Raw genomic sequence first — 57,944 nt, forward strand, 5'->3', positions numbered from 1 at the left:
CAGAAGAATAAACTCAACAACCTCAAGAATGAATGTCATTAAAAAGGTCCACTAGAGAAAGGGTTATAATGGCTTTAGTAGAATATTTTGACCTTAAGCTACATCAGATGAATATTAAGTTAATGGTTTCTCAATGGTAACATTGATTGATAAACCGTAAGTTATACATATTTTTACCCCATGTTTAATGCATTTTATGGATGATTTCTCATTAGAATTGGTGAATTCGATACTCCTAATGCTCTAATTTCATGTTTTATACTTAGGAAAGCATAGGAGAGCAAAAGGAACGAGAAACGGGCCAAAAATAGAGAAAATGGGCCAAAATACGAACTTAACACGGCCTGGACTTCCTTACACGGGCATACCACACGACCGTGTCAATCTGGCAGAATCGAAGCACGACTCACACGGGTATAGCACACGCCCGTGCCATTCTAACAGGCTCGAACACGGCCTGAAGTAATCGCACACGGGCATGTCACACGGGCGTGTCCTTGCCGAGCCCAAGTTAAGTTCAATTCAGAAAAGGCCACTTTTGAGGGCTCATAGGCATTCCAAAGCCTATAAATACATCCTAGAAGAGGAGAAAAGGGGGCACACAGAATAGGGAGTAAGGAATTACTCCAAGGAAGCCGATTGATTCATCTCAGAAGCCGGATTCATCATCAAGACTGAAGATCTCTCCTCAATTCCCCTTCAGGAGTTTTGGGTTTTCTTTATGTTTTGTGTTCTTTATTTTTCTGAGATGTTCTCTTATTTAGTTATGAACTAAATCTCCTAAATACTTAAGGGGAATGAAACCTAAGACGAATCTTGTTATTATTTTCGGAATCGTATGATAAATATTTAACTTGTTCTTAATTATGTGTTCTTAATTCTTGTTTTGATATCCCAGGATACTAATTCAAGATAAGCTCTTATTCAGAGGAGGAATAGACCCTGTCTAAGAGTACATTTATCATAATTAAGGGAGTTGATTGCGTGCCTAGACATAGGGTGACAATATTTTTCTGGATTAAGGTGAAACCTAATAATGAGATCTATAGATCGAATTAATGCAACCCTAGAGTGTTAATTAGAGAAAAGTTTCGGTTATTCAATCTAGGGATTAGACATTATTAGTCTTGCATAGGGATAATAACATAACTTAGGGATCTCTACGGAACAAGTTGAATGAATAAATCGTCCGATTCGGAGCCAGAATAACAAGTAAAGTCTAGGTGGATTTTTCTTTAGGTATTGTCTTCATTCAATCGATTTTCCCAAAAGCAATTCCCCAATTCTATTCTCTTTGAGTTCTTAGTTTAGATAATTAGTTAGTTAAAAACAAAACTCCATTATCCTTAGGCTAGATAATAAAAAAACAGTCATTACTAGTACTTTTAATTCCTTTGGGTTCGACAATCCGGTCTTGCTAAAACTATACTACTGTTCGATAGGTACACTTGCCTACATTGCGATAATAATTAGTTTCAAGAATGATTAATTATAAATATTTAAAACCTATCACGAAATATCGCGATCATTGATCATACATTTATATGGTGCAATTAGAAAACTTTGTGTCTGATGATGCAAAGGTAATGATTTGCAAATTAAAGAACTTCATCTATGGGCTTAAGTAGACTTCTCGTCAATAATATTACAAAATTTACCAAATGATTATCTTGTCAAATATCGCGAACCATCGTTATCGACCATTTTCCGGCTACTGGAATGTCACTGCCGTAGCTACTGGCACCCTGAGCTGGTTCGATTTTTAATAATTCAGTTTGGGCCAGTGACGACCTTATTGGTCCAGTCTAGCTATCGATTGGACCATCGACTTGGGTTCACATAGCAAGCCCGGTTCGACCAATTTTTGGGTATTAGTCTCAGTTTTGGGCTCCTGGACCCAATCTACAATCTCAGGTCTAATTTTCAAGTTCAACTACCCATTAGGCTAATTGTTTGACTTGAAAATTAATTTCTAAAAACACCATATTAATTTTAATTAATTTTATTAATTTAATTTTATATGAGCAAAATTAATTTTCCCAAAAATCACTTAGATTTTTCAAATTAATTTTTCAAGAAAATTCTTTAATCAAAATTTCTAGTTGAACAATTCTTACGACCGCCAAATTTAATTCTACATCAAATAAATCGACTCAATTAAATTATTTCCAAAGTCGTAGAATTTTCTTCTGATTCAAATGCATTTAGGTCGAGCTTTTGTTGAACTAGTGGAGAGACCAATCAGACATATACAATTATGCTTTAGTAATTACAATTATGTCTAGAAGTATCGTTCCCATAATTCGCAATTACTTAATCATGGAGTCAATCCACGAGAAGTACCATGATTGAAAACAATCCACAAGAAGTACCGTGATTGAAAACTCCTTACTGTATACTTTTTACGAAATCAATTTATCTAACTACTTTGTCCAATGACCTCGTCATGTGTGTGTTACTTTTATATGATATCCTTGATTCCTTTGAGTTAAATCCATTCACTCAATAAATCTTATTTTTATCTTCTTGTCACCATTGTGTCTTCTTAATGATTAATATGATCACTATCAACAAATGACTGTGATAAATTGCTCGTTCGAGAAGGAGCAACCCGTGACCATGTCCCATATTTATCAATCCACACAATTCCAATGAGAGGATATCGTTAACTCTTGCTGGTAAACCCATGCCATACACAAGTCATATACCGATTATGGGCTCAATCATCTTTAGAGTATAAGCCTCCACTTATATCAAAGCACATGAGTTACATGCACATGGTCAGTGACTAACTTAGGATTTAGGTAAATTACACTATGAATGTCACAAGTGAATTAATTTACAAACGAATTCAGAATTAATTCATATTGGGTCCAATCCAATGTATCATTCTGCCAATGAATATATCTATGTCTCTACCCATGGAGTCAATTGTTCTGATAGCCATGATTAGTCATCTATTCAATTAGAATTGTAGACGGCATAATAATCCTTCTCGGTTTTTGAATCAAATGCTCACTTTGATTCTTTTACTAGATTACAGACTCGTTTAGATTATCTACTAAAGTAAGTTGTCTTTCTAGCAATGTAAACGTTCTTACAGTCCCACTTACCATCAGTTTGAACTTAGACAATCAATAAGCTAATATTTGCTTGTCACAAATTCACTATGCATGCAAAATATGAAAGATCAGAAAAACAAAAGACATAATAATGAAATGTGAAATTTATTTATTCATTGTTTAAATAAATAGAAACATTTCCCAACACTTGAAGCTCATGCTATCCTACTATCGATTTGGTAGAATTTTACTCATTTTAATCTCAGTTATGTGGCATGTACATAGGTGTTAATATTTGTATTTACTTTGAATGATAATTGGTTTAGACTTGATCAATTGTTGATTTAGGAAAAATTGTGGTTCATATATGTATATGTGTATATTTGGTTATATAGTAAACTATTGGTATATGAGTAGAAAACTTGAATGTGGAATGGTAAGGTTGATGTGATGAAATTGAATGGATAACCATTAATATGACATGGTTAATTGTTGGATTGAATGGCTTAAAGGCATATGTGTAGGTTTAATTGGAGTAGAATGTTTTGGTTTGAATTGGTGCCAAATTGTGGCATATTGGGTTGGTTGATTTAGAAATGGTAGAATGAATGTTTTGGTATGTATTTTGGTTGGTTTTGTGCAGGTAAAAAGGTGCAATTAGGCACCAAATGAGTTAATGTTGTTGTTGGCTTGAAATAGGTACCAGAAAGCTTAATTTGTGCAAAAAATAGAGTCCACATCGTGAAGTTAAGCGATGGTCGTTGCGACGGCATAACGAGGAACCGGGTCGTCACAATAAGGCTAAGTCAATGAGTTACGTCGCGACAAGGAACCCCCTCATGTGGTGATGTCAAGCTGAAATTTTGAAAATGTTCCAATTTTATCCTTGTTCAAATTTGGGTTAATTTTAGAGTATACATAGGCTTGTATAAGACTCGAGAAAGGCTGTATTATTAATTTTTAACTGAAACGGTTATGTTTGTATGATTTATTATTTTAAAATGAATGTTAATTACCTGTAGTTGCTACAGCAATGACTGTAGAATTCTCGTAGCTCAGACTCGACAATTGGGTCAGGCGAGGGATGTTACAGTTCTCCAGTGGTAACCTCCACTAGTTGTTTTACCCCTATTTTCCTTTTCCTTTCCTGTCACTCAATCTTTTTTTGGCTTGACCACCCTTGTGGCTCGTTGGTTTGTTGCTAGCTTGTGGTCGTCGACATGCTACGAGTGAGAGTCTCCTTTCAAATGAATAACATGCTGCTTGTTGGTGGCACCTTTGGCCCCCATCTCCGTGGTACTTGGTGCTCCCTCTATCACTTGTATCGTCTCCTTGTTCATGCGTTCGAATGATGTCGTTGTGGATGGCTTTGTTTCCCATTTGGGAATTTTTGAGTATCTTAGGATTTTCTTTGTTTCCCGTTTGAGATATTTTGGCTATCCTAAGATTGCCTTTCTCGCTTAAGCTGTCTGTACTTATTATTTCAAGTTAGCGAGAGGCGTGACCATTGCAATTGGGGTGAAAGAATGATGGGGCTCTACACATCATGGTGGCTCCTCCACCTTGATGGTTGAATATTGACATACAGACGAGGGTTTTTGTCCTTGCTCCTATTTATTGGCAAAGGTAACATGATTCAAGCAGAGGTTGCTCACTTTTCAAAATTGGGTTTGAAGCCATTTAAGTCTTGTCATGTTTTTTGTATGGTTTGTCTTGGACTTTTTGTTTCTACTCAATTTGATTTGTACTAATTGTACATTTGTTCAGGACTTGGTCCTTTCTTGCTTGTAATCTTATCTTTGAATGGAAGTTCATTTGACAAAAAAAAAAAAAGAATAAGTAACCCCATACATTTTATCTAAGGGGAAATTGACCAAATAAAGTTTCATTTACTCTCGAAACTCAAATCGAGATTTTAATTTTTTATACATACATAAAAATTATTTATAATAAATAAAATTTAGCCTTACAAGTTAACTGTTATCGATTAAACTAGTATTGAGATTTGAAAAGTATTAAAAAAAATTAAAATTAACCAAATCAAAGTATATAGACTAATTCAATAACATTACACTTTAAAAATAATTAATTGAGTGCTATTTCTTTTTATTATTATTTCTTAAAATTCCCTTAATGTAAATGGATTTTTCCTAATCTATTTAATATAAGGATTGATTTTAGTTGTTAAAATTTGTACACACTATTTTTCATAAAATTACAAAATTTTTAATAAAATTATTACACACGATTAGCCCGTATATCGAATGGGATAAAAATTCTAATTATATCTAAAAGAAAATGTCCAAGTTTATCACCAACTCTCGAAGCTCGAATAGAGCTGTTTACTTAATTGTCTAGTTGTTGGTTAGTAACACATTAAAAATGCAAGCAAATTAGGTATGGCATAACTATTTTTTTCTTCCAGCCTTACAAAAATTTATTTTCGCATTTTATTTAGATTTTATTTTTTAGTTTTAAAAATTATATTTTTATTAAATTATCTTAAAATTGATAGAAACGTTAATACAAATTACCTCAAATTAGATAGAAACGTTAATATTTTTTAACTTTGCTAACGTTGCATATATATGAATTATCATGTAAATGATACGATAATATTTAACTGTTTTTAAATTCTAAAAATTCAAAAACATATAAAAATTATTTTTAAATAATTAAAAGTATAAAAATATAAAAAAATATTTTTAATAAGTTTTCAATTTTAAAAAATTAATTAAATACTGATATTTCAACCACGTGGTAATCAATATGCATGTTACGGGGATTCAAACTGTTAACCGAACCGGACTAGTATTAACTGAATTAACCGAACTTTTAATCTTTAACTGTTAACTGAACCGAAATTTATATGTTTTTATTTTTTAGGTTAAAACAAGTATAAAACATATAAAAAATGATAATGTTCATTTGATCGAATTAACTGAATTAACCGAATTAAAACCATATATAATTTGTATTATTAATTATTAAATTTGATTAATTCAGTTAATTATCTGATTTTGAACTGAATTAATCGATAATTAAAATTTCAAAAAATCATTAACTAACCACAGACTGAATTAAATCGGTTAACCGACCAATTAACCAAATTAAATCTATTCGATCGGTTAGTTCAATTTTAACCGAAATTTGAACACCCCTAATACATGGCGCAGCAACAAAGGTAACAAAAGTAAACTTTTATCTATTTTAGGTAATTTAACAAAAAAAATATAAGTTTAAATATTTAAAAAATAAAAAAGGATTAAAATAATTTTTTCTTTAAAGTCGGGGAAAAAAATCATTATGCAATTAAGTAATAAAAAAATTGAAATGATTGCTCACTTTCCCTTCCACATTTGTACCGTTCTACCTAACCTTCTTTCTTTCGTCGGTGGAATTGTTAATCAATCATCAGTTCAGCTATCCCCTCACCCTCCTTTCTATATAATCAATTCTACACTCCTATTTTGAACCAGACACTAAAATCCCATCAGTCAAGAATTAAACCATGGCAACGAATGAAGTCAAAGTTTTGGGTTCCTGGCCGAGTCCATTTGCGATGAGGCCTAGGATTGCCCTTAACCTCAAATCCCTCACCTATGAATACATTGAAGAGAAGTTATGGGAAGGCAAAAGCGAGCTTCTTCTCCAATCAAACCCTGTTTACAAGAAAATCCCAGTCCTCATTCACGGCGATAACAAGCCAATCTGCGAATCTCTCATCATCGTACAATACATCGACGAGGCTTGGTCTTCCGGTCCTTCTATTCTTCCTTCTGACCCCTGTGAACGTGCTGTCGCTCGGTTTTGGGCTGCATATCTTGACGACAAGGTGGGTCTCTGACTCTCACTTCACAATTTGTTCTTATTTGTTTTATGTTTATATATTCTTTGTTGTGCAGTGGTTCCCAGCGGTGAAAAGTATAGGAGTCGCTAAAGGAGAGGAAGCAAAGAAAGCAGCAATAGCGCAAGTGGAAGAAGGGTTGGCTTTGATGGAAGAAGCATACGACAAGTGCAGCAAAGGGAAGGGTTACTTTGGTGGGGATGAAGTTGGGTACCTTGATATAGCTTTTGGGAGCTTCTTGGGATGGCTTAGAGTGACGGAGAAGTTCAATGCGATGAAGCTGCTGGACGAGGGGAAGACGCCTGGTCTGGTAAAATGGGCGGACAGGTTCTGTTCCCATGCCGCTGTGAAGGAAGTTATGCCTGATACCGACAAGCTTGCGGAGTTTGGTAAGTTTGTTATTGCCAAAATAAGAGCCGCTGGCGCTGCTGCTGAAATGCATTAGAACAAAAATTAGCACATCTTGGATGGAACTAATGAATATATTATCTCTGTTTCTTCACTTTGTGATGATGAACAAAGATATATATATATATATATATATATTCCAGTAATAAACCCTTTTCTTTGGCTATTGGATTAATTGGCATTTGAAGTTGATTTTCAGTAAGTTTGGAATTAATACTCTATTCTCTTTGATGCTTGTGATACAAGATAATAATAGAATATTATATAAGAAAAATTGATTATTTTAAAATTCGAAGAAGGCAGAATGAATATCTATTAGGATATAAATTGTATTTTACGAAAAAAATTTAAAAATGAGAAAAATGAAATTTTCTTAATAATTAATGATGTCACATGAGTAACTTCCTTTCAACTTTCTATTGCTTAAACCGGTCTACACCTAAAATCCTTAAAACGATAAATTACATTTATAGTTATTTAATTATTAGTAGTTTTTTTTCAAAATTATAAAATAGTTATTTAATTATTTCAATTTTTTTGTCACTCGTATGATGGAAAGATTATTTGTCAACTTTTAAAATTGATTTAATAATAACTTTTAACTCACATTTATATATTTGTCAATTTAATCTTGATTCTAAAAAATTAACCTTCAACGTTTACATATTATGTAATTTGATATTTCTTTGTGACCATTTTACCTAAAAAGCTAATATATATATATCAACTAAAATTTATTGGAAATATATAAAAACTGAAACACATAAAAATCCAAGACAATAAATTTAATCTTTTTCATTCCTTTAAAATTAACTCTCAATGTCACAAATAAAAAGTAAAACTGAAAGAAAAAAAATACCAAATTGTACAAAATGTACATGTTGAGGATTAATTTGTTTTAGAATCTAGACTAAGTTGACACAATATATGAATTTTAAGTGTTAAAGTTACGATTATGCCAATTTTAAGAGTTGTCACATCATCTTTCCATCAGCCATTTAACATTTATGACAAAAAAGAAAAATTGAATAATTGGGTGACAATTTTATAACTTTTCATAGATGGGTAACAAAGAAAAAACTTACCAATAATTCGGTGATTACCAATGTAGTTTACCCAATACCTAAAATAGTAATAAGTAGAAGTGTGCATGACCGGGCCGGGCCTAACTAAAAAATTAGGCCTATTTGCTAGGCCTGGGCCTGACCCGACTTAAAAAATGGGCCTAAAAATTTACTCAAGCCCAACCGAATAAAAATGTTAAAACCAGGCTCGATTCGCCCATATATTAATTTTTATATTATTTTATATAATTTTAAAATATATATAAACCATCAAAAATACTAAAACATCAAATAAATATTTCTCAACAAATTGAAAATAAATTTTAAAAATATGTATACTTAAATAATACTAAAATAGATGCAACTTAACAAGAAAATGTTTCTAAAATAATAACAAAATTAACAAATGTCTTTAAAATAATAAAAATTTAACAATAAAATAAGATTTATACAATATCCAAACAATAACAACAAAATAGTAGCAACATAATAGTAAAATAGTAGGAAAATAGTTAGAAAACAATAAGAAAATAATATTAAAAAAAATTGTCATGTAGTGAATTCGGGCCGGGCTGGGCCAGGGCCAAAAATGCCTTACCTGAGGCCCAGCCAGTTTTTTTAAACGGGCCTTATTTTTTTGCCTAAGCCTATTTTTCGGGCCTATATTTTTGCCCAAACCCTCCCACATTTTGGGCGAGCCTTCGGGCATGCACACCTCTAATAGTAAGCAATCACCAATTTTGGTCAGCTTCATTTTTTTTCCACCTATAACACCTTATGTCTGACTTGATCGCCGAGTCCGGGTACCAGATATCACGATTAAATCGGGTTGCTTAACAGACTTTCTGACTTGACTTAATTACAACTTAAACCACACAAATTTTCACACCCAATGTAACCCATGTAACTTTATTTTTACCCTTTTTATGGTGACCTTTCTCAGAATTTAGAACTTCAATGTAATTTTTTTGTTATACAATTATTAAAATATTTACAGACGTTTTGCCCTACTGGCTTGTATAATTATAATTACAACGACCTGGACCCTAAGGTTATGATTAAATTAATCTTATTTATACCCTGAGGCGTGGCCTCAAAGAGTGCCCCTCTATATACAAGATACTGCTACGACGCAATTTGCGTGGACTTGGCGGTATCTGACTTGGTCCTTCCATGGTCCACGAATCATTTCTTAATCTTGAATTCAGAGTGGTACAAAAGTATGTCTAAATGAACTTAATGAGGTTCTATACAACAGTAATCATGGAAAACTCTTAATTTGACAAGTAAATAAGAATTAATGCACAGAGTTGAAACTCTCTGAGAGAATTATAAGATTTCGCAAACTTGACATGGCATCGCTAATACCTTTACATAATTTGAACTATTTATCGGCGGACATTGTCAATAAGTGTAGTCGTAATCATACTTTACCAGACACCTCTTCTTCTTCGACTTGCCCTCAATATGGTTTCAGCTCATACTCTCACGTTTGCTTGTTTGGATTTGTCTCACTATAGTGTAACATCCCAAATTAGGGCCTAATTGGAATAGTGGTTTTGAGACCACAAATCTGAAATAGAAATGATTATTTTATGATTCTCATGAGGTCTATGATATGATTGTATACTTGTGTGAAAGTTTCATGAGGAAATTCTATACATAAAATGTCCAATTGAATTTTAGGGACCAAATTGAATAAGATGTAAAACTTGCATTCTAGAAGCTTTAAGCATGAAATTGCTTTAGATTATGAATTAGAGGGTCTTAATTATCAATTTTACCAATTTCTATAATTTTGGACAAAAATGGACATGCATAGGAAAAATTTGAAAGAAAGATCCTAAGGGCATTTTGGTCATTTGGTAATTAAAAGAATAAAAAGGGAAAATCAAAGAAAAAATGTGTCCATCTTCTCCAAGTGCTAGCCAAATTTCTCAATAGCCATAGCTAGGGTTTTGTTCAACATTTCCAAGCTTGATTGTAAGTGTTCCCTAGCCCCGTTTTTAATGTTCTTTGTATTTTTGAAGTATTTGAAGCATGATCTACTCATTTCTAGCTATATTTTGAGCTAGGGTTCATGTATGAAATTTGACCCATGTGTAACATGCATGTATTTTGTTGATTAATGGAGGAATATGAATGTTTGATGCATTATAAACATATTTTACTAGGTGATTTTTTTGTGAAAACACCTAAAAAGGGGACTTGTTTGTAAAAGTATAAAAGTGGGTAGTAAAAATGTGAAATAAAGGAAAATTTGGGCTGAAATTAGCATGGTATAGGTTCAGATAGGCTTGGGTAACAAAGAAAATACATGTATTTCATTTTTACGAGCCTAGGGACTAAATTGTAAATAAGTAAAAAAATAGGGGTAAAAAGGTAATTTTACCAAAGTATGAATTATGGATTGATTTGAATAATGAGATTAATAAACAAGTTAAATTTGGCATCATAGATCAATAAAAACGTGATACAAGTCTTGATTGAGGGAAGAATAAAGTATACGACAATTAGACTCGATTACCATCATCTCGTACCGAGGTAAGTTCATGTGTAAATGTTGCAATGATATATCATGCTTTTAATATTTTGTTAATGTATGAGTTTATATGATTACTTATTATGTCAAGTGTGTGAATGATGTTGTAATCTATGAGCACGAGATTGTGAATAAATTCGACAAACATAAGATATCGAGAAAATCTCTTTTAAACCTTAGGAATAGTTTAGGATACAATGTGACATTTCACTAGGAATTATGTGGATATGAGCTCATGGATATATGTGTAAATGTGATATGTGAATCCGGGTGCTGGTCTTATACATCCTTCCTGTGGCTAGGTAACCTGGCATGTGTTACGGGTACCTGTCAGCTTGTGTGAGCAGGCCTGAGATTAGCTCGTGAGCGAGTAATATGTGATTGTGATATGAGATAGCATGTGGCTACGTTTGAAGCACTATGTGCAAGTCTTCCGTGTATCCAATAATATTCCGAGTGTTCAACGGGTAAACTTGTGAGTCAATCAACAAGTAAATCAATAAAGAGAGAATATGACATTGTGATTTGAGTTGGCACAGGTATGTACGATAAACTCACATGTATGAGCTCAATATGTGATAAATTTTTGGTAAGATTGAAAATGTGTAAGTTCTGCTTACAAATTTGAGTTATATCTATGAGTTCAGAATAACACATAAGTAAATCTATGCTGTAAAGCCAAAATTTTGCCCGGGCCCAACAGAACAGTCCAGTTTTTTTTACATTACATCAACCCAATTCAAACAAACCTCAAAACCAAAACCAAACCAGACCCAATACCCATAAGTAGATCCAAACCAAACCCAACAGACTCCAGCCCAAATAAATTAAACCAAAAATTAAAATCCAAACCTAAACCTAAACCCAACAGCCCATAACATTTTCAGAAAAAAAAAACCCTAGCCACCTAACCCTAGGTTGGTGCCATACTCCAATCGCTACTGTCAGTGCCGCCAGTCCATTGGCCACCGCCCTCGCCACTTGTGCCGCCACCTGTAAGAAATTAAAGGCAGAAATGACAAGCAAATGGACAAAAATACTTTGTAAATGGCTATATAAGCCTTGCAATATTTTGTATTTTTTTTTCTGGACACTTTTTGAATTAAAAAAAAGATTCAAGCATACCAAATAATCAAAAAAGCAGCAAGCAGACCGAAGAGGAAAAAAACAAAGCTAACGTGCCAAGGTCTTTAATTTTATTTCCTTTTATTTTCTTTTTCGAAACTATTTATATACACATATATCTCTTTATTTTCTTTTTAAAAAAAATCATTTATATATATATTAAAAAAAGTTCTACAAAAGAGAAAACTTACCCTTTCTTTGACTTTGCCGGAAAGCAGGCATAGCTGCTGTGGCGGTGCTTGGCCGGAGAGGAGAGGGGTTTGAGAGAATTAGAAGAGGCGTTTTTCAGTTTTTTTTGGTGAAATGGGAAGGAATGAAATTTTTTTAAAATTTTTTTGACTTATATAGGCCCCAAAACGACATCGTTTTGGGACTGGCCTCAAATGCCCAAAACGGCATCGTTTTACACCTAGGATCCGCGTGTTGACCCGACCTGCCAGTAGGATCCGTGTGTTTTCAAAAAATGGGTTATTTGCGCATATAGCCCTTCTACTTTTTCATGGTTTTGCAATCAAGTTTTTTTAAATTTTAATTTTACCCTATAATTTATTTCAGTTTCCAATTTAGTCCCCCTTGAAGCTGTGCGTTTTGGAGGGAAGGGATTATTTCCCTTTTGGTCCGTCCTTGTTATTCGCGCATTCAATCTGGTCCTTTTCTTTTTATTTTATTTTAGATTTGCCCCGAACTTTCGTTTTAAGTTTAATTTAGCCCTTTTTAGTTATTTTTACTATTTTATTATTAACATTAATTAATTACTATTATTAATACTTTTATTATTACTATTATTATTAGTCCTTTTACTATTATTATTTATTATCAATATTATTATTATTATTACTATTATTACTAGTTTTATTTTTATTACTATTAACATTAGTATTATTATCATTTTGTAATTATTATTACTATTATTTTTTACTACTATTATTTAGCATATTATTATTACTATTATTATTACCATCATTATTATTTTTATTTTTACTACTACTACTACTACTACTATTATTATTATTATCATTATTATTGTCATTTTTATTTTGTCATATTTTATATTTTATATTTTTATTTACTTATTTATTTGCTTATTTCATTTTCTTATTTATTTGTTTAAGCTTTTTAATAAATTTTTACTTATTTATTTATTTATATTTTTATATTATTAGCCTTGTTTTTATTTCATTTTATATATTTGCTCATATTATTGTTATCGGCACTATCGCACCTAATATTATGTTATTACGTATTATAATCTTGTAATTTGCTTTTATATTTTACTATAAATCACGCCATATTCTTACTCGATACATTAAAACATTGTTTTAAATAAGCAACATTGCGTGTTTCGAGATTTGAAAAGTCGTTCCCTAACTTACGAGGTTTCAATTTTCTCAATAAATCCGAATACGCGAGTCCCTTTTTAAAACATAAGTTTTTTTAAAATAATCTCGGGAATTAAGAAAAGATCATGTTCTGACTTACGGGATATGATCTCTTTCTAAAATCGAGATAATCAAATATCTTCTAAAATAAATAATTTTCGGTGTTTATCCTTGTTTCGGGGATTCAAGATATTATGTCTTAACTTACGGGACATAATTATTTTCCTCGATTAACGTGAAATACACCATTTTCTAAAAAAATTTTAATAATATTTTAACAAATAGTCGTACTTTTAAAATCTTCAAAGTCCTCAAATTTTCGATACCAAGACATTAATTAATCAACTAGGTACCAATTTTGGGCGTATCGAGGGTGCTAACTCTTCCTCGTGCGTAACCAACTCCCGAACCTATTTTCTAGATTTTGTTGACCAAAAAATCATCGTTTTAATAAAATTAAATTTTTGTTAAAGCGACTGAATTATTAGGTGATCCGATCACACCTAAATAAAAAGGATTGGTGGCGACTCCCACGTTTGTTTTCATTTTCAAAATCAAGTCGACCCCGTTTATTAAAATGATTTCGACAGCTTGGCGACTCCACTGGGGAAGTTTTTAAAATAAGAGAGTCAAGCCACGAGTTGATTAATTTTTGTCCTTTTGTCGAAAATTGCAAACATGGTTTAAGTGTACGATCTTTTCGTTGTATTTCATCTGTCTTTGTTACGATCTTCATCACTGTGGTTTATAATTGTTGTGTTGTTTAAGTTTTGGTATCCTTTTGCACATTGCATTGCTTGATCAGTTGATCTTACCTTTTTAAGTGGGAGTGAGAAACTATTCTTTCGTGAGGTTTTCACCTCCGTGTAGGATAGTGGATCACTTTCAAGATACATCCGTACCTATGTCTTCGTGAGTTTTTCATCTCCGTGCAGCCATAGGGAAATGTATTCCCCTGGATTGAACTCGGTCTATATGAGCCTATAATGCGTGATGATCGAGGAATTTGCTGGTTTAGGTTCCTTTACTTTAGAACCGAACCGCATATAGTGAGTCGTAGAAACCCGCCATAGGTAGAGCTACACCAAACCCTAGTGGTTACCTGAGCAGGTGCTATATTTATTATTCCTTGCTTAAAACTGTGTATGAAATACTCACTCGCTTTGTTTTACTTTGATTATATTTGTGTGGCATTTTCATCACAAAAAAGGTGTTGATTCACATTCGGTTGCTAAAAAGATAACTTACCATGGAAAAGGGGTTTCTTGATAAAGTGGAGAATAATGCGACCGTCCGGATATAGGCTGAGACAACGCAGCAAGAGAAAGATGATAGTATTACCGAGGGGTATGTGTCAGAGTTGTGGGATTTTACTCGGATCAGTGTAACCCAAAATAACTTCCAATAAATAAAAGAAATTTTGGGTTTGTGGGATGACGAGATCAAACAACTATTCTACTGTCATTATGGTGATTTGCCCTATCTGCTCGATATCAAGGTAGACAAGCAAATATTTCATACCCTCGCCCAGTATTGGAACTCTACTTATAGTTGCTTTACTTTCGGGAAAGTAGATTTGGTACCTACTGTAGAAGAGTACACGGCCTTGCTCCGTTGTCTGAAAATTCAAGTTGACAAAGCTTATTCTAGAGCTGCCAACATCTCAACATTCTCAAAAAAGCTGATGAACATCACGAGAATGAGCGAATAGTGGGTTACAAACCGGATCAAACAAAATGGAGATTATAAGTGCATCCCTTGGAGGAATTTGAGGGATTTAATCCTAGCGCATCCCAATATGAAGAAGAGGGTTGATGTTTTCGCTTTGAGCATTTATGGACTGGTTATCTTCCCCAAGGCTTTGGGGCATATAGACGAGGCGGTTTCTAATTTATTAGACAGGCTTACTAAAAGGGTCACACCCGTACCCTCAATTTTGGCTGAAACTTTTAGATAATTGAATGCTTGTAGAAGAGTGGGCAAAGGGAGATTCATCAAATGCGCACAACTCTTACTAGCATGGTTCCACAGCTATTTTTGGAAAGTGGATAAGGTCTCTTACCGAATCTTCTCCTAGAACTATTCACAGCTAAAAAAGATTGTGGCTACTCCAAGATGGAATGATATTTCAGAAGAAAAGTGGATGGCGATTCTTTAGAATCTACAAGAGGAAGACGTCGAATGGAGAGCCCCTTGGATGGTTCCTGACGAGATCTTTTATCAGTGTGGAGATTTTAATTAGGTTCCCCTGCTCGGGATATGGGGAGCCATCAGGTATGCTCCTCTGCTCGTGTTAAGACAGTACAGATCAAGACAGCTTACACCAGCAACACATGAGTTAGCTTAGTGTGAGTTCATATACAAGGGAGACAATTACAAAAAGAAAATTCGTGAGATATTGAATGCCTAGAACCAAACTCGTAGAATGAAAATGTTTGCTGCGAACCTGATGACTACCCCTAAATATGATAGGTGGTGGGGTTAGAGGATCAGTGACAACATCCCTACGTCAGATCAGGAAAATACCTGATGAATGGAAGAACACTTGAAGGTGATCCCATCTGAGCTAGAGATCATCAAACAAGATTTCGAGAGAAAGAGTTTAGAACTAGAAAAAAAGGATCGAGCAATTGGAGAAAGAAAAAATACAGCTGGGGCTACATGTCGATGTCTAGAAACTAGAAGCTGAAAGACTAAGAAAAGGAAAAAAAAACAAGGCTGAAAAGAATTTGGACAGTTTAAAAACAGACTACAAGAAGCTGCGAAGTTCAATGAGAACCGTTGGGCTGGGAAAAACATCTAAACAATGGCTGTAGGAAATTAAAGAGGAAAAAAGTAGAGCCAACCAATGGGAAAGAAAATTTTGAGATGCTCAAGCTCGAGAAGATACTCTAAAAAAGAGTTTGGTAGAAAGCCAAAACGAGAATGAGGGATTAAAGATTCGGGTGTCTGAGTTAGAAAGATCCTTGTATCAGTACGTAGTCGTAACTCTACAATTGAGTTAAAGGCTAGTCTGAGCAAAATTGAAGAGTTAAAAGGGAAGATAGAAAAACTTGAAACCGCGCTACAAAATCCTGAACTTCAGATTGAACTCCTGGAGGCAAATAACGAGCGGTGGAAGGAGCAGTTTCATCAATCTCAAGATCAGGTCAGGAATAGGGATTACGTCATGGCCGATGTACTGAGTTTAAAATATAAGTTAGAGTCAGACCGAGGCCGAGAGCTAGCTTGGCTTCTTAGGTAGGTCAAGGCTTTAAGCATCAGGACAAAGCCTTATATGTAATCCATTTTACATAAAGAAATTTATTTTTTTGGAAAAGTTACTGTAATAAAATTGAATCAGAATCAACGCCTTTTAGTTGCATTCATTGCATTCATGCATTTGCATTTCATTGTATCATATGCCTTAATTTTCACAAAAAAGACCCTAATTAAAAAATCATTTCAGTAATCTGAAAACCAACAAAAATCAACCAAGTACGCATCCTTACGATACACGAAGAAAAGCTAAAGTGATGGATAAAAGACTAGAAATGTTGGAACAAATTCAAAAGGAGATGCAAGAATAGATACAAGCATAAATGCAAGAGCAATTGGCTAAAATCCAGTAGGATATGAAGAACCAAATACTAGAATCACAAAGGAACATGATGAACCAGCTAACACAACTGCTGATTGGTGGACAGGAGAAGGGAAAGGGCCCTATGGTCGATACTAGAGATGACAATGAAGATCTTATCCACCCTCTGGGTTTTACCCCAACGAATGTTCAGATACAACCCGAGGTGTACCCACGAAGGCCATCTGTTACAATCAGGCCCCAACAGTTTCAGGCTGATGTTTCGGTACCATGAACTACCAAGCTAGCGTAGGCTCTAACCCAGGGGATAACCCAACTAACCTTGTTGTCCCCGATCTTGATGATGTGATAGAAACAGAAAAGACAATGGTGGAGCTCCCGAAACAACTCGAAGACTGGTGTATATGGTTAGAAGAAAAATTTAAAGAAATGGAAAACGCCGACTATCGTGGTGGAATCGATGCTAAGGAATTGAGCTTGGTTCCAGACCTGGTGCTTCCCTCAAGTTCAAGACTCCTGAGTTTGAGAAGTATAACGGGACTAGTTGTCTTGAAGTTCACATCACCATGTTCTGCAGACAAATGGCAGGCTATGTCAATAATGACCAACTATTGATTCACTGTTTCCAAAAAAATTTGGTTAGGGCAACATCCAAATGATACAACCGATTGAGCCGTACCAAGATCAATTCGTGGAAGGATCTAGCACAAGCTTTCATGAAGCAGTATAGTCACGTGAGGGATATAACCCCTAATAGAATCACTTTACAGAACATGGAGAAGAAGCATAATGAAAGCTTTAGGAAATACGCCCAACGGTGGAGAGAGGTGGCCATACAAGTCCAACAACCTCTGCTAGAAAAGGAAACCACCATGCTCTTCATTAATACCCTGAAGATACCTTTTATTAATCACGTGCTGGGAAGTGCAACTAAGAGTTTCTCTGACATGGTAATATCTGGTGAAATGATAGAAAATGAGATAAGGTGTGGGAAAATAGAGGCTGGAGAAAATGCTAAAAAGCCAGCCCCAAGGAAGAAAGAGCATGAGGTAAATAATGTACACACATATTCGAAATCGATCACCGTAAGCCAACCGAGGACGACAACCACTGGTCCACGAGGCCCACCTAGACAAGAGCCCAACACAAAGCAAAATATGGAGAAACTCCAATTTACGTCTATCCTAATAACGTATAAGGAGTTGTACCAAAGTTTATTTGATGCACATGTTGTGTCCCCCTTTTATCTAAAGCCAATACAACCCCCATACCCCAAATGGTACGACGCAAACACCCAATGGGAATACCATGAGGAAATCACGGGACACCCGATAGAAAATTGCACCGCTTTCAAGAAGTTGGTTGAAAGACTCATCAAAATGGGCATTATGAAATTTGATGATACATCTAGTGTAGAAAATCCGTTACCTAACCATGCGGATAAGGGGGTAAATGCGATAATCGAGAGTTCAGGAAAGGAAATCAAGATGAATATCGCAGAAGTGAATACCCCGCTGAAAGAAGTGTGGAACAAAATGGTAAAAAGAGGGTTAATTATGCAAAATTCAGGGGAAAGATCTTGAGGAACAAAGAATTATTGTGAGTTCCATGATCAAGAGGATCATGAGATTCAAAGATACAGTGAATTCAGGACTCTAGTACAAGGATTGATGGATAATAAGGAGATAGAATTCTTTGAGTATGCCGAAAACCCCGAAGGAAAAGATGTATGTGCCTCAGAAGAGGGGTCAATAGAGAATATCCACAAAGTCAACTACCCAGTGGTTATCATTTCACGACCAAGAATTAATGAAGCAGGGGACAAGTCGCACCAAAAGTCATAATCCAAAAGCCCGTTGCTTTTCCTTATAAAGATAGTAAAAGGGTACCTTGGAACTATAACTGCAATGTGACAATCCTGGGAGAGGACGTTCTGGCTAACACATTCGTGGAACAGTTGCACAAACAACCAACTCGTATATCGGTACTAGCTTTACTCTTAAGCTCAAAAACCCATCGTAGCGCATTAATGAAGGTGCTGAATGAAACTTATGTCGCTAACGATATTTCGGTAAACAAGCTGGACCGCCTATTCAACAATATAAGTGCCGACAACTTCATCTTCTTGAATGATGATGAAGTACTGCCAGGAGGTAGAAGATCGACTAAGGCTTTGCATATCACGACCCACTGCAAATGGTATACGCTACTAGAGGTATTGATTGACAATGGATCAGCCTTGAATGTCCTACCATTATCCACACTGAACAGATTACCTGTAAATAGCTCGTACATAATAGCCTGCCAAAATATAGTGGGGGCATTCGATGGCACAGAAAGGAAGGTAATGGGCAGAATCGAAATACCTTTCTTGATCGGCCCAAACACATACGAGGTGAATTTCTTGGTAATGGATATCAAGCCTTCATATAATTGCCTATTGGGAAGGCCTTAGATACATTCAGTAGGGGCAGTGCCTTCATCGCTACACCAAAAATTGAAATTGGTAACGGAAAGTCGGCTAGTGACGATAAATGCTGAAGAGGACACCATTGTAGTGATGAACAGTGACACATCATATCTAGAGGCAAATGATGAAGCAATCGAAGGAAATAAGACCCCAATACCCAAGATATCCAAGACTACAAGAATGGGCTTGCGACTAACTATTGGAAAAGGGCCCTACCGAGAAAATGACTCGGGAGACACCTTCAAGGAAAGATTGACGTACAAATGATGAAAGACAAAAAAGATCGCTTCAGCTTAGGATTTAAGCTAGACGCGAGACAAAGAAAGAAGGAATTGGAAAAGAAACAAGAGAGAAGGAGAGCGCGGTTGAGCAGGGAGGAGATCGAATGGGAACCAATGATCTTTCCCCATATATCGAAGACTTTTGTATCTAGAGGAATCATTCACCCTGAGCAGGGGACGCCAAGAAAGGAAATCGTGGAAGGAATGTTGAAAAATTTGGATATCAAGGCCACATACGAAGAAGAAATTGGAGTAGAGAATTTGTCGGGCATTCGCCCTTATGAACCGGAAAGTGTTCTGAACAATTGGACTGCAAAAAAGATTTCTATAGTCTTTAGAACTAACACAGAGTAATGTTCAAAACACTCTTATTGCTCTAGGCCTAAGAGTAATAAGAGTCATTTTGTGAAATAGGCTTATGTTCAAAATTATTATTTCAATAAAATGCATCTTTGCTATCATTTTCGAGCAAATATTCTTTATTCTTTCCATTCATAATTACATTATACAGATATTTATTTTTAGACTCTTTTGTCCTTTGGGTATTCTCTTAAATATTCTTTTATTCTTCATTCATGATCATACCATATAGATCATTATTCTTAAATTCTTTTGTTCTTTGTATCTTCCTTTGTCCCTATAACAAGTTTCCATATATCAATGATGTGAGCGGCACTGCTAACTCAAAATATCCATTTGAGCGAGACATGTATTTAGAGGAATCGTAGGACTTCGAAAATGACAGAGACTGTAACTTATCTCCTGATTTGTTAAGGATGGTAGAACAAGAGGAAAAACAGATTCTACCTCACAAAGAGTCAATAGCAATTGTGAACTTGGGAGACGAACAGGAAGAGAAAGAATTAAAGATCGGAGCTTGCATTACCACAAAGACAAAGCGGGACCTCATTGCGTTACTCCAAGAGTTCAAAGATGTCTTTGCATGGTCATATCAAGACATGCCCAAGTTAAGTACTGATATCGTGGTACATCTGCTCCCATAAAAGAAGAGTACAAGCCAGTTCAATAGAAGCTCCGAAAGATGATGCCTGATGTTTTGTTGAAAATAAAAGAAGATGCCAAGAAGAAATTCGATGCTGGTTTCTTGCAAGTGGTTAAGTACTCAGAATAGGTCGCCATTATTGTCCCCGTCCATAAAAATAATGAAAAAGTATGGATGTGTATAGACTACAGGGATTTGAACAAAGCTAGCCTGAAGGACAATTTCCCATTACCCCATATCGACACATTTGTGGACAACACGGCAGGTTACTCGCTATTCTCCTTCATGAATGACTTCTCCGGATACAATCAGATAAAGATGCATCCTGAAGACATGGATAAGACCACATTTGTAATCATGTGGGGAACTTTTTGCTATAAAGTGATGCCATTTGGACTAAAAAAAAAGGGAGCAACATATCAGAGAGCCATGGTAACCTTGTTCCATGATATGATGCACAAAGAAATTGAAGTTTATGTCAATGACATGATCGCTAAATCCCGAACTGAAGAGGAAATATGCAAGTCTTGAGAAAATTATTCTTGAAGTTGAGGAAATTCCAACTAAAGCTCAATCCAGCAAAATATACCTTCAGGGCCAGGTCAGGAAAACTACTAAGATTCATGGTCAGCGAAAAATGAATTGAAATTAACCCAGATAAAGTCAAAGCCATACAAGAGTTACCTCTGTCGTGTACTCAAAAAGAAATTCGAGGATTCCTAGACAGACTAAATTACATCACTCGGTTCATTTCACAACTAACCGAAAAATATGACCCCGTATTCTGTCTCATTAAGAACACAACCCTGGTATGTGGGATGAGGAGTGCCAGAAGACTTTTGACAAGGTTAAGCAATACTTGTCTAATGCCCCAGTGTTGACACCACCTAGTCTAGATAAGCCACTAATATTGAATTTGACAGTATTTGAAAATTCTATAAGATGTGTGCTGGGTTAACACGATGAGTGAGGAAGGAAAGAAAGAGCGATATCTTACCTCAGTAAGAAGTTTATTGATTGTGAGATGAGATACTCGCCAATTGAAAAGTTGTGTTGTGCCTTAATCTGGACAACCCGAAGATTGAGACAGTATATGTTGTATCACACAATTTGGCTCATCTCAAAACTCGACCCTCTGAAGTACATGATGGAGTCGACTGCATTGAATGAGAGAATGGCCCGATGGAAAATTCTTCTTTCCGAATTTAACATAGTTTATGTGAACCAGAAAGCTGTAAAAGGGAGTGCAATAGTAGATTTTCTAACCAGTAGGGCTCTAGAAGACTATGAGCCTCTGAACTTTGATTTCCCAAATGAAGATCTAATGTACGTGGCAACCACTGAAGAAGACTCTCAAGAAGGTCATCCTTGAAAGCTAAACTTCGACGGAGCATCAAATGTTGTGGATAATAGAATCGAGGCAGTCTTGGTATCCCTAAATGGAGATCATTACCCTTTTAATAACAAATTGGATTTTGACTGCACGAATAATATTACAGAATACGAAGCATACATCATGGGCATCCGCGCAGCCATTGAACATAAAATCAAAGTGGTAGAGGTATATCAAGATTCTACGCTAGTGATTTATCAACTCAAAGGTGAATAGGAGACAAGGGACCCCAAGTTGATCAATTATTGAAGTTTGGTCCTTAAATTAATTAAAGAGTTTGATGATACCGTCTTCTACTACCTCCCGCGAGAAGAAAATCAAATGGCTAACGCCCTAGCAACTTTAGCTTCCATGATCAAGGTGAACAAATAAGAGGATGTGAAACCGATACAAATGAGTATTTATGAAGCTCCGACTCATTGTTACAACATCGAATAAGAAGAAGAAAAGGATGATCATCCTTGGTACCACGATATACTGCGATATGTGAAGAATAGTGAATACCCTGACTAAGCTACTAAGAATGATAAAAGGACATTGAGAAGATTGGCTGTTGATTATATCTTGGATGGGGAGATTCTATACAAAAGAAGAAAGGATCAGGTGCTATTAAGATGTGTAGACTCTATATAGGCTAAGAAAATCTTGGAAGAAGTCCATGAGGGCGTCTGTGGGACACAAGCTAATGGATTTACAATGGCTAGGCAAATTATGAGGTTCAGTTATTACTGGTCCTCCATGGAAGGGGATTGTATTAACTACGCCGAAAGATGTCATAAGTGCCAAATCTATGGAGAGAAGATTCATATGCTTCCTTCACCTCTACATGTTATGACTTCTTCATGGCCTTTCTCTATGTGAGGCATGGATGTGATTGGTTCAATATCGCCAAAAGTTTCCAATGGGCATCGACTTATCTTTGTGGTCATCGACTACTTCACCAAGTGGATAGAGGCCGCTTCATATTCCAATATTACAAAATCGACAATTAGCAAGTTCCTGAAAAACAAAATCATTTATCGATATAGAATACCGGAAAGGATCATATCTGACAATGTATTGAATTTGAACAACAGTACGATAACGAAAGTGTGTAGTCAGTTCAAGATCGACACCACAACTCGTCACCGTATCACTTGAAGATGAACGGTACAGTCGAGGCAGCCAATAAAAACATTAAGAATGTTTTGGGGAAAATGACTGAGACCTATAAAGACTAGCATGAGAAGTTATCATTCGCCCTCTATGCTTATTGAATGTCTGTCAGGACCTCTACCAGGACAACACCTTTCTCATTTGTCTATGGAATGGAGACAGTTTTACCCATCGAAGTTGAAATTTCTTCCCTTCGAGTCTTGTCAGAGCTGAAGTTGGATGAAGCAGAATGGATCCAATCCCGATATGATCAGCTAAACTTGATCGAAGAGAAAAGGTTGAAAGCCATCCATTATGGTCAGATGTACCAAAAGCAAATGATAAGAGCTTACAATAAAAAGGTTCGTCCCATAGAATTCCACGAGGAAGACCTAGTATTGAAAAAGATCTTGCCCATACAAAAGGACTTCAGAGGGAAATTGATGCCAAATTCGGAAAAACCTTATGTGGTAAAGAAGGTCTTTTCTGGAGGAGCATTGGTGTTGACCGAGTTGGATGGAAAGAACTTACCCAATCCTGTGAATTCAGATTCGGTTAAGAAATACTTCACCTAAAAAAAAAAGGGCGAGAGTCTAAGGCGAAAACCCACAAAGGGTGCCCTAAGACTAGAGGAGTTTTGAATTGAAAACCCATAAAGGGCAATTCAAATTTTGATTGAAGGTGGGGCATGCGGTAGTCTTGCGATACCTGAATTACCAAGGAGGAGAGATGTTACGTCTTGGTGTATCAACAGAGTACTCTAGATCCCCTAAATACATGTTGAGCTTAAAATGGTCCTCAAGAAGTTCATGCAAAGAAGCTCATGCTGCGATATTTGGGGCACCTACTTTTTCTCTCTCACCTATTTTGTATTCCAACAATGCTTGCTTTCTTTGATTAATTCATTCTTTTCAGACTTTGTTCTTGATAAATTTCAGTTTTGTCCATCATTATGATCTTTTTCAAGTATTTTGCATAGAAATAACGATTATTTGACTAATAATACTTTCACAAAAGGAGTTCTACGTATTACTCTAAAAGCTTCTAAATAGTACAAGGACCTGAAACAGGACTATTATTTAGATCTAACCAAACTTAAGGGTCAGAAATATTTGAGAAAGAAGAGTCTAAATTGTGACTATTTCTTCGAGTTTTCTATACCAGTTGAGCAAGAAGTCAGGGTAATGCGTCAGTGATAGAACCTTGATGAACAAAGAGTAATGACAACCCCAACATTAAGAAGGGATCATTCTTATGACATTCTGCATTCATGCAAATACAATTCATACACATCTAGTTAGGAACATTTAATTCATTCTGATCATCATATCTTAATCATTTGGCATAAACATAGGCCCATGAAATCGATTCTACAGGTCATGTCTCCAAGGGGACGGTATAGCAAGATCGATGAATTCACAAGTCTTATCTCCCTGAAGTTGCAGTGGAGAAAATTGAAGATAGCGAATCTTATTTTCCTTAAGTTGCAGTGGAACAGATTGAAGCTATAAATAAACAGATCTTATCTCCTTGAAGTTACAGTAGAGCAAATCAAAACAAGCCTTATCTCCTCGAAGTTGCAGTGGAGCAGGTTGAAGTCACTAGTCTTATCTCCCTGAAATTGCAATGGAGCATAGTGAAGACAATAGATCTTATCTCTCTGAAGTTGCAGTAGAGCAGATCAAAACAAACCTTATCTCGCTGAAGTTGCAGTGGAGCAGGTTGAAATTACAAGTCTTATCTCCCTGAATTTGCAGTGGAGCAGATTAAAACAATGAGTCCTATACCTCTAAAGTCACAGTAGGTCGGATCAAATCTACCATGGCAAATCTTATCTCCCTAAAGTTGCAGTAGAGCAGATTAAAGCCACAAGTCTTATCTCTCCGAAGTTGCAGCAGAGTAGACTGAAGACAACTAATCCTATCTCCCTGAAGTTGCAGTAGAGCAGATTAAGGCGACAAGTACTATACCTCTGAAGTTGCAATAGGTCAGATTAAACCTGAAACCACAAATCTCACCTCCTTAAATTTGCAGTAGAGTAGATCAACACTACAAATCTTGTCTCTCTGAAGTTACAGTGGAACGGATCAAAACAACAATATGTGGTGGACTAGAACGAAGTGACCTGAAGAAGAGGAGCACAAAAGAAGTCAAGACTAGGCGAGACTGGGCAAAATTGGTCTATCTTAAAAGTCTTTGCTCTGTTCTCGTTCTATGGCAATGAGCAAAGAGGGGCAGCTATAAAGCCCAAATTTTGCTCGGGCCCAACAGAACAGTCCAATTTTTTTTACATTACATCAACCCAATTCAAACAAACCCCAAAACCAAAACCAAACCAAACCCAATACCCATAAGTAGACCCAAACCAAACCCAACAAACCCCAACCCAAATAAATTAAACCAAAAATTAAAACCTAAACCTAAATCTAAACCTAGCCACCTAACCCTAGGTCGGCGCCACACTCTAACTGCCATTGTCAGCACCGCCAATCCACTGGCCACCGCCCTCGCCACTTGCGCCGCCACCTACAATAAATTAAAGGCAGAAATAACAAGCAAATGGAGAAAAATACTTTGTAAATGGCTATTTAGCCTTGCAATATTTTGTATTTTTTTTCTGGACACTTTTTGAATAAAAAACAATTCAAGCATACCAAATAAAAAAAAACAGCAAGCAGATCGAAGAGGAAAAAAACAAAACAAACGTGGCAAGGTTTTTGATTTTATTTCCTTTTATTTTCCTTTTCGAAACTATTTATATACACATATATCTCTTTATTTTCTTTTTTAAAAAAACCATTTATATATATATTAAAAAAGTTCTACAAAAGAGAAAACTTACCCTTTCTTTGACTTTGCCGGAAAGCAGGCATAGCTGCCGTGGCGGCGCTCGGCCGGAGCCATGGCTGGAGAGGAGAGGGGTTTGAGAGAATTAGATGAGGGGTTTTTCAGTTTTTTTTGGTGAAATGGGAAGGAACAATTTTTTTTTTAAATTTTTTTGACTTACATAGGCCCCAAAACGACATCGTTTTGGGACTGGCCTTAAATGCCCAAAACAACGTTGTTTTACCCCTAGGATCCGCGTGTTTTCAACAAATGGGCTATTTGCGCATTTAGCCCTTTTGCTTTTTCATGGTTTTGCAATCAAGTTTTTTTTTTAAATTTTAATTTTACCCTGTAATTTATTTCGGTTTCCAATTTAGTCCCCCTTGAAGCTGTGCGTTTTGGAGGGAAGGGATTATTTCCCTTTTGGTCCGTCCTTGTTATTTGCGCATTCAATCTGGTCCTTTTCTTTTTATTTTATTTCAGATTTGCCCCGAACTTTCGTTTTAAGTTCAATTTAGCCCTTTTTTAAGTTATTTTTACTATTTTATTATTAAAATTAATTAATTACTATTATTAATATTTTTATTATTACTATTATTATTATTATTCCTTTTACTATTATTATTTATTATCAATATTATTATTATTACTATTATTACTATTTTTATTTTTATTACTATTAACATTAGTACTATTATCATTTTATTTTATTATTATTATCATTTTGTAATTACTATTACTATTTTTTTACTATTATTATTTAGCATATTATTATTACTATTATTATTACCATCATTATTATTATTATTTTTACTACTACTACTACTATTATTATTATTATCATTATTATTGTCATTTTATTTTGTCATATTTTATATTTTTATTTACTTATTTATTTGCTTATTTCATTTTTCTTATTTATTTGTTTAAGCTTTTTAATAAATTTTTCTTACTTTTTTATTTATTTATATTTTTATATTATTAGCCTTGTTTTTATTTTATTTTTATATATTTGCTCACATTATTGTTATCGGCATTATCGCACCTATTATTATGTTATTACACGTATTAGCACCGTAATTTGCTTTTATATTTTACTATAAATCACGTCATATTTTTACTCAATACATTAAAATGTTGTTTCAAATAAGCAATAAGAGTTTAAGGAATTTACCAAATTATTCATCTGAGCGGTCTTTCCTTATCGTGTTGGGGTATGACACACGAGGTTTATATTCGACATTCACTGATTTATTTTTATTATGGCCTACCTCACCTTGATCTTTGCTTACCACAGTTTCTTGCCTCGGTTCTGGTTCTGGCTCAGGCTCAACGACTCCTTCGTCATCTTGAATGTTAATTGCATTAAGCTGTTCCCTTGGGTTGGGTTCAGTATTACTTGGCAAGCAACCTTGTGGTCATTCAGAGATTAGTTTAAAAAGCTGGCCTATCTGAGTTTCGAACCCTTGGATTGACGCTTGTTGATTTTTAAGTGCTGTCTCGGTGTTCTAGAAACGAGTTTCTGACACCGATATAAACTTTGAGAGCATCCCTTCAAGGTTCGACTTCTTTTCCTGTTGGTAGGGTGGTTGTTGGTATCCTGGAGGTGGTCTCTGATTTCCTTGGCCTCCCCATGAGAAATTTGGGTGGTTCCTCCAACCTGCATTGTAAGTGTAACTATATGGATTGTTTTGAGATCGAGGATTATTACCCATGTAATTTAACTGCTCGTTATCCATGTTGTGGCCATAAGGTTGGTATTCCGAATGGCTTGTTCCACCATCACTTGCTTCGCACTGCATTACTGGGTGAACCTGTGAAGAACTAAGAAAACCATCAATTTTCTTATTCAAGAGTTCTACCTGATTAGAGAGCATGGGGACCGAATCGACGTTATAAACACCAGCTGTTTTCATTGGTTTTGTCCTCATGACTTGCCACTGATAGTTATTTAGTGACATCTCCTCTATAAACTTATAAGCATCTTCAAATTTTTTTATTTTTGATGGTTTCGCCAGCAGCTACGTTAGCCATTTGTTGAGTCGAAGGATTCAGGCCATTATGGAATTTTTAGACCTAAAGCCAAAGCGGTAACCCATGGTGAGAGCACCTTCTCAGTAAGTCCTTGTATCTTTCCCATGCATCGTAAAAAGTTTCTAAGTCCATCTACACAAATGAAGAGATATCATTACGTAATTTGGCCATTTTAGCCGACGAGAAATATTTTAATAGAAATTTTTCGGTCATTTGTTCCCAAGTAGTGATTGACCCTCGTGGTAATGAGTTCAACCACTATTTAGCTTTGTTCCTCAATGAAAAAGGGAATAACCGAAGACGAATGGCATCATCAAAAACACCATTAATTTTAAATGTATCGCATAGTTCCAAAAAGTTTGCTAAGTAAGCGTTGGGTTCCTCATCCTGCAAACCATCAAACTGAACAAATTGCTATATCATTTGAATAGTATTAGGTTTTAGTTCAAAAGTATTTGCAGCTACAGCAGGTCTAACTATGCTTGATTCAGTTCCTGTTAAAGAAGGTTTAGCATAATCATACATAGCGCGTGGAGCAGGATTTTTATTAACCGCAATTACAGGAGGTAGCTGATTGTCTTGGTTTTCAGCTATCTCTTTGGTTGGGGATTGAGTATCGTCCTCTTGCTTGTTCTCTGTGTATCTTAAGCTTCACCTTATTTCTCTTTGGTTTCTGCGAACTGTGCGATCGATTTCTTCGTCAAAAAATAGTGGTCCTAACGGGTTTCTTCTAGTCATAAACTATAAAAACCTGCCAAGAGAAAGAAAAAGTAAATTAATAAATAATAAAAAAATTAAATTAAATTGCAAGAAAAATAAATGGTTAAATTAATAAAAATTGAGCGTTCCTAATATCCTAGTTCCCCAGCAACGACGCCAAAAATTTGATCGCGATTTTCGTGACAGGTAAGTTTTAAATATTTATAATTAATTGTTCTTGAAACTAACTATTATCGCGATGCAGACAAGTGTACCTATCAAACAGTAGTATAGTTTTAGCAAGACCGGATTGTCGAACCCAAAGGAACTAAAAGTACTAGTAATGGCTGTCTTTTTATTATCTAGCTTAAGAATAAGGGGGTTTTGTTTTAACTAACTAATTAACTAATCTAAGAATTCACAGAGAATGGAATTGGGGGATTACTTTTGGAAAACGATTGAATTAAGACAATACCTAAGGAAAAATCCACCTAGACTGTACTTGTTATTCTGGCTCCGAATCAGACGATTTATTCATTTAACTTGTTCCGTAGAGATCCCTAAGTTATGTTATTATGCCTATTCAAGACTAATAACGTCTAATCCCTAGATTGAATAATTGAGACTTTTCTCTAATTAACACCCTAGGGTTGCATTAACTCTATCTATGGATCCCCTTATTAGGTTTCGCCCTAATCTGGCAAAATCTTGTCACCCTATGTCTAGACGCGCAAATAACTTCGCTTAATTATGACAAATGTACTCTTAGACAGGGTCTATTCCTCCTCTGAGTAAGAGCTTATCTTGAATCAGTATCTTGGGATATCAAAACAAGAATTAAGAACACATAAGTAAGAACAAGTTAAATATTTGTCATACAATTTAGAAAATAATAACAAGATTCGTCTTAGGTTTCATTCCCCTTAGGTATTTAGGGGATTTAGTTCATAACTAAAAAGAAAAACATCTCAGAAGAATAACGAATACAAAACATAAAGAAAACCTAAAACTCCTGAAGGGAAATTGAGGGGAGATCTTCAGTCTTGATTGTGACTCCGGGTTCTGAGATGGATCAATCGGCTTCCTTTGAGTAATTCCTTCCTTCCTCTCTGTGCCCTCTTTTTTCTCTTCCTTTAAAATGTATTTATAGGTTTTAGAATGCCTAAAAACCATCAAAATTGGTCTTTTCCAAATTGGACTCAACTTGGGCTCGGCAAGGACAAGCTTGTGTGACAAGCCCGTGTGAGTCGTGCTCTGAATCTACCAAATTGACACGACCGTGTGGTCTACTCGTGTGAGGAGGTCCAGGCTGTGTTGAATCCGTACTTTGGCCCATTTTTCTCTGTTTTTGGCCCGTTTCTCGTTCCTTTCTCTCTCCTATGCTCTACTAAGTATAAAACATGAAATTAAAGCATTAGGAGCATCGAATTCACCAATTCGAATGGAAAATCATCCATAAAATGCGTTAAGCATGGGGTAAAAATATATATAAATTACGGTTTATCATGAATCCCAAAGTAGGAAAATTTTTCTAATTTCCCTAAAGTTTTCTAAAGTCTTCGGTTAATCTCAAATCACTTTCAATGTATGTTTTGGGAATCGTAGGCCCTTATAAGTGACAATTTGTATGAAATTAAAAAGTTTTAAATTTGAACAAAATTTTATGGCCAATTTTGTGTGAATGTTAATGTTTTAGCCCAGTAATGCCTCGAACCCTGTCCTGGCGTTGAATATGGGTAAGGGGTGTTGCATTTAGTGGTATCAGAGCTATGATTTAGTTGATTCTTGGACTAACATAGCATGTGTACGAGTCTAACTATACATGCCATACATATATTATGATAGTGTGACGACTCCTGACGATTTTAAAACGTGTTTTCATATAGTCAATAGATTCCGACAGAGTAGTGGTAGATGATATAGAAAGCAACGCGCCTGCTCCCGTTGAAGGGGCAGTGCCAGTTGAGACTAGACCTGAAACTACTAGTAGAGGAGAAGGAAGCAGTGAAGTCTTTCTCCACATGATGGACCCCTGGTATACGGGGTTCGTTCGAACGAACCCGAACGCTCAACCCCCTCCACCCTCACCTATTCCTCAACCTATGCCTATAGCACTTCAAGGTATGGACTTTGTGAGACTGAATAGACTTCCTGTGGATAAGATTCAAAAACAATAAGCCGAATAGTTCCGGGCTAGTAAAGATGATGACCTTAAAAGGGCAGAGTTCAAGCTCGAGAATACCCTTAGGGTGTTTGATGAGTTATCATGCACTCTTGAAGAATGTATGAAGTGTGTTGTGTCCCTCCTGAGGGACACGGCCTACCAGTATGTTTTGGGCCTCGTAGGCCCTTATAAAGGACAATTTGAATGAAATTGAAAAGTTTTAAATTTGAACAAAACTTTATGGCCGATTTTGAATGAATGTTAATGTTTTAACCCGGTAAAGCCTCGAACCCTGTCCCAGCTTCAGATACGGGTAAAGGGTGTTACATATAGAGTAACCATATATGCGAATACCCAAATTGATTTTCGTTGTTGCCAGATTATTAAATATCTCGCTATAACTATTGGCTTCTTACCTTGATCCCCACATTCTACACTTATCTTGACCTAAATCTGTTGGTCTGTTCCCAACGATGAATTCCATGTAACATATCCCATGTATGAATCAATTATTAAAGAGGAATCCATTTACCGATACCCTTATTAGAGACCTTGGATATAGAACATAGGTGGTGGATAAACACCCTTTTTTTTGTGAACTCTTGTCTACTAGATTGTCTTAAAGGACTTCCCTGTTTCGACCCATTCTATCACGATGCTCTCAAAAATCAAATAGTCTCCCCCTCAGACTATCTCTTTCTTAATTTGTTCTTGGCGAACTTCTACATTCATTAATCTCATGTGCACTAACCCATGCTAGAAAGTCTTAACAAATGTATTCTTTCTTTGCAAAACCCTTAGCGGACTTTATCGATTAATCATCTTTTGGTGGACATTCTCTTCTATATGATCCTTTAGTGGATTACCCATCTTTCTAGCTACCTCCTTATCGATCACCAATTAGGATTTCGGCTACGATAATCCCTTCTGTATTTACTTAACTAATGTTTAGTCTGCAACAACTCAGGTGGACTCTTAATGGAGGATGCTATATTTGTAATAAGCTAAAGGAATTTCTGCTTCCTTTCACACATACCTAAAAAGTCATTTCTATAAGTTTTACTCACCATTGCATTTTGATAGATCCCCTTATGATCTCGTTTGCTCGCGCTCTCAGACGTGCCATGATCATTCTGTCCTACTACTTGCCACGCGAGTCTTACAATGACTTCTCCTTTCATGCCCTAGTGGGCTTCTTGGTTTACTGTCCTAGCAGAGTTCATTTGTATCCATAACCTAGCTATAGTCTTACATAATATAATCCCATGTTTATTGTCCTCCAGACTTTCAATTTTAAGGAATCAATAAACCTCTTTACGAGGTGTCTCCTTGAAGGGCCTATAAACCGTTCACACAGTGTCACCCCGAAGGACCTATAAATCGTTTACATGGTGTCACCTTGAATAACCAGTCAATATCCGTCGTTGAGGTGTCGTTCCATAGAGTAAATAGATTGTCGTCACGGTGTCGTTCTAGCGAGCCAGTAGATACCATTCCACGATGCCGCCTAAACTCTATTGTATCAGCCTGCCCAATCCTCTGTTCTACCAATTATTCCTATCTTCATCTACCCCGTCAAGGTAAATTCCCTTCATACTCGGCATAAATAATATAGACATACAATTCATCCATAAGATTCCAAATATTATTGCATTATAGAGTACACCATATTAGATACAATGATACACTGTCCTCTCATACATAACATACTTTCATGAATTTATGCAACTTTAAACATGTATGTCATGCTCATTCACCGTACTCATGAATCACCAAAATTTCAAACATAGTTCATAACAGGCATAAGCTCATATCACAACTAAGCACTCATCCATAATTCATCCAAAAGTAGAGTACAAAAACTCACCTAATGTAACACCCCGAGCCTGACCCTTCCACCAGATCTGGGTGTGGAGTGTCATAAAGGACCTATACTTAATTTTTGCTAAGTTAGCTACTATAAATAGACTAAAGTCATTTAATCTAACAAATAAATCAATAATATGAGTTCCTACAACTAAGGCCTTGAGTCACTGAATGGTTAATCCTTCCATTCATTTCTATTTTTACTTAGACTATTTAGTTACAATAGGTCTCTTACAACACTTATCAGGGCAAACTATTTCAATGCCCAAATCTTAAGGGCATTATCAGAGTACACCTCATTATCTCTTGGGCGAAGCCTCTGACAGTACCCCTTTCCTATGTGCATAACTCTAATTGCCTGTAATCATTGATTTCACCATCCATTTGGCTTGGTCTCTCCTCCAAGTTCTTGATCAATCTTGCAAATCCTTCGAACATACACCAACCAATGATAAGTTCGAATGAACTTAATGAGTTCCTTTACTGTACCATAAATTAACCTTATTGTAAAAGGGTAACAAACGTAAAATAAAATAAACATGAATACTCCTTGATTGCTGGAGGCAAGATTCTATGTTAGGGTGGCGGTCTCCACTCGATCCTCCAAGCTACTTGACTCACTAAGAAACCTTCCTCTGGTCGAACTCTCTTCTTGACAAAAATTCAGATACCTCGCCATATCAACAGATCCTAACATTACTTATCTTCTATCATTCCTTTCCTTCATTGGCGAAAATCTATAGTTGGATCAACCCATAGCATAGTTCCTTATTTTCCATACCATAATCCCAAAGGACTTGCTGGGATTTCCTGACCGTGCTGACCTTTAACATGTCTCGCCACTCTAACAAACTCATTCTCATTCCACCTTATTGTTTGCAGTGTAGGATTACTTCTAGTAATCCACCTTATACACAAGACTAATTTGGGACCTCTCTTGCCCCATATGATTAATAGCTGACTCATTGTCCTTGAAGGCCATTGCTTATACAACTATACTAGTTTGCCATCCCACTTATTCATATTCCCCCTACGGGCCATAATTGTGGAAGTGTACCTGCAATAGACTTTCCTCAAAGAGGAATAGTCTTGACAAACATTTTGACCTCTGAACAAAATCCTTATCCTGTAAATGAAATTCTCATTCCCCTTACGAGATTTGCTTCTCACGTACCAGTTCATTGAAATTTCTTGGTGGCTCTTGATTTTAGATTATTGCTTGATTTTTTTCTTACATTTTCATATTTAGACTAGCTCTCGTGCGACCTATCTTTCCCTAATTTTTATCAGGTCTTTACTTATGCCTTGTTGGCTACCACAACTATCCTTACCACTGTCATCAATTTTGGTGGATTCCTCATGATCCGCTTCCATTACTTACACTATCCTTTGATGTTTCTTCCACCTGTGTGGTTTCTTATACTTGGTGCAATCGTCGTATACTCCTCACTTAAGGTTTTGATGTACTTTTCACATATGTTCTATGGAAAACTTTGGGGATGTCGTAGCCTAGGTATGATCTTATACCCTTTTTTACCTCTTTTCTCTTATCCCAGCGGACTCACTCATGTTTATTATCATGACAGACTTACTCTATTTTGTGTTTACTGTCCTAACAGACTTATCTCTGTGGATGCCATGGCGTTTTTCATCCATGGTCTTTATACCGCTTCGCTATCCTGGCGCATTACCTCATGATGCCATGGAGTCTTTCATCCATGGTCTTACTCATCATACCTAACTGCCATAGCATCTTTCATTTATGATTTTATACTACATACCTTATATCATTTACCTTACTACCATGGCATCTTTCATCTATGGTCTTATTTCATTACTATTTTACCATGTACCACGTTGTCATGGAGCTTTTCATCCATGGTCTTACACTACGTATCTCATACTAGACTGTCATAACATATTTCATTTATGGTCTTACGCTATATACCGTCATCACGATGCCGCCCCAAAGAATCAATTGATACCATCGTCGCGGTAAATACCTTTTTGTAATTTTATTTCCCGAATCCTTCTTCTATTACCTCTTTTTCACCTTCTAACATTGATATTCAAACACTGTAATGTTTCATCTGCAAGGTTCAAAGCTTTGCCAAAAACGGTAATTAATGGGTTCTTTCTCAATTCCCATCCTAAACTTCATCTAACCCTCAAGGTTTCCCCAAACATGCGATGCATGCTCATATTATCATCATTCATTCTTATGTAACCATGACATGCTTAAACAACATAAACCATAACAATGGGTTCAGAGTCTGAAACTCACCTTAGACTTTATCATCTCCATAGCTTATTCCTTCTCTCGAATACCAGAGCTTCCATTTTCCAGATAGGGGCTTGCAACAAAAAATCCACTAGTTAAACTTATGCTACATCTTAAAAACCTAAACTTTCATAGTATGCAGAACCCTTAAAATGGTTCTGATGTCCATCACTTAATCCTATGTACAACGAAGGGTTACTAATCTTACTCGCTTGCTGGTTTTCCTAGTTTTCTAGCTCCATCCTCATGAAGTTACTCCATGCAAAACCTTCCATGGCTGCTCCTTCTTTGAGTTACCGAAGAAGATGAAAAACAAGAGAAATAGAAAAGGTCGGGAAGAAAATCATTCCTTGGAGCCATCTCTCAGCTATTTATAACCCTTCCCGTGCTTCTTCTAACCTCATGGGAGTAATGCACCAGTAATTAATATGCTTCCCACTAAGAAACCAGCTGGTTCCATTCTAACCAAACTAGAATTGGATCTCAGCTATGTTCAATTCAATTTCCAACTTTCCTTTTCCTTTTAATATAGGCAGTCAACTTATGATTTCTCTCAATTTAGTCCCTTATTCATTCCTAATTTTGGGTTGTTAGAAATTTGGATGTTACACTTGAACTCTCTCGTCTTTACCAGTTTAGCTTTTCCATATACTAAAACCTTTATCGACTTGGTAGCTAAGCATGAAAACCACATATCAGTTAAATTGAAGGCATTCAAACCTTAAAATCTCAATCCCAAAAATTTACAAAAACTTATCAGGATTTCTTACACCTCTTTTTCTGTAATTCATGAGTACATGGGGGCTTCGGGGATTACCAGCTTATCAAATTTTTTGCTTTCCAAACTGGAATCACACTTTTACCACCCCATGCAAAGCTTCCTTTAGCTTCATCCTCTTCTGCTTTGGAGCAACTAAAAAAGCCGATGCAGTTAAGACGAGAATTGTAAACATAATTTTTAGAAGAACTCTTTTCTCATGTACACTTATATATATACCCCATTGGCACAGTTTCCATGGAGTAAAATAACCATTCATCAATAATCATTTTGTCTCCCACTAAGGAACCAACAGGTTTTACCTTAACTAAACTAGAATTGAAACTCAACTAATTGCCCAATAACCACTAAAATTCGTGAATATTCTATTAGAGTTCGCCAAGTCACCATTAATTCAATTTACTCCTGATTCTCCCTTAAATTCGTGTCCTTAAAGAGGACCGAGTGTGACACCACCCTTGTAATAATATATGGAAAAAAGAGAAGAAAAACCATTTTGCTCTAGGTTTACATTTATTTTTTGATGAAAGAAATATCTTTTGTTCTCAAAAGAAAAAAAAAATTATTAAGGGAGAAGGAACCCATACATTTGTTCTCAGCCTTTTCCATTTTTGCTTTTTATCAGCTGAATGAAAAGGAGAAGAAATTTCTGAGGTTATTATTTTTTTCTCGTTGAGGGGTTAGGGATTATGGTTTTTTTTTTTTAGTTTTTATCTAAAGGAGAACTAATGTAACACCCCTAACCCCAAGCAGTCACCGGAATAGGGCTACGAGGTACTACCGGACTTATACATTAATATTTATACAAAACAAAAGTCATAAACTTTACATCCTAGATCAATTCTTATCAAATTTCATCTTAAAGTCCCTAATATGGGCCTACGAGGCCCAATATATGTTTTAGAAGTGATTCGGAACTAAACTGGCAACTTTAGAAATTTTTTCTTGAAGATAGGGGCACACGCCCTTGTGGCCTGGGACATGCCCGTGTGGCTTGGCACATGGCCGTGGGACTAACCTGTGGCAAATTCTGACTTTTCCACACGGCCTGGGCACACGCCCATGTGACTTGGCCGTGTGAAAACATGATTTTTCACCATTTTTAAGCTATTTTCACATACTAAACACACCTAATTAATGCCCAAAGCATTTACTTATAAATCTTGATCAAATAACATTCATCAAACCTTTCAAACTTAGGAAATTTTCATTCATTCATTTCATTACCTCTTTAGGATTATAAAACATTTACAAGTGACAAACACCAAACCTAGTACATGCCACATCTCTAAAAGATAGATGCATCACCAAAATTGAGTTGAGGTCGGGATTAACTCGGATGCTTGACTGAACTTCAACTTTCCCTAACCTGCGCACGGAAAACAACTCTACGCTGAGTATTGGAAATACTCAATGGTATTATCATAATTCAAATTAAAACAACAATAAAATATCATAACGTACATAGATAATTAGCAAATCATACATACAAATCATATATATAAATTCATACCAAACTATCATATTTCCATTATATCATTTCCAATGATAGATCCAATAAATCATCAATGAGATTTCAAATAATTCATGAATCTTTGATTCATCTCTCAACCACATATAATTATTCAATTCACATTTCAAATATAAACACTTCATAAACCTTTGGTTCATGCCTTCAATCTCTTTACAAGTTTCATCTCACATTCCATCTTACAATATCACTTTTTCATTTTATTCGATAGCTCAAATAATCAAATTCATTTGATTTTATTATTTCACTTATTTTCCCCTATTAACATGACTCGGACTTTGGCGGATACACGGATCCAACCAAACACACCAGAATGGCGACTAACACCTCATCGGATAGTTCGAAGTAAATAAGTGACGACCAACATCTCATCGGCTAAGCCGAAGCAAAGTGGCGACCAACGCCTCATCGAATCTATCCGAAGTAAATGGGACACACTAAGTGTCTCATCGACTCGAGGTCGAAGAATCCCTGAACTCTTCCTATCCTATGGCATGCCAACTATATCCACCCTAGCCTGATAAGTTAATAGGGTATCAAAATCACATATTCATATCACTTTCACTTTCAGTTGATCGTAATCGAATTCAAATCCATCGCAATAACAATTCAATCACAATTTCAAATTCACCACAAATCATTATACAATTCAATTTCACACATGTATACATTCATCAATCAAATCCAATTCTCATTCAATTCAAATATCACTACTTACCTCACATTCAAATTCCATACACATATATTAAAATTAAACATTTAATAAGAAATAACTTGAATTATGATAATACAAAACCGATATTTTTTTCTCGAGCTATTCCTCGATCACTTTTTCCTTTCTCTTCGCATTCAACGTCTCGATTTCCTTGTTTGCTACGAAAATTAGCATAAGTACAATTAATTAATAACACACTTATTTTATAGAAAATAATAGCTTTCCATGCAACTTTAATCTAAATCCTAAATTTGTCCTAACTATTTTCATCTTCTTCCTTTTTACAATTCATATCATGTTCTTATTCAATTTCCATCAAAACTTCAATATAACTACCAAATTTTCACCATTTTTCCATAATTTTGAATTTCTTTCAATTTAATGCCTAAAATTCAAAACTTATAGCCTAGTTTACAATTTAGTCCTCTAATCAATTCTAATCAACAATTCTATCAATTTGATCCCTAATTTCATCATTTATTCAACATAAACCCTACTCAAAAGTCTATCAACTTTCAATATTTCCACACAAATTCAAGAGTACTTTACTCTAAGACTCCAAAAACATCAAAATCATAAAGAAAGGAACTTAATTGACTTACCAATTTAACTTCCAAGCTTTCAAACCCTAATTTTTCCTTTTCCTTTTCTTTTCTTCTTTCTTTCTTTCTATTTCGTTTGATTCTTTGTAACTATTTCTCTTTTCTTTTGTTTCTTTATTCTTTATTTCATTTTATTTACTTAATTAATATTTAATTATAAATTATCTATATAATAACAAATAAAAATAATACATGTGTATTTATACACACATGTACATATGTGTTATTTATCACCATACAATTGTCACTATCTCAATTAATAATAATAATAATAATAATAATAATAATAATAATAATAAGTAAATATCTTTTACTTAATAAATAAGTAAATATATATAACATACATTTGTACTAATAATTTAAATACACATGTATTTATTCTCTATCTTACACATGCTACTAATTTGATTTAATTACTAATTTAGTCCCTTGTCATTTTTTTCTATTTTAAAATTAATCTTTTACACTCTATTCGATTTAGTCCTTTTAATAATTACTTCTAATTAAACTAAATTTACCTAATCAAAATCTAATTCAACCCATAACTAACTTCGTAAATATTTTTAATAAATATTTACGGACTCGTTTTCCTAAGAGGGAGGCCCTAAATTCACTTTTCTGGTGCCCGTAAAATATGGGTCGTTACAACGAAAAATATATATCTTATATGAATCTTACAAATGCTTTTTCATTTATCAAGAATAACTGATGAAAGAGGCAAGATTTGCACAATAAAATAAAATAAAATGGAGAAAGTATGTTGAAATAAGATACTTCTTGGAAGATTTTCAAAATAGTCTAAGTATAAAGTTTTTATTCCTTGGATTGATTTTTTATTGTAGGAAAATTAAATGATGTACATAATTTTACTATTTTAAATTTTTTATAGGATTACTTGGTACCACAAGTACAAAATATCAAGAACAATATAAGAAAGAAGAACAAAATATTAAATGTACTTTTGAATATGGTAATCAATTTGTTGGGGTCATGAGTAGGTAGTGTGGGTGACAAGAAGCCATTTTTAAAAAAGAATCAAGTTTGAGTGAATCAAATGTCAAGGGAGTTAGTAGAAATAAGAAGCTAAAAGTTGTTTGGGAATTAAAACGTTAGGATGTAACAAACTTGAACATTATTGTTTTAGTGATTTGCTTAAAAAAGTCTTAGCATTTTCCTTAAATTCAAAATATTCTTTCAACTTACCTATAGCTAGTTCTAAACACGAAGTTAAACTATTCATTCGATTCTCTTAAGCCTAAGCCTAAACTGTTCAATCTAAATGATTATGCTTTTAAGTATGAATTTAAATTGTTCATAAAAAATATGACATTTCTAAGCACAAGTTTAAATTACATATCCAAAATGATTTTAAACTACGTCATGACTTGATCCTTTAAAAAAGGAAGCTATATAAATAACTTGGTTTTATCATCAGGTTCAAACACCACCAAAAAGAATTGCAAAGTATCAATTAGTGTCAAATTCCAATGCACCAAAACTTGTTGAGGCTTTCTTTTTAAAAGCATGTTGATTTCTTCATAAAGTTTGAAGTGGAGTTGTTGCATGAGTAGACCATGATTAGCGACACTTTTTCCCTTTGTTTCTAGAGCGAGCTTGATAAAATTCTGGTTGCAAGGATTTATTTTAAATAAAAAATATAACCATGGGTAAAACTAAACTTGTTCATAGGCCGGGTTATCCATCTAGGCCTATTCAAAATTTAGAAGGGTCTGGGCAAAAATATTAGACTCGAAAAATGGATTTAGACAAAAAAATAGACGGGGTCTAAAATGGGCTTGAAAAATGACTATATAAAATATTTTAATAAATAAAATAATATATAAAATTATCAAATATTAAATTAAAATAATATAAATATTTTTAAAAAATTTTAAAATATTATGGGTGAGGTCAAAAATGGCTAAGGTCGAGCTGGACTTGACAGCATAAAGTGTGTTAATATCATGCTTACGCCCAGCTCGACCAGATTCATAAGCACTTCTAAATAACATGGCACTTGAATTTTCTATGAAATTGTTAAAATTTGCCATGGTTATTATTTCGTACAAAAATTCTGAAGCTGAAAAATACAAAGGTGTAAGATAACCTCACTATGAAGAATGTTTAACATCAAATTCAAATTAAATTTCAAAACTAGTTCACTTGCTACATTTCAAAATTTATGTATGTGATCAAATTTTAAGAGGATAATTGTTAACGAGGAAATTTTCAGAATAATCATAAAAAGTCACATGTCAAGTAAAAATTATTGTGGGTTAAGTCGAAATTATTATGGATAAAAATGATGACATTATATATTGTATCATAATTATTTTTCTCTAATTACTTTAAATTAATTAAGAGATAAAAATAGAAAATAATTTATCACTAATTAAATTAAAATAATTAAATTATAATATTAAATAATTATTTTATCTCTAATTAATTAAATTAATAGAAGATAAATAATACATAAAAGAGTTTAATTTTGTAGAACCCTTAAATGGAGAAGTTAAATTTTACAAAAGTCTAGAAGTTCTCTGAAGAAATCTTTGAAGAAACTGAAGAATGTGAATAAATTCTAGCAATACCATATCCGTTCCAAAGAAAAGTCGTCTTTCGATCTAGTTTAACCAAAGAGTCGAAGTCAAAAATTGCTTATCAAGAAAGCCACCTTCAAGTCCAGTTCAACTAAAAAGAGGAAATCAAAAGGCATTTTTGAATAAAGTCACCATCCAACCCTTATCAACTAAGGAGAGGAAGCCAAAAGTCATTTATGAAGAAAGGTGTCTTTTAATCTAATTCAATTGAAGAAAGGAGGTCCAAACCCATTTCAAGATCAAGTTTTGACAACAATTGAAACAACCTACATCCACTCAAAATCAAGTCTAGACGACCCTTGGATTGAAGCCAAACTTAAGAGCAGAATCATGAGTTTTCTTTGTGTTAAAGAAATCTAAAGATTGTAACCAATACATTGCACAAATCAGAGAAAGTACAACCAAAATCTTGCTACTTAGCTTGTTGTCATCAGCTAAGGCATTCATCATGTCTTTGATCATGTCGTATGTTGATCCCCTCGTATTGGTTCAACAAGTTGATGTTCGAAAAATTGGTTTGAAAAATAATGTATTTGAGCATTACAGAAGTTTAATTTCTTTTTCTTAAAATCAAGCATTGTGATATTTATAGTAATAAAATTTTGACCAAAATAATATATGTGCTTTATATGAGGTGGTCTAAGACGTTTCCCAATATTCTATTGAACAACTTTTTCTACTATCCTTGAACCCCAAATTGTATTGAGTGTGGGCTCAAACAAAACAAACCAAGTGCACAAAATGAAAACTTTTTTTAGCTTTCAGTGGGAAAGTTAATTCTCTCTATAAAATCATAAACTATGAGTTTTTCACAAAAAATAAAATTTATTCTAAAAAAAAGTTACCATTATTTTATGATAGAATAATGAAGCTCTCAAATGGTACGTAAATAGGTTTGCTTTTTGTTCATATTTATGGAGAAACAATACAAGAATTTTGTTTGAACAAGTGTTAGTTAAATAATAATATTTCAAAAGAAAATATGATGTTCCACTTGTGGCGACACATCTTAGGGAATGATAGGATTTGCTTCCCCTCTCATATAACTAGGTTTATTAGGCCTTTTTTGTATTGGATATAATTATATGTATTATCCAAACTTTTATCGAACACTTATCATTTACCCAATCCAATAGCTATTTTCTATTTCGAAAAATATTAATTAATTTTCTCAATTAATTTATTTTTTTCAATCCAATTCTAATTCCGTTAAAGTTATGGTAACTTTACTATATTATAATCTACGAAGAAATAAATTTTGTTTCACTTGGAACTTCAATTATTCAATTTCTATCGATTAAGAAATAATTCAAAGAAATTAATTTATTTCCTAAGTCATTTTTTTTTACTTAGCTAGAAAACACGTTCATCGCGGATAGTGATGCTGTAACACCCCGAACCCGAGACCGTTGCCGGTGTCGGACACGAGGGGTTAACAAGCCAAAACCACTTATGGCACCGACCAATTTGACATTCCAGGCAAGCTGGAAAACTGCGTTGCTGTCGCCTTAAAAAGCATATCTCGAGTTTCACAACTCAGAAACTGATTCCGTAAATTTTCCCTGAATTTAGACTCATATATCCATCTATGGATTTATTTTTAGAATTTTTGGTCGGGCCAATTGGTACAGTTTATTAGTTAAAGTCACCCATGTTACAGGGGTCGACTACACTGACCTTCACGCGTTACAACTTGAATATCTCTCTGTACAGGGTTTCAATACTGATGCCGTTTGTTTCTAATGAAACTAGACTCAAAAAGGAATCTGAACATATTAGGAATGACTTCTAATTCATTCTGGATAATTTATGATAAATTTTCAAAGTCGCGACAGGGGACCCAGAAACCATTCTGGCCCTGTCTCACGATAACTTTAATATCTCTTAACACATAACTCCCATGACCGTTTCGTTTCTTCCATATGAAAGTAGACTCATCAAGGTTCATTTACATAATTCTTTCACTATTTAATACCATCCCTACAATTTTTGGTGATTTTTCACATTCCCGTCACTGCAGCTGGCAGCACCTGTTTTTAAGGTAGGTCTTACCTATTTTGTAGTCTCCATGAACCAACTAGTCTTGCCATACATAGGTTCACCTATGATCATTTTAGCCATTCCAATGGCTGATCATGTGACCAACACTCCCATTTCCAATCCATAATCACATCATGAAACCATATATATATATACAAATCACGAATGGTCTAAGTTAGTACTTTACTTCTACGAGCCATTTTCGCATGGCCGTACACATGTACATCACAACACATTTGAACCAACAAGGGTAGTCCTATACATGCCATTTCAAAGTTCAACCAAAATTATACCAAAATGGAGGCTTTGATAGTGTGGATGACTTGACTTCAATGATCCCGTATCCGATCGCTAACTAACAAAATCTATAAAGCGAGAGCCAAAGCAACGGGTAAGCATTTTTATGCTTAGTAAGTCTCAAGCAATAAAATCAGCTTTAACTAAAGCATTACATTCACATAGCCAAATGAATCATTTCATTAATACACATTCACATAATCATACTTACTTCACACTTCATCATTGTATACTATCACAAGATATCAACCAATTCAATAGCTGAAAATTCGTTAGTCGATTGAACGAATGTTACTCAAACATATCGACTTTTCCAATGCACATATAAACATACCTTATCCTTTGGGCTTTTCGAGCGTACTAATTAAATTTATTACAGCAACCAACGCTCACCTTCAGCCCAAGCTTCTTGAATACAACCGGATATAACCACATGCACGAATGCCTTTGGTCTTAGCCCGGATAGAACGACTTGCACAAATGCCTTGGTATTAGCCCGGATTTAACAACTTGCACGAATGCCTTGGTCTTAGCCCGGATTTAGTCACTAGCATAATTGCCTTTGGTCTTAACTCGGATTTAACTACTAGCATAAATGTCTTGGGACTTAGCCGGATATCATTTAATTGCTCATGCACACACATACATCAATAGTCATTACACATCCATGTTTCGTTTTCGTTACTAAGGCTCAAACACAAACATATCACTAGCATAATCGCCGGGACTTAGCCCGGGTATCATTCAAATACTCATACACACATAAATCAATAATCATTACACATCCATATTTCAATTCACATAATTCGAGTAGGGTCATTTCTTGAGGACTTACCTCGGATGTTGTCGAACGGCTTCAACGGCTATTCGATCACTTTTTCCTTCCCTTTATCGGATTTAGCTCCCTTTGCTCTTGAGCTTAACGAATACAAGTAGAAGTATTCAATATTTTTCTCAATAATGTTTACTAGTCAATCACATTCGCATCTCATATCATCTCACTTTATTATAATTTATCATTCAACCTTTGAACCAAAACGCCATTATATGGCCACATATACATACATCCATATATTTAAGCTCAAGAATTTTAACATAACATCAAGTGCTCAAATTACTCATGTGGCCGATTATACATGGTCATAAATACACAAAATCAAAAATAATTTCAAGGTTTTTCACCCTATACATGTACTAGGCCGAATGTACATGCAAATTTCACAACATTCTTCAACAAATTTCTTCTTTAAACAAACATATTTATCACTTTCTTCATCACCAAAATATCATGTGCAAACATATATACACATATAGGTGCAAGGCAATTTCAAGGTGTCCATAACCATCCAAAGCACAAATTTTAACTAACATGCAAGAAGCATAAACCATGCTCATGAATGCTTCATGGCCGAATACATCACAATCATGCCCCTTTCAACTTCGGTCATGGTTAAACAAAAGAAAACTCAATGTCTTACTCAAGATTGCTACAAAGAAATTTCAAGAGTAGACAATCCATCATTGCATGCATCATTAGCAAGCTTCACATTTAGCATGCAATGGCTTTAACACAATAACAACTTTAGCCAAATACCATTCCCATGGCATAACAAGGATTTGAACCATGGCTAACATGAACATCAAGTTAGCAACTAAAACATGCATGAAACTCATAACACAACCTCATACATACCTTAATCTTGATGCAAGTTTAGCCAAATCTCCTTCTAGATCTCTTCTAAACAAAGAAAATGAAGCAAAAATCTCTTCTTCCTCTTAGAATTTTCGGCCAAAAGAAGGAGAGAACAAGGATGAACAATTTTTTTTTTGTTTTTCTTTCACTTGCACGGCAATGGGGGATTGCTACACTCTCACACACATTTTTTTATTTCTCTTCCCACATCTAATTATTTTATCACTTAATACATCATGCATTAACAAAACATGTCATAACATGTTTTCTTTGCCCATAATTCCTTGCCATGGCCGCCACCACCTATAAAAGGGAATTTGACATGCAAGTCCATTGTTTTGCATGCATGCTTTAATTAGTCATCACACAATTCCCTATCGTACTTTCAAAGTTCACTACTAAGTCCTTTCTAGTGAAATTCACCTTTATAACACTAAATCAATCACCAAAAAATGTCACACATGAGCACACACATATTATAGGAATCAAAATAAATTTTAAATTATTTTTATGCCTCGGTTTTGTGGTCCCGAAACCACATTCCGACTAGGGTCAATTTTGGGTGTCACAACTCTCCCCACTTAAGAAATTTTCGTCCCGAAAATCTTACCGTAAATAGGGTTGGGTATCGCTCTTTCATAGAGTTCTCGGTTTCCCAAGTAGCTTCTTCTATCCCGTGTTTGAGCCATAACACTTTCACTAACGGAACCCGCTTGTTTCGCAACTCTTTCACTTCACGTGATAGGATACGAATCGGTTCTTCCTCATAACTCATATTGGCTTGAATTTCAACCTCTGATGGACTAATCACGTGCGATGGATCGGATCTATAGCGTCGAAGCATCGAAACATGAAAGACATCGTGAATCTTTTCGAGTTCGGGGCAAAATCGACGATATGCCACCTGGACCGACTCGCTTCGGATATCTCATATGGCCCAATGAACCTCGGGCTCAACTTGCCCTTACGGCCGAATCGAGTATCTTTTTCCAAGGTGAAACCTTGAGAAACACTTTATCTCCCACGATGCTCGATGTCTTTACGCTTCAGATCCGCGTCACGACTCTCGACGATCGGAGGCTATCTTCGACTTTCACGGATTACTTTCACTTTCATTCAAAGATCTTTAATCAAATCCACCGAAAATTTTGCTTTCACCGAGCTCGGTCCAAAACAATGGTGTACGGCATTTACGACCGTACAAAGCCTCGTAAGGTGCCATCCTAATACTTGATTGAAAACTATTGTTATAAGCGAATTCAATCAAAGGCAAATACCGCTCCCATGAACCATCGAACTCGAGGATGCAACATCTCAACATATCCTCAAGTATCTCGAATTATCCTCTCGGATTGACCATCGGTTTGGGGGTGAAAGGCGTCTTGAAATGCAACTTGGTACCCAAAGCTTCTTGCAACTTCTTCCAAAATCGCAAGGTAAATCTCGGATCTCTATCCGACACGATAGAAATAGGCACCCCGTGTAATCTCACAATCTGAGAAACGTACAATTCGGCTAATTTGTCCATTGAAAAATCCGTACGTACGGGGACAAAGTGAGCCAACTTAGTCAGTCTATCTACCACGACCCAAATCGCATCCTTCTTGCTTGCTGACAATGGCAGTCCGGATACAAAGTCCATTGTGACTCGATCCCATTTCCACTCGGGTATCATGATCGGTGAAGTAATCTCAAGGCACTTGATGTTCCGCTTTCACTTGTTGACATATTAAACATCTCAAACAAAGCCGAGATGTCTCGTTTCATACCATGCCACCAAAACCGACGTTTCAAATCATTGTACATCTTCGATACTCCGGGTGGATTGCCATTCGGCTAGAATGGGCTTCGTTCGAATTATCGAAATAAGTTCAATTCTTTGGAACACAGACGACTCTGAACCTCAAACAATCGTCATCATCGATCCGAAACTCCGATTCCTGCTCGTAACACACTCGGCCCGTTTTGCAACCAACTCATCGTCGACCTTCCGAGCTTCACAAATTTGATGTATCAATAATGGTTTGGCTTTCAATTCAGCTACTAACACGTTGTCGGATCGAGCGGACAAGTGCACATTCATTGCTCGTAAAGCGAATAATGATTTACGACTCAAGGCATCCGCAACCACATTCGCCTTTCCCGGGTGATAGTCAATGACCAGCTCATAATCCTTTAAACTCGAGCCAACGTCTTTGTCGCAGATTTAAGTCTCCTTGAGTCATCAAATATTTGAGACTTTTGTGATCCGAATACATGGCACTTCTCACCAAATAAGTAATGTCGCCAAATCTTTAAAGCGAATACGATAGCGACCAATTCGAGATCATGGGTCGGATAATTTTTCTCATGTGGCTTTAATTGCCTCGACGCATAGGCCACAACTCGACCTTCTTGCATCAATACGCAACCTAACCCAAGTAGGGAGGCGTCACTATAGATGACAAACTCTTTGCCAGATTCGGGTTGCACTAGAATTGGGGCTTCAGTCAAATAAGTTTTTAGTTGATCGAAACTTTTCTGACATTTCTCCGACCATTCGAACCTTACGTCCTTTTGGAGTAGCTTCGTCATTGGCGTGGCTATCGTTGAGAAGCCTTTTACAAATCGTCGGTAATAACCGCCAAAGCCCCAAAAAGTCTCGAACCTCGGTAATATTTCTGAGGCTTCAGTTAAGTATGGCTGAAATTTTGTTCGGTCGACTCGAATGCCCGATGCCGATATCACATGCCCCAAGAAGCTAACCTCTCATAACCGAACTCACACTTGCTGAACTTAGCATATAATTGCTTATCCCGTAGAATTTGCAAGACTAACCTCGGTGTTCAAAGATGTTCGGTCTCATTTCTTGAATAGACCAAGATGTCATCAATGAACACGACTACGAACCGATCCAAATATGGTCGAAGATCCGATTCATTAAATCCATAAATACCGCAGGGTATTAGTAAGTCCAAACGGCATCACTAGAAACTCGTAGTGACCATATCTCGCTCAAGGCGTCTTGGTACGTCCGAATCTCGAATTCAGAATCGATAATAGCCCGATCTCAAATCTATTTCGAGAACACCGAGGCTCCTTCAGTTGATCGAACAAATCGTCGATCTGTGATAGCGGATATTTGTTCTTTATCATCGCTTTATTAAGTCGACGATAGTCGATGCACGACCTCATGGTTCCATCCTTCTTTTCACAAACAACACCGGCGCACCCCAAGGCGAAAAACTCGGGCGGGCAAAACCTCTATCCACCAATTTTGCAACCGAGCTTTCAACTCCTTTAATTCCGTCGATTGCCATACGATACGGAGCTATCGAAATTGGAGTGGTACCGGTACCAATTCGATGCCAAACTCTATTTCCGAGCAGTGGTAAACCCGCAATTCTTCGTGGAAAACATCCGGTATTCACAAACCATCGCACAGATTCGGTTTCTTTTCGACTCCTTCTCATCGAGCACATACGCAAGGTACGCCGCACCCTTTTCTTACATATTTTCGGGCCAACATTGCGATATTACACCGGCAACCCTTTAAGTCCGTAGACTCAACCCGAATTATCTCGGTATTCGCGCACCTCAGATCGATAGTCTTGCTTTTGCAATTTACAACCGCATCGTGCATGGTCAACCAATCCAAACCAAGAATAACGTCGAATTCATCGAACGGCAAAAGCATCAAGTCCGCCGGAAAACAAGAACCTCGGAATACTAGGGGACTTTTCTTGCACACTTTGTTGACAAGCACGTAATGACCCAAGGGGTTTGACACCGAATTACAAACTCGAGAGACTCAATAGGCAAAGTCTTCTTTGGATGCTAAGGTTTCACATATATAAGAATGAGTAGAACCGGGGTCAATCAAAGCAATCATATTAGTATCGAAAAGAGTGAAAGTACGGTAATAACATCCGGTGAGGCAAGATCCTCGCGTCTTGGCGATGGCATAAGTCCTAGCAGAGCACGAGCCTCAAGTCTTGTTGTAGCATCTCTCGGCCCTCTCGACCGCCACTAGCATTGTTCGCATTTGGATGGCCTACCTCGGCGATGGTGGCACTCGGGTTTCCACTTTGACTTACATTTTGTTCAAGCAACCTCGGGCAGTCCTTGATAAAGTGGTCACCGATCCACAATTATAGCAGAGCGATCACGGAACCTCAGACTCCCGAATGCCATTTGCCACAATGCGATACTCTCGCTCTCTCTCGGCGATCATTTCCACCATGGCGATCAAGTGACTCGTGTGGTCACAGGGGTCGATCGCGATCTCGTCTAGAAAAGCCCGGCGCCTCTAGACCGGCTCACATCATCTCGAGATCTCTTCGATGCTGTTGAAGAGACTTTCCGAGGACCTCTTCGAAATTCTCCAGTTCCCACATCAACTTTTTGTTTCTCCTTTCTAAGCTCTTGACTTTACAAGCTCGCTCAACAAGTACTACGAACTCGTATTTCGAGAATGCCAACGAACATCCTTATATCATCATTCAGCCCATCCTCAAAGCGTTTTTACATAATAGCTTGGACGAAATGCATTCTCGCAGCATCTGGCTAAGCCTCACAAATTTTCATTCGTAGTCAGAATCGACATAGAGCCTTGCTTAAGATCAAGAAATTCCTTCGCTTTTGGTCGATGAATCTCGATGATATACTTTTTTGAACTCGGTTTGAAAGAATTCCCAAGTCACTTGCTCTCTAGGCACCACAGAAGTCAGAGTACTCCACCAATAGTAGGCGGAATTGCGTAGCAAGGAGATGGTACACTTTAAGCACTCATCGGTGTACAAGATAGCTCATCGAGCACCGGATAGTGTTGTCCAACCAAAATTCAGCTTGCTCGCAGCATCGTCGCTATCCGTAGCCTTGAATTTAGTGGCCCCATGTTTACGAATTCTGTCGACTGGGGGCTTACTTGACCTTATTTGGTCAGTTACCGGAGGTATTGTAGGTGCGGGGGTTGCATTAGTCGGAAAAGGAGGTTGTGGAACAGCCATGTTAGTTCGAATGTATTGGTTGAACCAATCATTCATCACGCTATAAAAGGCTTGCCTAGCCCCATCATTCGGGTTGCTAGCCATAGGTTGAGAGTCCGCCGGCGCTGTCCCTTGCGCGGGAGCAGGCGCCACACTCTCCACATCATCAGCTATTGCTCGGTTGGGATCGGGATCCATTGCTATAAACAAACACAAAGTCAAATTGTCAGAAATCACCACACTATCAATTCATCATTTAATGGCATGTATAGCTAGACCCCAAACATATCACGGTAGTCCTAGAATCGACTAAACCGTAGCTCTGATACCAATAAAATTGTAACACCCCGAACCCGAGACCGTTGCGGTGTCGGACACGAGGTTAACAAGCAAAACCACTTATGGCACCGACCAATTTGACATTCCAGGCAAGCTGGAAAACTGCGTTGCTGTCGCCTTAAAAAGCATATCTCGAGTTTCACAACTCAGAAACTGATTCCGTAAATTTTCTCTGAATTTAGACTCATATATCCATCCATGGATTTATTTTTAGAATTTTTGGTCAGGCCAATTGGTACAGTTTATTAGTTAAAGTCACCCATGTTACAGGGGTCGACTACACTAACCTTTGCGCGTTACAACTTGAATATCTCTCTGTACAGGGTTTCAATACTGATGCCGTTTGTTTCTAATGAAACTAGACTCAAAAAGGAATCTGAACATATTAGGAATGACTTCTAATTCATTCTGGATAATTTATGGTAAATTTTCAAAGTGGCGATAGGGGATCCAGAAACCGTTCTGGCCCTGTCTCACGATAACTTTAATATCTCTTAACACGTAACTCCCATGACCGTTTCGTTTCTTCCATATGAAAGTAGACTCATCAAGGTTCATTTACATAATTCTTTCACTATTTAATACCATCCCTACAATTTTTGGTGATTTTCACATTCCGTCACTGCAGCTGGCAGCACCTGTTTTAAGGTAGGTCTTACCTATTTTGTAGTCTCCATGAACCAACTAGTCTTGCCATACATAGGTTCACCTATGATCATTTTAGCCATTCCAATGGCTGATCATGTGACCAACACTCCCATTTCCAATCCATAATCACATCATGAAACCATATATATATATACAAATCACGAATGGTCTAAGTTCAGTACTTTACTTCTACTGAGCCATTTTCGCATGGCCGTACACATGTACATCACAACACATTTGAACCAACAAGGGTAGTCCTATACATGCCATTTCAAAGTTCAACCAAAATTATACCAAAATGGAGGCTTTGATAGTGTGGATGACTTCGACTTCAATGATCCCGTATCCGATCGCTAACGAACAAAATCTATAAAGCGAGAGCCAAAGCAACGGGTAAGCATTTTTATGCTTAGTAAGTCTCAAGCAATAAAATCAGCTTTAACTAAAGCATTACATTCACATAGCCAAATGAATCATTTCATTAATACACATTCACATAATCATACTTACTTCACACTTCATCATTGTATACTATCACAAGATATCAACCAATTCAATAGCTGAAAATTAGTTAGTCGATTGAACGAATGTTACTCAAACATATCGACTTTTCCAATGCACATATAAACATACCTTATCCTTTGGGCTTTTCGAGCGTACTAATTAAATTTATTACAGCAACCAACGCTCACCTTCAGCCCAAGCTTCTTCGGAATACAACCGGATATAACCACATGCACGAATGCCTTCGGGTCTTAGCCCGGATAGAACGACTTGCACAAATGCCTTCGGGTATTAGCCCGGATTTAACAACTTGCACGAATGCCTTCGGGTCTTAGCCCGGATTTAGTCACTAGCATAATTGCCTTGGTCTTAACCGGATTTAACTACTAGCATAAATGTCTTGGGACTTAGCCGGATATCATTTAATTGCTCATGCACACACATACATCAATAGTCATTACACATCCATGTTTCGTTTTCGTTACTAAGGCTCAAACACAAACATATCACTAGCATAATCGCTTCGGGACTTAGCCCGGTATCATTCAAATACTGATACACACATAAATCAATAATCATTACACATCCATATTTCAATTCACATAATTCGAGTAGGGTCATTTCTTGAGGACTTACCTCGGATGTTGTCGAACGGCTTCAACGGCTATTCGATCACTTTTTCCTTCCCTTTATCGGATTTAGCTCCCTTTGCTCTTGAGCTTAACGAATACAAGTAGAAGTATTCAATATTTTTCTCAATAATGTTTACTAGTCAATCACATTCGCATCTCATATCATCTCACTTTATTATAATTTATCATTCAACCTTTGAACCAAAACGCCATTATATGGCCACATATACATACATCCATATATTTAAGCTCAAGAATTTTAACATAACATCAAGTGCTCAAATTACTCATGTGGCCGATTATACATGGTCATAAATACACAAAATCAAAAATAATTTCAAGGTTTTTCACCCTATACATGTACTAGGCCGAATGTACATGCAAATTTCACAACATTCTTCAACAAATTTCTTCTTTAAACAAACATATTTATCACTTTCTTCATCACCAAAATATCATGTGCAAACATATATACACATATAGGTGCAAGGCAATTTCAAGGTGTCCATAACCATCCAAAGCACAAATTTTAACTAACATGCAAGAAGCATAAACCATGCTCATGAATGCTTCATGGCGAATACATCACAATCATGCCCTTTCAACTTCGGTCATGGTTAAACAAAAGAAAACTCAATGTCTTACTCAAGATTGCTACAAAGAAATTTCAAGAGTAGACAATCCATCATTGCATGCATCATTAGCAAGCTTCACATTTAGCATGCAATGGCTTTAACACAATAACAACTTTGGCCAAATACCATTCCCATGGCATAACAAGGATTTGAACCATGGCTAACATGAACATCAAGTTAGCAACTAAAACATGCATGAAACTCATAACACAACCTCATACATACCTTAATCTTGATGCAAGTTTAGCCAAATCTCCTTCTAGATCTCTTCTAAACAAAGAAAATGAAGCAAAAATCTCTTCTTCCTCTTAGAATTTTCGCCAAAAGAAGGAGAGAACAAGGATGAACAATTTTTTTTGTTTTTCTTTCACTTGCACTGCAATGGGGATTGCTACACTCTCACACACATTTTTTTTATTTCTCTTCCCACATCTAATTATTTTATCACTTAATACATCATGCATTAACAAAACATGTCATAACATGTTTTCTTTGCCCATAATTCCTTGCCATGGCGGCCACCACCTATAAAAGGGAATTTGACATGCAAGTCCATTGTTTTGCATGCATGCTTTAATTAGTCATCACACAATTCCCTATCGTACTTTCAAAGTTCACTACTAAGTCCTTTCTAGTGAAATTCACCTTTATAACACTAAATCAATCACCAAAAATGTCACACATGAGCACACATATTATAGGCATCAAAATAAATTTTAAATTATTTTTATGCCTCGGTTTTGTGGTCCCGAAACCACATTCCGACTAGGGTCAATTTTGGGCTGTCACAGATGCATATGATCTATTTATCTCAGTTGTCATTTTCATTCATTCTGTATTATCGATTCTACATGCAATTCATTTTTGGATTATCTCGAGCTAGCAGAAGGACCAATTGGACATATATAATTATGACTCAAATAATTTATAATTAAGTTTCGACTCTTTGTCTATTAATTACAATATTATTTAATCTTGGAGTCTATAACACCACTCACCCGACCTGATTGTCTGGTCAAAGTTATGGGATGCTACAAAGGTTGTTGAAGTAATTACTGACGAAAATACAATAATTATATAGATTAAACAAACATTTATAGCTTAAGAACATTCATAATACAATTCACAACTAAATTTGAGCCTTAATCGAGCTTACGAAACCTCTTTTGTTGACTTGAGCATGAATTAAGACCAAATTGCAAAATTTTGAAAATCCAAGGTTGACGTTGTGACGTCACCAAACAATTTGTCACGTTGCGACATTTGGCCATTTGACATTGAGACATCACAAACTATCTACTAACATTGCAACGAGGGGAGTTTCTCGACTCGACATGGACTTTATTTTGGTACATTTGAAGCTATTTGGTACCTATTCCATGCCAAGCCAAACCATTAGCCAATTGGTGCATAAATGCACACTTAAATCCTAGACAAAATCATTCCAATGACACATCTAGACATACATTTAACTATTCCTTAGCTTCCATTCCAACATTTTTCACAAATTTAGCAACAGCAAATCAATCCAAGCTATACCAATTTAACCAACCAATCTTTGGTTCATAATTCATCCAAAATTATCCATTTTACCATGCCTTGTCACACTCAATATACCATTCAAATAATGTTTATTATAACTTAACACAATACTAATGCATTCATATCACTTTTAACCATGTCATATCTAAACATACTCCAAATATTAATTGGATGATAGATCAAACATTATCACATGTTACCCAAGCATTACTATTATATTATGCATTTGGTCATTCCACACTTCAAACATTAAATATCTCAAACCATTTTGTCCATCCAAGTAAACACATACAGTAATATCTATATACATGCCACATAACCAGACACATAACATTCAAAAGGCCACTAATTCAACGACTGGATAGCGTGAGCTTTGAGATGATCCAACCGACAGGATTCCGCAAATGGACAACTACAAAAAAGAAAACAACAATAGAGTAAACATTTTTAATGCTTAGTAAGTTCATATGTTTTAAAACAATAAACTCACCTTAATTCACAATTAACATAAAAAATTAGCTAATTACACAACTTTCTTGTATTCATATTTCACAATAGTAAAATGAGATCATCAAATATGAGTCGTATAACATTTAAATCTGTATAATACAAATTCAATTCTGTGCCATCCATCAAAATCATTGAACATATACATCATTTACATCATTCCATTTATATATAGTCATTTGAGCATGACCTCGTAAAATTTATCCGCCATTTCCCTTTTTAAAATTTAATCTAGTAGCCGGATGAACTATAGTAAATAGATTCAGATACACAAGTAACTACACCATACCAGAGAGCACGAGAATGCTAACAGAGGCACTAAAGTGCAAACCTGTACAAGCGCACAACTAACCCTATTTGCATGCCAACCAGATCCTATCCTTTAATACATTCACTCGAGCATAATTAACTCGTTTAACAATTTCTTTACAATTCAATCCTTATCTCACATTTATGTACCAATTTGTAAATAACTTAAATTACATACACATATACATAAAGATTATAATTCAAGTACAAATAACAATTAAATATATCTATATCATATGAACTTACCTGAAAAAACTCAGAAAACAAGTTGAACCGTAAGGATTATTCAGCAATTTTCCCTTTTCCTCGATTATCATTGACTTAATTCAAATATTGTTCTATATGATAATTTAATTTCAATTTATCAATTCCAATTAACCTATAACATCCAAATATATGAATTTGACATTTTAATTTCATTTCACAAAAGTTCCCTAAAGTTTCATATTTTATTCAATTTAGTCCCTAAAACCAAAATTGTCATAACTTTAAAAATTGAGCTTGTAAACTCAAAATTATATAGGGTTTTTCTACATATTTTTACCACTTTTTGCTCAATAAATATGTTAATCTTGAGTAATTGTTATTAAAATAAGTGAATTTTACTTAATTAGTAATATTGGGCATGAATTTATAAAGTATGTGAAATTGTTGCAAACGTAATTAAAAAGTGCAATGCTCAATTTAGATATTTAAACGTGACTAAGTTGAGGTTCATAATATCTTTAGTTAGCTCTATTATCTTGAATAGTTTTTAGGTTTATGTAATTAAACTGTTGCAAACGTAAATGTCCCTATGACCTTACATATATGCTAAGAAACCCTTAGTCTAATATGATCAGTAAAATGCACATTTCACTAAGAAAAAGATCCGAGATGACTTAATTTGGTTTCCAAACTCATGAAAGATCGAGTTGTCATGGAAGTATTTCTGAACATTGTTAAGCATGATAAAGTAAATTAAATTAATTAATATAATTGTCCTAGCCCATTTAGTGTTGATTGTTTTTGTTGCTAAAGCCATTCACTCATACATTTAGATAATTTGCATTTAGATTAAAATTGCATTAGGGATCACTTTTTGCATTTAGTTAATTTAATCATCACTATCCAAAATTATTGAGTTTTTACATCAAATTGTTAATTGCAATTAATAGGTGACGTTTATACAGTTCCTGTGGAGACGATAACTCAGTTTTACTTACTTATTACTTGAACGATTGTGTACACTTGCGCATAAACCACGTTACAGAGCATCGATTTCAAAATCAATCTCAATTTCAACTTTCCAAAGACAGCCAAAACCTATAATTAGAGAATTCATGCTAAATTCAAAATTATTGCACTTAAGTCCTTGCAGACACACTTTTTTGTCCAAGCCCAATTAGAGGCCCATCTGTTCCTTTTAAATTTTGTTCTCTCTTAGGCCTCTTTGAAGCCCACCCAATTTTGGTCAATTTGAGGCCTTTTTTTTTCTTTTTCTTTCCTTTTTAGGCCTGTCAAAGGCCCAAATTATTATTGTTACTACTATTATTATTATTAAATATTATTATCATCTCTTTTTTTTTTTACAAATAAACAAGATTGGAAAATATATATAGATGAAAATGAAATGAAAAAGAAAGGGAGGTTTTTCGTATTTTGTTCTTCTATCTTTTTTTTTTTACTTAGACATGTCATAAAGGATCGGGTTTTAGGCTTTGATGAAGGGGATGTCACCGGATCGTCGGTTCTCCACCCCTAGGAGCTCCAAAAATCCTGTTTTTTCCCTTCCCCTTTCTAAAATAAAGGTTTATTTTTTAAAAAAAAAAGGTTTGATCTTGAGAAAAGTTTTATTTTTTTAAAAAGAGAAAGTTTAGATTTTAAAAATAAAAATATATTTTTTAGTCATTTTAAAGGAAAATTTAAAATTTAAAATTTTAAAACAAAGTTTTGATTTTTCTTCAACTATTTCAATATAAAAGCTTTAATCTTTAAGAAAAGTAGTGATTTTTTAAAGAAAAAAAGAGAAAAAGTTTAGATTTTAAAAATAAAAATATATTTTTTATTTATTTTAAAGGAAAGTTTAAAATTTTAAAACAATTTTTGATTTTTTCAACTATTTGAAATAAAAGGTTTGATCTTTAAGAAAGTAGTGATTTTTTTAAAAGAAAAAAGGAGAAAGTTTAGATTTTAAAAACAAAATATGTTTTTTAGTCATTTTAAAAGAAAGTTTAAAATTTTTAAAAAAAATTTGATTTTTTTCAATTATTTCAAATAAAGTTTTGATCTTTAAAAAAAGTAGTGATTTAAAAAAAAACTTGATTTTGAAAAAAAAATTCCGGCTAACGTATGCAGTGGCTCCACCACCAAGGGTCGAAGAGCTGTTGGGCTCTCCAATGGTGGAGCTATGGGCAACATAAAAGGAGAAAAAAAAATTTCCCTTTTAAAAAATGAGGTTAAAAATG

The 57,944-nt window shown here is 35.4% G+C and overlaps 1 protein-coding gene and 1 non-coding gene across 2 annotated transcripts; both read left to right on the forward strand.

Moving 5' to 3' along the window:
• The first annotated feature begins 6,443 nt into the window (after window positions 1-6,443).
• On the forward strand, window positions 6,444-7,531 carry LOC108457951 (glutathione S-transferase U17-like). The gene is made up of 2 exons (XM_017757171.2): window positions 6,444-6,897; window positions 6,968-7,531. The coding sequence occupies exons 1-2, from the start codon at window positions 6,574-6,576 to the stop codon at window positions 7,352-7,354; spliced, it is 711 nt and encodes a 236-aa protein (XP_017612660.1). The 5' UTR covers window positions 6,444-6,573; the 3' UTR covers window positions 7,355-7,531.
• A 20,675-nt stretch (window positions 7,532-28,206) lies between these two features.
• Window positions 28,207-28,313, forward strand: LOC128292007 (small nucleolar RNA R71). Its single transcript, XR_008281991.1, has one exon. It is a non-coding gene; the product is annotated as a small nucleolar RNA R71 (small nucleolar RNA).
• The last annotated feature ends 29,631 nt before the right edge of the window (window positions 28,314-57,944 follow it).

Source organism: Gossypium arboreum, chromosome 4 (genome assembly GCF_025698485.1).
Source record: "Gossypium arboreum isolate Shixiya-1 chromosome 4, ASM2569848v2, whole genome shotgun sequence".
In the NCBI taxonomy this organism is placed as follows: domain Eukaryota; kingdom Viridiplantae; phylum Streptophyta; class Magnoliopsida; order Malvales; family Malvaceae; genus Gossypium; species Gossypium arboreum.

What these genes read in the sequence shown, in the direction of transcription:
- LOC108457951 (XM_017757171.2), top strand. Translation starts at nt 6,574, where the DNA reads ATGGCAACGAATGAAGTCAAAGTTTTGGGTTCCTGGCCGAGTCCATTT. An exon ending in CTGCATATCTTGACGACAAG is followed by an intron (nt 6,898 to 6,967) that starts GTGGGTCTCTGA and finishes TTTGTTGTGCAG; the next exon opens with TGGTTCCCAGCGGTGAAAAG.